The 72,089-nt window shown below is 38.0% G+C and overlaps 1 protein-coding gene and 2 long non-coding RNA genes across 3 annotated transcripts; 2 read left to right on the top strand and 1 right to left on the bottom strand.

Moving 5' to 3' along the window:
* The first annotated feature begins 46,848 nt into the window (after positions 1-46,848).
* Positions 46,849-48,892, top strand: LOC147477973 (uncharacterized). The gene is made up of 3 exons (XR_015208960.1): positions 46,849-46,917; positions 47,224-48,270; positions 48,458-48,892. It is a non-coding gene; the product is annotated as an uncharacterized LOC147477973 (long non-coding RNA).
* A 1,445-nt stretch (positions 48,893-50,337) lies between these two features.
* LOC147477972 (autophagy-related protein 8C-like) lies at positions 50,338-52,317 on the bottom strand. The gene is made up of 6 exons (XM_086582121.1): positions 52,150-52,317; positions 52,011-52,060; positions 51,192-51,247; positions 51,027-51,079; positions 50,794-50,912; positions 50,338-50,698 (listed from the first exon to the last, which is right to left on the bottom strand). The coding sequence occupies exons 2-6, from the start codon at positions 52,045-52,047 to the stop codon at positions 50,607-50,609; spliced, it is 357 nt and encodes a 118-aa protein (XP_086438247.1). The 5' UTR covers positions 52,048-52,060; positions 52,150-52,317; the 3' UTR covers positions 50,338-50,606.
* An 860-nt stretch (positions 52,318-53,177) lies between these two features.
* Positions 53,178-54,843, top strand: LOC147477971 (uncharacterized). The gene is made up of 3 exons (XR_015209542.1): positions 53,178-53,278; positions 53,899-54,110; positions 54,629-54,843. It is a non-coding gene; the product is annotated as an uncharacterized LOC147477971 (long non-coding RNA).
* The last annotated feature ends 17,246 nt before the right edge of the window (positions 54,844-72,089 follow it).

The raw sequence follows: 72,089 nt of genomic DNA, 5'->3' as shown, positions 1-72,089 counted from the left end.
AATTTTATGCATAGGCTTTTAGGCTAGGTTATGGACCCATAAATCAAGTCCATAACCCAATTGGGTAAACCCAAGACTTCCAATTTTGGTCGTGTTACTGTAGCATACGATTTCACCAACTTATATTGCTCTGATCGAGTTAAGGCCTAGACCATTGGAAAGAGCTTTCTGAGCTGGTCATTTTGATATAAAATGGGCCCAAATCCGAGGTATGAGTCTAAAGATATGACCTTTTGAAGTTCTGTTGACTTTTCTTCAGCTTTCGAATCTGGTTTGACTTTCACTTAACAGCTTTGATTTGGGCTTTTTAAGGGTTTTTTTTCTCCATGAAACTTGGGCTTTCTTCATAGAACTTTCATAGCAATCACTTTAGCTCATTTTAGTGCCTAATTAATAACGAATTTACATTTATTCAACTCCGAAGCCTGAAATACTCAAAAGCACGTAATTAGTGATAAACCTATATTATTAATAACATAATTGGCTAAATATAAATACTATTAAAGGGTTTAAACTACAGTTTTGGGCTCTTTTCATAATCATTTATTTTCTTAGTTGTTAATCTCACTTCACCGTTTGATTATGCCAAAAATGTTTTCTCTTTGCCCTTGCCCGTCTAATATAACAACTTCAAAAAACCAAGCTAGTTTACTTCGAAAGAACCAAAGAACATTGGTTATTAGAAAATTTTAACTAAAAATATAAGATGTTACACCTAATTATCTTGAGGTGTTACAATAATACTACACATGACACCTTAGTGGCATATGGGTTGTGGTTTTCTCCAACTTTTTGGCACTTAAAAAAATAAAGAAAGGAAAATCTTAAAGAGATCAGAAAAAATAATTTGTTAAAAAAGATAGAGAAGAAGCAATGAAGCATGTACATGTATTGCATGCATAGCTAGCTTGCAATGATCGTAATTTGTAAATAAATAAATACTGATCCTAATTGGCTAATATTACCAATTCCACTGAAGTTTGGGATTGAAAGCATGGTACCCAAAAAATAAAAAGACTGTCTTTTTTTTTTGTTGCAAAAATGCAAGCAGAATTAATATTGTCTATAGTGCTGGCTATGGTACACTCTTCCAAAACTCATACAACTAACATAGTTCAAAAACTTATCAAAAGAAAGAAAAACGACAATTATAGAGAAACTTCTACACTGGAGGAACTTTGTTGTACTGATGATATTACGAAACACACCCCATTTTTTGAAGAACAACGCCATCTATATATTATTTTCTGGAGATGAACTAACTAATAGACCCTTGTTGCTTGGGAAGAAAGAACATTTTGCTTTATAGATGAGATGAGAGGATGTTTCGAGATAAAGAAAAGGAGAGAAGGCAAATGTCAATCTTTTTAACTACTTTTTCGAGTGATTAGTAATAGTTTAAGAAAATTAAAACTCCTAAAACATAAGTTGACTTTAATGCCCATAATTACGATTAGATTATCTCACCGTTAGATTTTCCGAAACTACTTTCTCCTAGACAGCTTGATTTAATAACATAAAAAGACCAAGCTACTTTATTATATAGATCTTTCTTCTTCTTTTTTTCTTTTTTTAGTTTTGGATACTTTTGTTGGCTTTTGAGAGCAAAACAGGGCCCTTGGTTTTGGTTTTACTGTGGGGTCGTATGCAAGAGCTTAGACAAGATAGGCCCTAGGCCTTCCTTGAGTTGTAAGTGTCGTAGAATAAACTAGCTAGAAACCATTATCTCAACGCCATTAAGATATGGCTAACCATTTAATGTATTATGGAAGGTGCTACCTATATGTATAAATAAAGGAAATGTATGTGCGCTAGGGACGCTCCCTTATTAATAAATTTACGAATTATTCACGTTTTAAATAGGATTTTTTTTAAGTATAATTGAAACCGAATAAAACCACAATAATTCGGGTTCAAGAATGAAGCACTCTAAGTTCTAAATGGTTATAGTTCAGGTACCGGAATAATTTGACTGAAAAATTCAGATTTTTTTTAAAAATAAATAAATAAATAATTTTTTAAAAAATTTCCTATTTGTTAGGATGAGATGTGTGGTTCAAATGGAATTTTGAGATTTTTCATTGTAAAGAAGTTTTATTTTAGTTAAAACACTTAATATAAGTGATTTTATAAGGTTTTGACTTATATTTTGTGAGATAGATATGGTTTATGTATATGAATGTCTTACCAAATTTTTATTGGAGAATATCAAATTCTTCACGAACTTGTGTGCCCCAATACGAGTGAGGCATGCCAATACCAATGTAACGGATCGGATGTAAGCGATAAACAAACAACTAGTGTGGTGGAAGTGTGTAACCAACAATAGCGGTGTATGAAATCGACAAACAGCCAAACTCCTAGCTAAAAATAGTAAATAATTAAGATTATATTAAACTACTTACCAATGTATAGTCAACTAACAAGAAGAAAAGAAGAAGAGACCAAAGATTTTATGTGGTTCAGCAATGCCTACCACCACCAACAAAAGTAGATTCAATTACCAATATAGAACAAATTACAAACACTAACCAATACCCAAGAGCCCCAATAGAACTCACAAGTTCTCTCTCACCAAGTTCTCATCACAACAATGCTCTCTTCTCTAGCATACCAAACACGCACACATATCAATGGGTATATATAGGCCCAACGATTTCCAAAAGCGTGTGTGACAACAATTTAGTAATTGGTTTCTAAAAACAATTACTAACCCAATACCAATTAGGAGGTGTCATGGTGGCGGTTCAAGTCCAAACCAAATTTGGCAACAAGCAAAAAAAAACCATGTGGTGCTTTCCAATTTGATGCACCAACTTATCCCAACAGAACTACAATGTATAGATAAAGGTTTGACAGAAATTCTCTCTGATTTTTTTTAAAATAAGAACCAAATTAAACCCGATGGATTCAAGTCCCGAATAAATCCCATTCCCAAACTTACTAACTAGGGGATCGAAAGATCAAGGTTGTCGAATAATTACTACTTAGTTATGGCACATGTTTCAGTATTGAAGAAAATAAAAATAAATGTGGTTGTTATGAATTTAAGAATAAATTCATAAATGTTCCAAATAAAAAGATATGATTACTATATATATACCATAAGAATATTCGATTATAAGAGTGAACCGTCCCACAAATAGGCGCCCAAGAAGACCTTTTGGGAAGTACACTACAGTTAAAATGACCAGAACGAAGCGGAATAATCAATATTATAAATAAGACAATGGAAAACATTAAGAGTACCATCAGAGTCATGCTCACTGTCTTAGCTGTACTTTCCGCTGCTTGGTTCAACCAACGACTTACCCGCTGTTGCATACCGGGAGCTAGGGATGATTGTTGTCCTCCATAGTGATACAGTCAACTGGGTTAATGGTATTATGTTACTATATATTGTTTTAATTTAAGACGAAAAATTATTCGGTAGTGTCACTATAATGTTTTAATTTAGGACTGAAAATTATGTTCTATTACTTTATCGAGAAAAAAGGTTAAAGTAAGTAACACAAATGACTTATTTAGATAGATATTATACACGTCTTTCCTTGTACCTAGATAATTCTATCAAAACAAGTTACATTGCATGGACTACAATTCAAATATGTACGTTTGCAATTCACACGTGTCGATGAAATGATATAAGTTAAAAAATGTACCTTTTACATAATGCGAATAATCCACAGTAATTATGTGCCTTTGTCACTATTTGCTAGGCAAAAAAAAAAAACTATTAATTCTATTACATCATGTTACTATGTAAATTAAACCAATTATATTGGTTGTAATAATCATATAATTCCCTTACTTGGTTTAAAGCATTGCATATAATAATTGACTGTGAAATTGATACGGTTATTTAGTTTTTGGCCCCACTTATTAGGTACATATTAACCATTTGACCCCACCATTTTCATTTATTCATCTTTTTCGCGCAAAATAGAAAGAAAATAAAAATTTTGGATAATTCAAAGGGAGAAGAGAGAGAGAGAGAGAGAGAGAGAGAGAGAGAGAGAGAGAGTCCTACACGAAGACTCAAGACAAGGTGGTTGGCTAGCCATTAAACCCCCCCCCCCTCCCAAGCAAGCAAGTTCTTAATTCCACAATAGCATGTATAGTAAACATTGACTACGTGTAGTGCATTCGACCCTAGCAAAACGAAGCAAGAGATGAAGAAAACCTAGGAACAAAAATAAATTTGTACTACATAATCTAGGAAAAGTACTTGAAGAAGTAGTGATAGGGCCACCCTGATCGAGTTTCAAAAGGTCCTATGATGGCTCACGTACAGAAAGGGGCATTTTATTTTTATTTTTGGGAATGGGCTTTTATTCTAGCTCTTGTTTTTTTTTTTTTTTTTAGTTTGGTTATTATTGTTGGCTTTTGAAAGCAAAATAGGGCTATTGGTTTATTGGTTTTGGTTTTACTGTGGGGGGCCTATGCATTATATCAACTCCATTAAGATCTGGTTAACCATTCAATGTATTATGGGAAAGTGCAATCTATAAATAAAGAAAACGTCAGGAGATCGACGCCCCTTTTTACTAAAATACAAATTGCCCTCGACTTCATCACGCTGCTGATAGCAAGTCAATACACATTACTCCATTTAAAAAATGAATTCTGTTCGAAATTTGTAACCTAAATGATTAACATGACTACCATGATTTTCTAACATATATTTTATTTATTTCAAATTTACCCGTGACAAATAAATTCGAGATTTCGAAAACATGTTAGGGTATTAACAAATTGAACTTTGGAATTAGAACTGAAAATATAATTCCATGACTTACGATTTCAAGTAGTTGAAATTCCTCAAATATGGAATTATGTAGTTTCTGCCCCCAATATAATAGAAACTTATGTTCCCTTGATTTTAGGGTGGTGTGGTTTCCATTCTAATGCACAAACATGGTGCCTCTTAATTATCGGAAATATATTTTGAATTCCCACTAAAATCCGGTCCGAACACACCCAGGCACAAATTACGATTCTTAAAATGGGTATGGGAAGGTGTTTGCTTGATCATGGCATATGATTTTTCTTCAATGATGGTTTTTTCTTAGTGAGATTTTTTCAACTTCGATGAATAAATTGACATTTTTTTTGTGAAACTCAAAGTAAAATTAGTGAGACTTAGAATGCATCCACCATTCTACGTGAATAAACCTCACTAGAAAAAAAAATTATGTTTTTGTCTTAATGAGATTTTAACTTCAACAAATAAGTAGACGTTGTTTTTCTTGAAACTCGAACTAAAATTTGTAAGACTTTGAATGCATGCACCACTCTAATTGAAGAAACCTCAATGAAAAACAAAGTTACATTTTTGAAATTCGTTCCTATTAATTACAATCAAAATTGGAGTTTAAACTTTTCTATTAATTAGGTGAGATATTAAAATTTCATATTACTTAGGGGTGCGTTTTAGTAAAACTTGCATTGGGACTCTTCAATACTACTTTGATAGCTAAATTTTGGGAAAATATTAGTTTCCTTATTTTTAGATGTTATTAACTTATTAAGTGTTTAATTTCTTCTTAAATTCATATTACATTTTAGAATACAAATGTCGAGGCATGAGATGCAATCTCAGCCACCACTTAGCTTTCCTCATATTAAATCCTAGCCACTGACCAGTCAGAACGAGTCATATTATGATATACATTGAGATTCGCGAATTTTTCACATTTTAAACATGGTTTTTTGAAGTATAATTAAAATCAAATAAAACGACAATAATTCGAGGTCGAGAATAATTAATTTTGGAATGAAATGTTCTAACTGGGTATAGTTTGGATACGGGATATCGGAATAATTCGGCTGGAAAATTCAGATGTTTTAATAATAAATAATTTAAAAAAAAAATTAAGAAAATTTCATATTTTTTTTTTAGGATAAGAGGTGTGGTTCTAAAGGAATTTTGAAAATTTTCATTGTCGTAGTAAAGATGTTTTACTTTAATTAAAACAATTAATATAAATGATTTTATAAGGTTTTGACTTACAAATGAATGTTCGACATATCGAAATTCTCTCTGATTTTTTTTCAAATTAGAATCGAATTAAACCCGATATAATGAAGTCCCTAATAAATCCCGTTCCCAAATTTACTAACTAGGGGATCGAAAGATCGAGGTTGTCAATTGATTACCACTTAGTTATGACACATGTTTCAGTATTGAAGATAACAAAAATAAATGTGGTCGTTATGAATTTAAGAATAAGTTCATAAACGTTCCAAATAAAAAGATATGATTACTATATATATACTATAAGAATATTTTGATTATAAGAGTGAACCTTCACACAAATAGGTGCCATTGAACACCTTTCGGGAAGTACACTACAGTTATAACGCCCAGAACGAAGTGGAATAATCCATATTATAAGAAAGATAATGGGAAAGATTATGAGTACCATCAGAGTCATGCTCACTATCTTAGTTGTACTTTCCGCTGTTTGGTTCAACCAACGACTTACCCACTGTTGCATCCCGGGAACTAGGGATGATTGTTGTCCTCCATAATAATACAGTCAACTGGGTTAATGATATTGTGTTACTATATATTGTTTTAATTTAATTAGGACGAAAAATTATTCGGTATTGTGTCAATATACTGTTTTAATTTAGGAATGAAAATTATGTTCTATTGCTTTATCGGCGAAAAAAGGTTAAAGTAAGTAACACAAATGACTTACTTAGATAGATCTTATACACGCCTTTCCTTGTAGCTAGATTATTCTATCAAAACAAGTTACATTGAACTATAATTGAAATATGTACTATTGCAATTTACATGTGTCGATGAAATGATATATGTTAAAAAATGTTTCTTTTACATAATGCGAATAATCCACTGTAATCAAGAGCCTTTATCACTATTCGCTCGGCAAAAAAAAAAACTATTAATTCAATTACATCATGTTACTATATAAATTAAACCAAATATATTGGTCGTAATAATCATATCCATAGTACAAAATATCGTGCCAAACTAATTTATCGGATATCTCAATTTCCGATATTTGTGGCAGATGTATTGCACAAAGGGGAACAAGGGAGTATTTGTATATCCAGTAATATCATTTGTAGGACTTAGCAGCGCCCTGAGCAAGGGTAAGACCATAGCCTGAAGGATTTAAAGATCGAGTGCTCGTATTTATCACAGATTTAAATGAACTCACACCGGCCATTCCAAATCTCATAAGCACTTCTGATGAAGTACAAAACACAAATTAACAATTAATGACTTGATAATCTGCAAATCATCCTGTGAAACTCCAAAACTTTAAAAGATTAGAAGGGAAAACCAACATACTGAGTGTGTTGTCTACTTATCCTCCATTAACAAACTAATATGAACTGGTGTCGGATTACCCATCAAGTATGGATATCAACGTACTCTTTTTCCCACAAAAGTTTGGACTGATTGAAGAATTACCAACATAGTAGAAGAAAATACATATATACAAATGAAGAGTGATAACTGTTTTTGGACTTTAAGAAAAATAATAAATGAACAAAAGATGTGAAAACTTGACTGTAATTTTGGTTTCTTAAAAGCAGAATTGTGTTGCTTATAGTATATCAGATTTCAATCTACCCACTCGCACTTTAAATTTTGTATGGTTTTGAGTTCAGATGATTATCCAATTATCAACAACCTATAGCTCCAAATACTGGTATAATTCTTTAGGAGATCTTAGATTAATGGGTGGAAAAGCAAAGGAAAAGAGTGTGGATGTGAAGGAGAAGATGGGTTTTGTTCGGCGGTTTTATAAGATATTTTGAGAAAATAAACAAATTATCGCAATATATCGCGAGATATAATTGGTAAAGTGCGGTTTCCTTACCATGGTAGATATCACAATATATTGGTGTCGGGTAGCCGAAAAAATGATATATGTCGCGATATATTGCTGCATTTTGTACTATGATCATATCAATCCCTTACTTGGTTTAAAGCCTTGCATATTATTGATTGTGTAATTATTATTACAGTTATTTAGTTTTTGGCCCTGCCCACTTATTAGGTATTTATTAAGCATTTTACCCCACAATTTTCATTTATTCATCTTTTACGTGCAAAATAGAAAGAAAATAAAAATTTTGGTCAGTTGAGAGAGAGAGAGAGAGAGAGAGAGAGAGGGAGAGAGAGAGAGAGAGACGTACACCGACACCGACACCGACACTGTCAACCATGAGGACACAGGTGGTTGGCTGGCCATTAAACTTTAATTTCGAAAAAAATAGGGACCCCAACCAAGCCAGTTCTTAATTCCACAATAGCATGTACAATAAACATTGACTACGTGTAGTGCACTCGACCCGGCCTAGTCAAACGAAGCAGGAGATGAAGAGACCATAGGAATATAAGAATTTTTGTACTACATAATCTAGGAAAAGTACTTGAAGAAGTAGTGACAGGGCCACCCTAATCGAGTTTCCAAAGGTCCTATGCAGGCTATCACGTACTGAAAGGGGCCTTTTATTTCTATTTTTGGGAACGGGTTTTATTATAGATCTTGTTTTTTCTTTTTCTTTTTTTAGTTTGGTTACTATTATTGGTTTTTGAAAGCAAAACAGGGCTATTAGTTTCGGTTTTACTGTTGGGTCCTATGCATTAGATCAACTCCATCATTAAGATCTGGTTTACCATTCAATGTATTATGGGAAGGTGCAATCTATAAATAAAGGAAATGTACGTAATGAGATAGTTGCCCCCATATTACTAAAATACAAATTGCCCTTGACTTCATCACGCTGCCGTTAGCAAGTCAATACACCTTCATTTACAAAATGAATTTTCTTCAAAATTTATCACCTAAATGATTAACATACCTACCATGATTTTCTAACTTATATTTTATTTTTTTCGAATTTTCCCATCACAAAGATATTCGAGATTTCGAAAACGTGTTGTGGTATTATCAAATTGATCGAACTTTGGAATTTGAACTGAAAATATAATTCCAAGACTTACGATTGAAGAATTGGTGTCGGATTACCCATCAAGTATGGATATCATCTCTTTTACCCACCAAAGTTTGGACTGATTGAAAAATACATGTATACAAATGAAGATTGATAACTGTTTTTGGACTTTAAGAAAAATAATAAACGAACAAAATATTTGAAAACTTGACTGTAATTTTGGTTTCTTAAAAGCAGAATTGTGTTGCTTATAGTTGATCAGATTTCAATCTACCCACTCGCACTTTAAATTTCGTATGGTTTTGTGTTCAGATGATTATCCTATTATCAACAACCTATAGCTCCAGATACTGGTATAATTCTTTAGGAGATCTTAGATTAATGGGTGGAAAAGCAAAGAAAAAGAGTGGGGATGTGAGGGAGAAGATGGGTTTTGTTTGGCGGTTTTATCAGATATTTTGAGAAAATAAACAAATTATCGCAATATATCGTGACATATAACTGGTAAAGTGCGGTTTCCTTACCATGGTATATATCGCAATATATTGGTGCCGAATAAATGAAATAACGATATATATCACGATATATTCCAACATTTTGTACTATGATCATATCAATCCCTTACTTGGTTTAAAACCTTGCATACTATTGATTGTGTAGCTATTGATAGGGTTATTTAGTTTTTGGCCTGGCCCACTTATTAGGTATATATTAAGCATTTGACCCCACAATTTTCATTTATTCATCTTTTACGCGCAAAATAGAAAGAAAATAAAAATTTTGGACAGTTCAAAGGGAGATATACAAAAGTGAGAGAGAGGCGGTTGGCTGGTAGGGCAGGTAATCGGGTCAGGTAGACCTGAGTCCGACCAGACCCGATTATCAAATACATCGGGTTCGGGTGCATTTTCATACCCATTTATTTATTCTGGTCGGGTTCGGATATAATTTTTGGTTTTTTTTTTTTTTTTTAAAATTTTTAGTGTTATCCAATCGGGTCGGTTGGGTTTGGGTCAAATTCAGATATTAAATTTCGGTTTTATTCGGGTTCAGGTTCGGGTTCGAATATTGTGAAACTATTCGGATTCAGATTCGGATATAGCCATATCCGACCCAAACCCAACCCGATCCCTGTCCTATAGGCTGGCCATTAAACTTTCGCTCGAAAATAGGGACACCAACCAAGACAGTTCTTAATTCGACAATAGCATCTACAATAAACATTGACTACGTGTAGTGCACTTGACCCTAGCCAAACGAAGCAAGAGATGAAGAGACCCTAGGAATATAAGAATATTTGTACTATATAATCCTGGAAAAATACTTGAAGAAGTAGTGATATGGCCACCCTGATCGAGTTTCCAAAGGTCCTATGCAGGCTGTAGTGGCCATATTCATAGAGGGAGCATTTGTGTATTGGGCTAAGGGATAGGGCCAACACCATAGTATGTATTGCGCCCAGAGAATAGGCCCAAGGCCATACTATTCCCCATGAAGTATACCTAAGAGAGGGATATAAAAAGGAGGAGAAGAGAAGAGAAAGAGGGGGCTCATAAGAGAGGCAGAGAAAGGAGTGAGGAGGGGGAGTGAACTATGGTGGCTTGATCCCGAAATGGGTATGTCGGCAACCTAATGGGTGCAACCGATCAAAAATAGAGCTTCAGGACAAGTCAAGTTAAAGGTCGTGGTATTTGGGTGCGACAAACAAATGTCGTGGGGGAAAATAGAGAACATGAAAATTAAGTTGGTGGTCGAGAAAAAGGAAGGTATAAGTGGCTGAGATGTGTTGCAAATGAGAAAGCTACTACTAGTTAACAGCTAAGTTCATGTTCATAGAAAATTCCGATATTATTCAAGTTATTTCAATAGATCTTCTCGGTTCTCGGTTATTTGTTTGAGAGAGGCATATGTGATGTGAGCTTCGTTTGGTCTGTGGATTGGAGTTCTTACAACAATGATTTCAGTGGACCTATGGCTATCTAGAAACTATTGAGCAGCTACGGACAGTTCGGCAACAAATACAATGAAAAGGCGTCACCTTTCAGCAGTTACTAGCAGATTGGTTCGGTGTCACAAAAGAAAATGCTAATTTCATTTAACAAGCTAAGTTTTTCATATCCCAGTAAAACGCCGATACATCATGTTATTATTTTTTTTGGGTTCTCTTTTGTAGGAGAATCCACGTTTCTACTTGGTTAAGTTTACTAACTAATATGGCTCAATCAATTAACCTTGGTTTTGTAGGAGAAAGAGGATGTCTGAGTTGTTATTTGGGGTTTAGACGTTCGAGACGGAGGTGGTCCAACTTGTGGTTTTGGAGTTACTAGAGATGGAGAAGGGGGCTGAGAACCAGTCTTTGCCAGTATTTTAGGTTGGGAAAGAAATGTCCTAGATGGTGATGAAGGCTGAGAAGACACTCGGGATTGATGGTCTGTTTGAGTCGGTGGTGGTGGCTGAGGTTGTGTTTCTGTAGGGTGGGATAAAGTTGTTTGAAATGGTGTTGATGGCTGAGAGGCCGCTTGAGCTATCCTATTGGATGAGGGAGGCTCAGACTCAGTTATATGCGTAGTCTGAGGTCGAGAAGGGACTTATGCTGCTGGTGATGGTATTCGAGATCCTGTCTGGGCTGGAGATGGAGGCCGAGACTCGACCCTTGTTGAGGCTTGGGGTTGTGAAGAGGGATGTGGAGGAGCTACTCCTAGAGGCCGAAATGGAGGCCGGGTTGATGGGTGGGCTGAGTTGTTTACTGTTGGGTAGGAGGTCATGGGGCAATTGGTGTTGTGTTAGTGAGCTAGGGAAGACGTAAAAGGTGGAATGGCTGCCTTCCTGATTGTTCTGCCCTGGCTAGTCGAGAAAGTTATTCAGGATATGTCGCCAGCCAAAATGGAGATGATGGGGGTTCCGAGGATGTTTTACGAGCTATTTGTGAGGCTGCGCGTAGTGGAGATTGGGCCTGAGAGGCTTGTTGGGGATGTGTGGTAGTGAGAGATGGTGATGTGGTATGCTGGAATGAAGCTCCAAAGGTACTACTACCATAAAATAATATCGTAGGTGTTTGATGAAGTGTGTGAAAGAGCTCCATCCGTAGCTACGACCCACCAACTGGCCTTCCATTGCCGCTCTATGCGCAAGAGACATGACGCCTGTAAGTAGATTGACGAGTCACAACCATGGAGTAATCATGTACGGAAAATATTCAACAACAACGACGGTGAAGAAGTTTGGAGACAGAGGAACAATGAGATCAATAGATTGGGACTGAGATCAATGGCTTGGAGTAGCCGAATACGGATGGTAAGGATTACAAAAAAGGTGGAAAGACATACACCGCGGCAGGTAACTTGTTTCTTTTACCGTTAGGTACATATTAGACGAACGAGCAGTGACACGGCCGTCAACCGAAGTCATACTGGGGGCAAGCATGACTTGTCCACGGACAAACAATTAATATCACAATTTGAGTCCGCGACCATGCTTGGGTAGGCGATTCCTGTTCCCATCGTATACTGGGGGCAAGCAAGCCTTGTCCCCATCCTGGGCAGAGATGTACGTAGGAACAATAAACTAGGTTGTCCCCAAACATTGTGATAGTCTGGGGAGCTATTCAGTCTAAGATGTCGCGGACCATGAATGAGAAACGTGGTTGTACACCTCAGGGTAAGACAGATTGTACACTGTTTGGAGCATATGATCGCCATTATATTTGTATGCAAATGCTTATGCTAAATTAATGTTCTTCGTTAAAACTCACGTGTTATTTGTGCAACCTCAAATATGACAGTTTCAGGTTACAAAGAAAAAGAAAGATCCGCGGTATTGCGGAACAGAGTTGAGATTGAGCTGGTATTGAGAGATTGATCCATCTCACCTCATTTACTACCTTATTTGCTTACACTATATTGTCATCAAAGAGTTTACTTTCTGCATTAAAGGTTTATTGCATGATATAACATTGAGTAAGACCGGGGTCGAGCCCCGTACTAGCTATATGGGGAACCTCGGAGTCTGCTGTGTTTCTATGTAGTGGTGACTTACAGTTCACATTAAGGGCATGATATCTTTGCATTGATCGAGTTACATACATGTACACTATTATCTCTTCATGCCTTAAGAATTTGTCCGCACATATTTACTAGAGGATGTTTGGTCTACTCTTATGTGGGAAGAGATAGAGATGAGCTGCCTCTAAGCCAGAGAATGGGGGGGATGAACCCTTTGTGGACCGCTATGTCTATATCAAGCTTGGGGAAAAATGAGCTGCCTCTAAGCCAGAGAATGGGGGGGGATGAGCCCTTCATGGAACGCCGTGTTCGAATCAAGTTTGGGGCAAAATGAGCTGCCTCTAAGCCAGAGAACGGGGGGGATTAGCCCTTCGTGGACCGCGGTGTCCGAATCAAGCTTGGGGCAAAATGAGCTACCTTTAAGCCAGAGAGCGGGGGAGATGAAGCCCTTTGCGAACATGATGTAGAGTTTTACAGAGCGCCAAGGAGAATGTGATGAGACTCTTACGGAGATGTTGAGTGTTTCGAATAAGAGCGAAGAAGTTGAGACCCTTCGTAGATATACTATTGAGTTCTACAAAAGAGAAATAGAGGGGATGAGGCCCTTTGTGGATGGGAATATCGAGTTCCATGAGTAAGTGCAAAGGGGATGAGACCCTTCGTGGAGAATAGGTTGAGTTTGAAGAATGAGAGCAAAGGGGATGAGACCCTTCGTAGACAATATGTTGAGTTTGAAGAGTGAGAGCGAAGGGGAGGAGACCCTTCGCGGATACACTAATGAGCTCTATGTACGAGAGCCGATGGGTTGAGACACTTGTGGGGATGACGATTGAGGGCCAAAGGGAAGAGGCTTATCGCGGGCATGGTAGTGAGTTATGCGAGTAAGTGCGAAGGGGATGAGACCCTTTGCGGACAAGATGTTGAGTTTGAGGAGTGAGAGCAAAGGGGATGAGACCCTTCGCGGATACAATGCTGAGTTCTACAAAAGAGAAACAAAAAGGTGAGACACTCCGCGGACATGGTAGTGAGTTCTATGAAGGAGAGCTTATGGCTAGGCTGAGACACTCCATGGACATAATAGTGAATTCTATAAAGGAGAGCTTATGGCTGGGCTGAGACACTCTGCGGACATAGTGGTGAGTTCTCTGAAGGAGAGATGGTGGCTGAGGTGAGACACTTCGTGGACATTGTAGTGATTTCTATGAAGGAGAGCTTATGGCTAGGCTGAGACACTCCGTGGACATTGTAGTGAGTTCTATGAAGGAGAGCTTATGGCTAAGTTGAGACACTCCGCAGACATAGTAGTGAGTTCTATGAAGGAGAGCTTATGGCTGGGCTGAGACACTCCACGGACATAGTGGTGAGTTCTCTGAAAGAGAGATGGTGGCTGAGGTGAGACACTCTGCGAACATTGTAGTGAGTTCTATGAAGGAGAGCTTATGGCTGGGCTGAGACACTCCATGGACATAGTGATGAGTTCTCTGAAGGAGAGATGGTGGCTGAGGTGAGACACGCCGCGGACATGGTAGTGAGTTATGAGAAGGAGAGCTGGTGGCTGGAGATAGACGCTCCGCTGACATGGTAGTGAGTTCTGTGTGAGAGGTGATGGCTGGGTTGTGACACATCGAGGGCATTGTATTGAGTTGAAGAGTGAGAGCGAAGGGGAATATATAGACCCTTCGTGGACATGATAGTGAGTTTTATGAAGGAGAGCTGGTGTCTAGATTGAGACACGCCGGATATGGTAGTGAGTTTTTTAGAGGAGAGTTAATTTGGGTGAGACATTTGGCAGACATAAGGATTGAGTTTGAAGAGTGAGAGCGAAGGGAAGAAACCGTTCGCTGATACATGAGCAAAAGGATTGAGGTGAATAAGGATATGCCGATCGAGATTCATCCACAAAAGTCCAAGGGGCAACCATAGAACGCATATTCAAAATCACGAAGTAGATGAGCACACTCGAGAATAATATTGAGGCAAATTAAATATGTAGAAGGAGCATTGAGTTAGTGGGATTGGATATGAGATGCAAAGCACCGAAAGTACAAGTTAAATAAGAGCGAGAGGTCGTGGAATTCGAGATATAGACATTTGATAGGACCGAGGATTTGGAAGATAAAAGAAGGTTGAGGACTTTCGGATCCGCTGATTTATAGAAGTCCACGCACCCGAGAGGGGGCAGTGTAATGGCCATATTCATAGAGGGAGCATTTGTGTATTGGGCTAAGGGATAGGGCCAACACCATAGTATGTATTGGGCCCGAGAAGAGAATAGGCCCAAGACAATACTATTCCCCAAAAGTAAAACCTAAGAGAGGGATATAAAAGGAGGAGAAGAGAAGAGAAATAGGGGGATCATAAGAGAGGCAGAGAAAAGGGTGAGGGAGGGGGAGGAACACGGGCGGCTTGATCCCGAAATGGGTACATAGGCAACCTAATGGGTGCAGCCGATAAAAAAATAGAGCTTCAGGACAAGTAAAGTTAAAGGTCGCGGTATTTGGGTGCGACATGAGGCTATCAAATGTCTTGGAAGGGCCTTTTATTTCTATTTTTGGGAACATGATTTTATTCTAGATCTTGTTTTTTCTTTAACTTTTTTTAGTCTGGTTACTATTGTTGGTTTTTGAAAGCAAAACAGGCTATTGGTTACGGTTTTACTGTTGGGACCTATACATTAGCTCAACTCCATTAAGATCCGGTTTACCATTCAATGTATTATGGGAAGGCACAATCTAGAAATAAAGAAAATGTAATGAGATAGATGCCCCCATGTTACTACAATACAAACTGCCCTTGACTTCGTCACGACGGTCATGCTGCCGTTAGCAAGTCAATACACCTTACTCCACTTACAAAATGAATTTTGTACAAAATTTATCACCTAAATGATTAACATACCTACCATGATTTTCTAACATATATTTTATTTATTTCGAATTTTCCCATCACAAAGATATTCGAGATTTCAAAAATGTGTTGCGGTATTATCAAATTGAACTTTGGAATTTGAATTGAAAATATAATTCCAAGACTTAAGATTTCAAGTAGTTGAAATTCCTCAAATATGAAGTTTCTGCCCCCGAATATAATAGAAACTTATGTTTCCTTGATTTTAGGGTGGTGGGTTTTACATTCTAATGGACAAACATGGTGACTCCTAATTCTTGGAAATATATTCATAATTCCCACTAAAATCCGGTCCAAACACACCCAGAGGCGCAAATTACAATTCTTAAAATGGGTATGGGAAGGTGTTTGCTTCATGGCATATGGTTTTTCCTCAATAATGGTTTTTTCTTAGTGAGATTTTTTCAACTTTGTGAATAAATTGACATTTTTTTTGTGAAACTCGAAGTAAAATTAGTGAGACTTAGAATGCATGCACCATTCTATGAATAAACCTCACCGGAAAAAAAAATTATGTTTTTGTCTTAATGAGATTTTAACTTCGACGAATAAGTAGACGTTGTTTTTCTTGAAACTCGAACAAAAATTTGTAAGACTTTGAATGCATGCACCACTCTATTTGAAGAAACCCCAATGAAAAACAATGTTACATTTTTGAAATTCGTTCCTATTAATTCCTCTTCAATACCACTTTGATAGCTAAATTTTTGGAAAATATTAGTTTCCTTATTTTTAGATGTTATTAACTTATTAAGTGTTTAATTTCTTCTCAAATTCATATTACATTTTAGAATACAAATCTCGAGGCATGAGATTCAATCTCAGCCACCACTTAGTTTTCCTCATATTAAATCATAGCCACCAACTAGTCAGAAGGAACCAGTCAAATTATGATATATATTGAGATTCGCGAATTATTCACATTTTAAACACGATTTTTTGAAGTATAATTAAAATCAAATAAAATGACAATAGTTCAAGTCCGAGAATAATTAATTTTGGAATGAAATGTTCTAACTGCATATAGTTTGGATATGGGATAACCGAATAATTCAGCTTGAAAATTCAGATGTTTAATAATAAATAATTTCAAAAAAAAATTAAGAAAATTTCCTATTTTTTTTTTAGGATAAGAGGAGCGGTTCGAAAGGAATTTTGAGAATTTTCATTGTTGTAGGAAAGATGTTTTACTTTAATTAAAACACTTAATATAAGTGATTTTATAAGGTTTTGACTTACAAATGAATGTTTGACATATCGAAATTCTCTTTGAATTTTTTTGTAATTAGAACCGAATTAAAACCGACATATTGAAGTCAATAATAAATCCCGTTCCAATATTTACAAACTAGGGGATCGAAAGATCGAGGTTGTCGAATAATAACCACTTAGTTATGACACATGTTTCAGTATTGAAGATAACAAAAATAAATGTGGTTGTTATAAATTTAAGAATTAATTCATAAACGTACCAAACAAATTAAAATATATGATTATTATATATATACTATAAGAATATTTGATTATAAGAGTGAACCTTCACACAAATAGGTGCCATTGAAGACCTTTTGGGAAGTACACTCTGATTATAACGACGTAACAAAGCGGAATAATCCATATTATAAGAAAGATAATGGAAAATATTATGAGCACTGTCAGAGTTATGCTCACTGTCTTAGTTGTAGTTTCCTCTGCTTGGTTCAACCAACGACTTACCCACTGTTGCATCCCGGGAACTAGGGATGATTGTTGTCCTCCATAATGATACAATTAACTGGGTTAATGGCATTGTGTTACTATATATTATTTTAATTTAGGACAAAAAATTATTCAGTATTGTGTCACTATTCTGTTTAAATTTAGGACTGAAAATTATGTTCTATTACTTTACTGGCGAAAAAAGGTTAATGTAAGTAACACAAATGACTTATTTAGATAGATCTTATACACGCCTTTCCTTGTAGCTAGATGATTCTATCAAAACAAGTTATAGTGGACTACAATTGAAATATGTACTATTGCTATTCACAAGTGTCGATTAATAATGATATAAGTAAAAAAAAATGTGTCTTTTAAAAAATGCGAATAATCCACTGTAATCAAGTGCCTTCGTCACTATTCGCTCGGCAAAAAAAACTATTAATTCTTTTACATCATGTTACTATGTAAATTAAACCAATTGTATTGGTCGTAATAGTCATATCCATAGTATAAAATATCGTGCCAAACTAATTTATCGGATATCTCAATTTTCGATATTTGTGGCGGATGTATTGCACAAAGGGTCAGTAAAATGAGGTTTAAGATTTATGATATCTAGCTAAATTAACTTTAACACTTTTTTTTCCTAGTGTTTCAAGGATACAAGGAAACAAGGGAGTATTTGTTTATCCAGTGATATCGTTGGTAGGACTTAGGAGCGCCCTAATCAAGGGTAACACCATAGCCAGAAGGATTTAAAGATCGACTGCTCCTATTTATCACAGATGAAAATGAACTCACACCAGCCATCCCAAATCCCATAAGCACTTCTGATGAAGGACAAAACACAATTTAACAATTAATGACTTGATAATCTGCAAATCCTTTGAAACTCCAAAACATTAAAAGATAAGAAGGGAAAACCAACATACTGAGTGTGTTGTCCACTTATCTTCCATTAACAAACTAATATGAACTGGTGTCAGATTACCCATCAAGTATGGATATCAACTCTTTTATCCACAAAAGTTTGACTGATTGAAGAATTACCAACATAGCAGAAGAAAATACATATATACAAATGAAGAGCGATAACTGTTTTTGGACTTTAAGAAAAATAATAAACGAACAAAAGATGTGAAAACTTGACTGTAATTTTGGTTTCTTAAAAGCAGAATTGTGTCGTTTATAGTAGATAAGATTTCAATCTACCCACTCGCACTTTAAATTTCGTATGGTTTTGTGTTCAGATGATTATCCAATTATCAACAACCTATAGCTCCAAATACTGGTAAAGTGCGGTTTCCTTACCATGGTATATATCGCAATATATTGGTGCCGGGTAAATGAAATAACAATATTTGCTGCGATATATTGCGGCATTTTGTACTAGGATCATATCAATCCCTTACTTGGTTTAAAGCCATGCATACTATTGATTGTGCAATTATTGATACAATTATTTAGTTTTTGGTCTGGCCCATTTCTTAGGCATATATTAAGCATTTGACTCCACAATTTTCATTTATTCATCTTTTACGCGCAAAATAGAAAGAAAATAAAAATTTTGGACACTACAAATGGAGATATACAAAAGTGAGCATGAGAGAGAGAGAGAGAGAGAGAGAGAGTTTCAAAAAAAGGTCCTATGCAGGCTATCATGTATTGAAAGGGGCCTTTAATTTTTATTTTTGGGAGCAGACTTTTATTCTAGATCTTGTTTTTTCTCTTTCTTTCTTTAGTTTGGTTACTATTTTTGGCTTTTGAAAGAAAAATAGGGCTATTGGTTTTGGTTTTACTGTTGGGCCCTATGCATTATCTCAAGTCTATTAAGATCTGGTTAACCATTCAATGTATTATGGGAAGGTGCAATCTATAAATAAAGGGAATGTAAGGAGATATAGATGCCGCTACGTTACTAAAATATAAATTGCCAGAGAGAGAGAGAGAGAGACTATCACGTATTGAAAGGGGACTTTTATTTTTATTCTAGATCTTGTTTTTTCTTTTTCTTTCTTAAGTTTGGTTACTATTGTTGGCATTGGAAAGAAAAACAAGGCTATTGGTTTTGGTTTTACTGTTGGGCCTCATGCATTATCTCAAGTCTATTAAGATCTGGTTAACCATTCAATGTATTATGGGAAGGTGCAATCTATAAATAAAGGAAATGTAAGGAGATATAGATGCAGCTTGTTACTAAAATATAAATTGCCCTTGACTTCGTCATGCTGCCGTTAGCAAGTGAATACACCTTACTCCATTTACAAAATGAATTTTGTTCAAAATTTATCACCTAAATGATTAACATACCTACCATGATTTTCTAACATATATTTTATTTATTTCGAATTTACCCGTGACAAATCTATTCGAGATTACGGAAACGTGTTGCGGTATTATCACATTGAACTTTGGAATTAGAATTGAAAATATAATTCCAAGACTTACGATTTCAAGTAGTTAAAATTCCTCAAATATGGAATTATGAAGTTTATGTCCCCAATATAATAGAAAATTCCTTGATTTTAGGGTAGAGGGGTCTCCATTCTAATGCACAAACGTGGTGACTCTTAATTCTCGGAAATATATTCAGAATTCCCACTAAAATCCGGTCAAACACACCCAGATGCGCAAATTACAATTCTTAAAATGGGTATGGTACGGTGTTTGCTTCATTGCATATGGTTTTTCTTCAATGATGATTTTTCTTAGTGAGGTTTTTTCAACTTCGATGAATAAATTGGCATTTTATTTGTGAAACTCGAAGTAAAATTAGTGAGACTTAGAATCCAGGCACCATTCTACGTGAATAAACCTTACATGAATTTTTTTTTTATCTTTTTGTCTAATTGAGATTTTAACTTCGACAAATTAGTAGACATTGTTTTACTTGAAGCTTGAACTAAAATTTGTAAGACTTTGAATGCATACACCACTTTAATTGAACAAACCCCAATGAAAAAAAAAGTTACGTTTTTGAAATTCATTCCTAATAATTACTATCAAAATTGGAGTTTAAACTTTTCTATTAATTAGGCGAGATATTAAAATTTCATATTAGTTAGGGATGCGTTTTAGTAAAACTTGCATTGGGACTCTTCAGTACCACTTTGATAGCTAAATTTCGGGAAAATATTAGTTTCCTTATTTTTAGATGTTATTAACTTATTAAGTGTTTAATTTCTTCTCAAACTCATATTGCATTTTAGAATACAAATCTCAAGGCATGTGATTCAATCTCAGCCACCACTTGGCTTTCCGATAATAATAAATCCTAGCCCACCACCAAATGTAACCCGGTCCTATTATGATATATATTGAGATTCGCAAATTATTCAAGTTTTAAACACAATTTTTTGAAGTATAATTAAAATCGAATAAAACGATAATAATTCGGTTTGGAGAATAATTAATTTTGGAATGAAATGTTCTAACTAGGTATATTTTGGATACGGGATATCGGAATAACTCGGCTGGAAAATTCAGATGTTTTAATAATAAATAATTTTAAAAAAAGTTAGGAAAATTTCCTATTTTTTTTTAGGATAAGAGGTGTGGTTCCAAAGGAATTTTGATAATTTTCATTGTCGTAGTAAAGATGTTTTACTTTAATTAAAACACTTAATATAAGTGATTTTATAAGGTTTTGACTTACAAATTAATGTTCGACATATCAAAATTCTATCTGATTTTTTTTCAAATTAGAACCGAATTAAACCTGATATATTGAAGTCCCTAATAAATCCCGTTTCCAAAATTACTATCTAAGGCATTGAAAGATCGAGGTTGTCGAATAATTACCACTTACTTATGACACATGTTTCATAAACGTTAGAAGCATATTTGTTTTATTAGACTCATGAACAGAGTGCTTTACGACAATAAAGACTCAAGCTTATCGCATATTTGTTTTTTAGCTAGACGAGTAATCATTCGAGCTCACCACAGATCTACAGGGCATATGGAGAACTCGGTTCATGACTTAAAGATTCTTAGAGTCTTCAATCTTCATCACAAGCTGAGAAGAGCACCGAAAATCATTGAATGCTTCTGGACTCTTCCTCCACCTGGAATAATAAAGGTAAATACTGATGGGTGCTCGAGAGGGAATCCTGGCAGATCATGTTGGGGAATAGTTATGAGAAACTATAAGGTTGAATTCTTAGGTGCAGCGGCAGGAGGTCTGGGGGTCAATACTAATTACATGGCGGAAACAGTGGCTATTGTGGAAGCTGTAGTGGCATGATTCCGTCTTGAAATAGCATGGGGATTTGGGCCGGACTTAGCGTAACCGATAGGGCCGCGTTGCACCAGATTGGGATGGCAGCACGTGGTCGCGGTACGGAAACCCTACACAGGGAGGGGAGTGGACCAGGAGATGAAAAGACAGGTGGAGGGTTGAGATGAAACGTGGTCGCGGTACGGAAACCCTACACGTGGAGGGGAGTGGACCAAGAGATGAAGAGACAGGTGGAGGGTCGAGATGAAAGGTGGTCGCGGTACGGAAACCCTACACATGGAGGGGAGTGGACCAGGAGATGAAAAGACAGGTGGAGGGTTGAGATAAGAGGAGAGGGGATATAAAAGAGAAGAGAAGAGAAGAAAAAAGGGGAGGAAAGAAAAAAGAGAGGGGGCGGCCAAGAGTGAGAGAGAGAGAGTCTTGTGAGGAGAGGGGAAGATAGCATTGTGTAACCCGTAATCCACAGAAGAGATTGCCATTACTATTTTGTGTTGTAACATTTGGCGCCCAACGGGGACGATAAGATAGAAATGGCACCAAAGAAGGCGGTGGGTAGGCCCCAAAAAGAGAGGCATCGGAGCAACGCCGGAGGCGGAAGAAGAAGGGAGAGGGAAGGGAGGAGGAAAGATGAGGAGGAAGAAGGCGGCCATGCGAGAAGAAATCGGGAGGTCGAGAGAGGAAACGAGGAGCCGAGGAGAGAAAAAGAGAGAAGCGGAGGAAGAATCGGGATGAGACGTAAGAGGAAGCGGAGAGAGAAAAGCGGAGGGAGGAGCAAGGACCGGCCTTGGTGAACAATCCGTGACCGGATTAACAATGGAGCAGTCCAAAGAAATGATTAACAAATGGAGAGAGGCTTAATCTTCAATGCATAAGGGCCCAAACGGGCGGCAAGCTAGGTGGTAGCGTGGTTTGAACCGAAATCCGGGCGGACGCGATATGGACGTCCGAGGTACCAAAACGCTTCAACCAGCCGAGGTTCGAGAGGTATGACGGCACGGGGGACCCGGCATATCACATCCATCACTTCAGACAGCAGATGCCTCTCCGGCAAGAGGCGAGGTATGATGGTCTCGCGGTGCATGATGTTCCGGCTAATTTTAAGGCGGGGGCCTCCGACGGGTAATTATCGATTACCCTCAAAGAGCATAACGAATTTCCAAGAGCTAGAACGGGCATTTGTGGACCATTTTATACATCGTAAGAGGAGGGTAGTAGACATCGCGACCTCTATTCAATGTCGACAAAGATCCGCTGAGTCAGAGAGTATGGTCGCCTAAGGCCGACCTTTAAAGGTGGAGAATCCGACGGCAGAGAACGGCGGTAATAGCGTTTGAAAGGGGGCTGCGACCCGGTACAGCGGTCCATCAGTCGGTGGCTAAGAACGAGATTGCGAACTTGCATGAATTATACCCGCGGGTAGAAAAGTACATCAGGTACGAAGATACCATGCAGAAGGAATCGAAGAGAGGAGGCAAGACAGTATCAGCGGTGGAGAAAGAGAGGGAACGCGGTAAGACTGGGGGAAAAGACCGGGGCAAAGAAAGGTACCGCGGACAATCGTCGAGGCCGGAAAGAGGGAGGGAAGTAGTTCAAGAGAAGAGAACAGAGGAGAGGAAGCCATACCACGAATTGAGACCGGCCCCTACCGACGGCATCACTGAAGTGAGATATTGCCGTTGATAAAAATGTGCAAGGATATGAAGCGGTCGCGAACCATTCCGCTGAAATGCCTAACAAGCCATACCGCGACTACCACCAGGTGCACAATCAAGACCAACGCATTGTTATGCCTTAAAATGGTTAGTCCGAGATTGGTGGGAATGGATGCCGAGGGAATTTGTGGGTGAACCTCCAAATAGGGAGCAGTATAGCAAATGACCGCTTAATAATCGAACTATAAATGTTATTTTCAGCGGGAAGCACCGAGCCATAATGCCCACCGAGACAAGGTCGGAAGGACCGCGAAGTATCCAGCAGGTCAACGAGTCACACCGGGGACAGAGATACGTAGAGGAGACAATGGAAGAGACAATTACATTCTCCTCTCGCCGGACCTCCGAAGCCGTGGACACACCGCATGAGGAGGACGCTGGTCATTCTGATAGCAAAGATGGGTAATTATGTGGTCGCGGTTCGGTAGATCAGGGCGTCGCGGATTTTCGTTCAAAGCGGGCTCTAGAGGAGACGGAATCGACCCGGGAAACCGAGACCTCCGTAGGACAAACTTGTATCGGTTCAATGGAAGCTGCCATCGAGCCTATGGGGAACTCTTGCCGCCAAGAATCGCTGGACTAAATGGACGTTGTTCTCACGGTTTATGGTGGTCGATTCCAGCCCCAAGATAACGCAAACTCGGAAGGAGATGGATACATGAGATGAGGCGGTCAAAGGCCGCCGACGCACTATCAAGTTATATCAAGTTATTACCCCTACCCCGGGCACATATGAGGTCCGCGGAGATCGTGGCATCCAAAAATAGTCACCGTAATACAATCAAAAGAATGTCCCGCTGGACTGTGAGGATAAGCCGGGCGAGCCCGTGAAGAGGGCCGCCAGAAGAATTCTGATGGGGCCGTGGAAGAGGGGAACAAGCCGCGGTGATCCCAAAACTTTGGATGAGATAGAGACGGTTAACCCAAGGGGAGGAGGAAGAGAAGTTCACGCCGATAGGGCGAAGCGAAGCAGAGGAATGGAGGGAGAAACCGATACAATGCTTGGAGAAACAAAGACGCCTTTTGCGGGGATAGAGGATATCACCGGGTTTAGATCCAGAGTTCGCTTGTCATCATCCGCACATGAGGGAGGACGCTGGGTGGGAGACGTAAGATGAGGGGTGCGAGGCCCAAACACGCCGAAGGAACTGGAAGAAGTTATCGTGTTGAAGAATGCGGAATTATAAGGGATGTGGAATTCACGGACCGGTTGTCCAACATTGTCGCGTCCCCAAAGAAGAAGAATGGCAAGGTCGATGTGTTGACTTCACAGACGTGAATTTGAGTGCCCAAAGGACGCTTTATCCGATGCCGCTGAGTCGACGAAGTTGGTAGACGGGGATCGGCGGGTTCGGCGTGGTTCTCATTTATGGACGATCGATGGGTACAAACTGTGTGGCGATGTATGGCCCGGACCAGGAGAAGACCTCCTTTGTAGTGGAAGGAGGCACCTACTGCTACACGAGAATGCCGTTTGGGTTGAAAAATGCAGGGGCCACGTTCCAGCGCCTGGCGGAGAAGATGTTCGAGGGCAAAATTCGCAAAGGCATTGAGGTGTACATCGATGATATGGTGGAAAAGAGCATGACGGAGCAGGAGCATTTGGAGGGGTTGGAGGAGACGTTCCGAATACTGCGGACCCACAATTTGAAGCTCAATCCCGAGAAGTGTACATTTGGAGTAACCACAGGGAAATTTCTAGGGTATATCAGGACGCGGGCGGGGATATGAGGCAAACCCAGAGATTAGGTCGTTGGTAGAGATGCCCTCCCGCAGACGGTGAAGGAGGTGCAGCGTTCATCGGAAGGGTTGCAGTTCTCAATAGATTCATATCGGGTCCCCGACAAATGCAGTCACCAGATCTGACGGGCTGAGGAACTCCGCGGATTTCTCATGGATGGGCAGAGTGTGAACAGCATTCCGTGGGGCTCAAAAGATATTTGGGGAGATCCCCTTGTTGTCGCTGACCGAAGAGGGAGAGAAATTGTATCCAGATCTAGGGTCACCGACACGCAAGCCACCCTCGCTCCGAGTAAGTGGATAAGATAGAAAGACCGGGTGTACTTTTCGTGAGCAAGACGATGTCGATGCGTAAACCCCAGATAGTCGCGTGGAGAAGTACCGCTTTGATATTTTCGGCCCTGAAACTAAAGCCCTACTCAAAACACACACCTGATGCGGGTCACTTAACTTGCCCCTTAAACAGCTTTGAGGCGAGAAACCGGAGAATGTTGAAATGGGCCGTGATGCTGAGTGCATATGAGATCCAGTACCAAGCTAGGACAGCGGAGAAAGCTCAGGCCCTGGCCGAGTTCTTGGCGGAGTTCCCCGCAGAGGACCCTACTTGGGGGGAGGAGATGGTGTTGGAAAACGAGGGAGCAAAGGAACCTGATAGCGCGGACCCATGGGACAAAGGTAACGGTTGAGAGTGTTTGCCGACCGGTGGCCTACGATGCGGCGGAATGGAATAGGAGTAGTATTGGTTACGCCATAACAATAGCAGCTAGAGCCGACGATGAGATTGGGGTTCGCGCATCCAATAATGAGGCAGAGTATGAGGCGTAATCGCTGGGCATGGGAATGGCAGGGCTGGGGGGTGAAGGAACTCACCGCGGTATTCGATTCTAATTTGGTGGTGTGTCAGCTTAATGGAGGATTCGGCGGCACGGTGTCCCCGGATGGCGAGATACTTGGAGGTCCTCCGGCAGAGAGCGCCTAAGTTCGCGGAGATTAGGTTTGTACATTTGAACCGCGGAGAGAATCGTCACGCCGATGCCCTCGGCATATGTGGGCCGCAGCCATGCCGGATCCGGGCGAAGGACTATAGAGGCGGAGAAGATCGACGTAATGAGTAATGAGGGAACCAAGGGGAGTAATGAGCACTGCGAGAGCTTAACGAGGGTGGATGTTGCCGGCCAAGCAGTTTTTGAGAAGGGAGAATGTTGATCCCGTGGAGAGACGAAGGTTGGAACAGACGGCTTGGAGATACACCTTAGTGGGGAGAATTATATCGAGGAATTTCAAGGACCTTTGTTGAAATGTTTGGGGCCGGGTCCGCCGGGAGGTGCTCAGCCGAAGTTACACGGCGGGATTCATGGGAGCCACTCGGCAGCAGCAGACGACAAGATAACCGCTTTGTCGACGCAGGTTACTTCCGCCTCACATGAAGAGAGACGCCGTGGAGTTCTCCAAGAAATGCAGAAGTGTCGAGATTTTCCCAAACTGATATGGGCCCCAGCGGAGCCGCTACATAAGCAGGGTCCAGCCCATGGCCATTCGCGATGTGGGCCCTCGACATAGCGGGGGGCCGCCCATGGCCCGTGGTAAAGAGGAGGTTCTTATTGGTCGCGATCGATTACTTTACAAAGTGGATTGAAGCCTGGCAGCAAAAGAAAGTTAAAGAGGTGCAGGTGATCAAGTTTTGTGGGAGAACATCATTTGCCGCTGGTTGCCTCTACGCTATAATCGCTGATAATGGAACCCTACCACCGGTTCAAAGGTTGGGTTTCCCCGCAAATGTATCACATCAAACAGGATTCTCAGCCCCATACAACCCCCGGCGAAATGGGCAGGCGGAGTCCTCTAACAAAACCATACTCAACAATCTCAAGAGGAAACTGGAGGGGGAAAGGGCCCGGGCCGAATTAACTAAGTCGGTAATCGTGGGCCTATCGGATCACCCCACCTAACATCCACCGATGAGACCCTTCGTGATTGGCATATGGTGTGAGGCCGGATACCAACCGAGATGGCGGCGGCGACCACTAGGACCGCTACTGTGGAGGATAAGTCAAACTGGGGCATTTTGCCGCAGACTTGAACCCGGGCAGAGGAAAGGAGGGACACAAATACATCAATCGTTGAGGAATATCACCGCCGCCGCAGAGCAAAGAGACGCAAAAAGTCGGGAGTGAGGAGATTCACGGTGGGAGACAAGGTGCTCCGGGAGGGTGACTTGCGCACCAAAAAGCCGCTGAGGGGAAGTTGGGCCCGACGTGGGAGGCCCCTACGCGGGGTGGTCGGGTAGGGGAACCGCACCTACAAGTTACAAACCGTGGAGGGAACAGCCGTGGATAAGCCGCGGAATGTAAGGTTGTTGAAAATATTTCACGAAAGGAATGTAACGAGAGAGACCAAAAATGCATGAGCTATTTGTACATATATAAAACCGAAGAAAGACTTTGAGGTGAACTAGTATTCAGGTGAGTCTTCATTACCCATTAGAGTGAAGGGCGGGGGGATGAGCCCCCAAGGACTAGAGGTCCAAACCTTAGAAGGGCAAAAGGAGTTGTCCCCTAAGGTAAAGTTCTCGTGGTCGGGGTGAGAGGAGTCACCGCTGTAACCCCGAGAGATTAGGGCAAACGAAGCAAAGAAGCCCGCGATGCCGCGGGCGAAAGTGCCCGCCGAGGTAGAGAGAGCCGCGAAGCTCAATGGGGCTGGGGCGCATTAAACCGCACATCCCCAACCCGGGAGGGATGCGTTAACGGAGGCCAACTTTTACAAGGGCAAACACACGCACAGATAGCGTAAAAATACAAAGAACGTAAAACAATCGATAGAAAGGAGCGAGGAACATAATATATACATCCCTACTGGAGGGAGCAAAAGTACAGTAACAAGTAGCGGAAAGAGTATGACAACACATAGCATCAAGAGACGCCTAGCCAGGGCACAAACATGCTATAGTCAAGGAGCGGTACTTTCGTAATCACCGAATCGGCTTCTTCTATGATTAGGTCCGCAGTCGCGTGTCTATAGCCTCGGCCACCCGTTCCGGGCCGGCCCCTCCCTTCGAGAGCCGAGTCCCCGCGACCGCACAACGCCTCGATAGCGGAGCAAAGCGACGGAGCTTCCGGAAGAAGGCGGCCTTCCTGGTGAGACGGTCAATCTCCTCCTTGACCTTCTTGGCCACCCTCTTCCTACCGGGCCCGATAGATGTCCCGGCTCGGCCCATGTCGGGCCTCATGCTGCGCATGGATTGCCGCAAGAGCTTCCCGTGTGCGAAAGCAAGGGAGTCCAGAGCGGCAAACAAGGTTTTTTTTGGCGGACTCGCTACCGAGGGAGGCGGCCGTGGTTCATATATCGCCGACATGGGCTCTCGCGTCCTCACTCGTTTTGGGCCCGGACCTTGTCTAGGTCCCAGCGGTCGAAGTTCTTTTTCTCTCGCTAGGAGGGCCATCCTTATCAAGTTCATCGATCATACCGCACCAAATAGGCCGGATGATCATGAAGCGATATATCCCACTCATCCAAGAAGATAGCAAAAGTCGTAACACTTAAAAGAGAGAAGTAAGAGGTCAAATGTAAAGAAAATAGTACCTTCTCCCAGCTGCGGTAGAAAGGAAGTCCGTGGGACTCAAAGGAGCCACCTCGGCGATGCCATATCGGGTGGGGAGGTGAGACCCAAAGAATCAGGTGGAAGAAGCCATCGCCGGGTTCTTCGTGAGCGTAATCCTTGACACCAAGCGGGCTGCCCGAGCTTGAAGGAGGGACAAAAAGAGGAATGGGCTCGCCGGCCTCCTTTGTCGGGTAAAGGCCACCTCCTTCCCGGGCGTTGTTCCACTTTGAGAAGGTAGTAGGCGGGGAGCTGCCTTAGATGGAGGGCCTCTCCGTGGTCGGATGGCCGCTGACGCTTGGAGGCTGGGAGGAGATGGGGAACAATGGTGGATTGGGGGGCAGCGGCGACAACGTCCTCATCGGAGTCGCTATCAAAGAGTTTGCGTTTATTAGCCCCCATGCTTGAAGGGGGAGAAGAGGTGGAAGAGGAATGAGAGGGGGAGTATTGGTCTTCCCAAGTCTTCAGGGAGCGGTACGGAGTGGGGCTGCGGACTTATGAACTGTGACGAGCATCGGGGGTGCGGTGTGTGTGCGGGCGGCAAAGGGCGCTTTTTCTGGGGGGAGGTGACACGGGCTTTCTTTTTTGGGGAGTGGGGACGGAAAAATGGGGCGCTGTATTTTCCTATGGATGCTAGCTCAGGATCGAGTAGTGGGGAGAAGCGGTGGTGGTCAATGCCGAAGTATCACCGACCGAAAGCAGCGCCCAAATCACTTAATCTTCGGAATGTCGTGGAAAAGATGTCGTCGTAGGGTCGCGATATCGAAGTCGGGCCGCCAAACCTGAAAAGACAAAACAACAAGTTGGATTAGTGCCGAAAAGACATATTTCAAATGGGGATAGATAAAAGCGGGACTCACCACCGGGAGGAAAGCCAGTGACGGAGGTTCAACTCAGGTGGAAGATCCGCGAGAGGAATTTCCGGATATATAGAGAGGGTAATGGTGCCACAATTTGCCGGAGGAGGTGATGGAAGGATAAAGTGCTGTTTTGGGGCGGAGGCGTAATGAATGATAGCCCACAATCGACTTCCTTGGTACTCTTCTTGAGGTAGAAGTGGGCGCCATGTCGCGAACCGCTATCCGAGGTAATTTCCGAGCGGTTGTAGTGGTTCGCGCAAGATACATGACCTCCGTGGTTGCCAATACCTTGGCAGGGGATGTTATAATGATTGCACACCCGACATCAAGACGAAAGTGAGAGGCAATCAAGACCGGGCGCATAACTGGCCGACCGGCCACGACACCCGGCTTGTGGGGACCAAATGTGGGTAATAAGTTAAATCAGGCACGTGCTCTAAAATGACGCCAGCGGGTATCCCGTAGGCGGCTTTTAACAGCCTCGAGATTAGGTCTACGCATCACGTGGGGTGGCGGCGTGAAGGGTAAAGGCTCGTTCGAGGTAGAGGGCCTCCCGGTCCGGGGTGCGTCTGCGGGCAAAGGGAGGAGGAGGAGGGGCGGATCAGAGACGCATATCGAGGACAAATGGAAGACACAAATACCGCAACAAGGTAAAAGGGAAAGGAAGGTGAACGGTTTCAAACACAAAGGGGAAATACGACTATAACAATCAAAGGTAGCCAAAGAGAGAAGGGAGACCAACCTCGAGGAGAAAAGAGAGCAACCGGAGCAAGAGTGTCGACCACAAGAGTTGAAGAGATCGACCGAGCGAGCTTAATCGAGCTAGGAAGATTTAAGAAATGTGGAAGAAGAGGGGAAGAGGAATCGAAGGCAAAAGTTAAGGGCTAAGTTGAAAGAGAGAAGAGAAATCGGATATCTATGGCACTCATTGTAGGTCATAAGGGACATCTGCAACCGTATTAGATGTATGGGCATCGACATTGACTTCTGGAAGGGAGTATCCGCCTACCCTACTACTCCCAATGATGAGATCTTGCATGAACATGTGGGAGAGGGTTGGCAAGCTCTTACTTGGTCCAAGAATGTCAACGGCTAACAAGGTGATGGCAGGCGAGGATTTTGTTTCTATCAAGGAGTTATTCCCGTGTAATGTTGAATTGGAATTAGAAATGAGGACTTGGGTTCAGTTCACTGGGCGCAGTCTCCACACTTCTTTTTAGATGAAGGTGTCCTTCCACTTGGGAATTGACTTCATAATCGGGCACTTGCAGAGATATATCTTAACGATCAATGGGAATCGCTTGATAAAAAGATCTTCATTATTGAAAGTCAAGGAGCTTTGTAATGAAACATAGTCCACGATCACTTTTTTTGTATATATTATGTAAGATATCTCAAACGAGGCTTTAACTACTTAAAACGTTTATTACTTGAAGCTTTAATTTCTTTTGATGTAGGTTCTCTGTCACTTATTTTCATGGTGGAACAAGAATTTAACATAATTCCGCAAGAGTCCTGCCAATCTCGGGCACTTTTGAGAAGTCTTGTACCACGGATAGTGCACTTACTCCAGAGGAGATCTGAAAGAGGTAAGCAAGATCCAGAATACCGGATCTTTTCTCGCTTGTATATCTTTATGGATGGTGAAAGGCACCAAAGTTACCGTTAAATACATAAGTCGGAGAACATCATATCTTTAGAACAAGTGCTATATGCTATAGCACTCTCAGATATTTGGCTTCACCAAACGAATTTGACTGCCTCCCTTCTTAAATGAAGGAAATGCCTACATGAGATAACCTCATCTTTTTCTACGTTCTTCTTGATATCTATGGCTCATTGCGGTCATAAGGGACATGCAGTCGTACCACGATGTAAAGTGACATTGACTTCCGGAAGAGAGTATCCGCCTACCCTACTACTATCAATGATGAGATCTTGCATGAACATGTGGAGAGGGTTGGTAAGCTTTTTACTTGGTGCGAAGAACGTCACAACGCTAACAAGGTGATGGCAGGCGAGGATTTTGGTTTCTATCAAGGAGTTATTCCTCGTGTAATGTTCGAATTGGAATTAGAAATGAGGACTTGGGTTCGGGTTCACACTGCGATTCTCCACACTTAGATGAAGATGTCCTTCCACTTAATTGCTTCACATCAAAAAGACTTGCGAGATATATCTTAACAATCAATGGGGAATCAGTTGATAAAAAGATCTTCGTGATTGAAAGTCAAGACCGTAATTGCGGGACCTAAAATGGAGAACCACATATATTTGCAGCTATGTGTACTCGAAATAAAATAAGAAAATCTCATTCCACCACCAAAAGGAATGACCACTTATCCCATTATTCGCCGAATTTAGTACATGTCCAAAATCTCATAGCCAAAAATGAATTTTGATCGATGGGTAACATTATTTTGAAGCTATATATAATTTGCGGATCACAAGACCGAATATATATATAAGTTGGATCCGCACGAGAATAGGGGATGATGCTCGGCATTATTCAAACAACGTTACCAAGGCACAAAAAATACCGACTTCGAAATAAGACATTTGAAACGACTACATGATGGCCAAGCAATCGACATTTATTTTCAGCAACCTATCTATGTAAGCATATATGTGTTTAACAAATAAACTAGCTAAATCTAAAGCACGCTATATATGAAAGATTCAGGATAAGCTAACCTTGAAGCAAATCCTTGGACTCCATTGTAAAATTTCACAAAGCACCCATGCTTTTCAATTTTTGTAATCCATCCACGTGTCACCAATCCTTCCGCAAACATCAGCATATGAGCTAAGAATTTTCAGCTTATGGCTAAAAGCGTAAAGGTCACAATATACAACCAAGAACAAGCATCGATGGTGTTGATCAAACCAAGCTCCAATACCCATTCAAAGTAATGGCTTTTTTGTAGAGGTAGAGGCTGTGGCCTTGCAGTACATGTAAATGAATCGGAAGAGGATTAGCACGAGGCCACTTATCCCATTGTGCTATCGAAGCGCCCAAATAAGACACAAAAAATAATGACTCGGAAGTAAAACAATTGAAACAACTACATGATGGCCAAACACTGGGGTTGCCGAAGTGTTTCGAACCAGAACAAGAAGCAGTCCAACTTAACAAATACACTTGAAAATGCTACAATAAGCACCCACCTCCCATCACCATGGATTGAAGGCAAGGGGATCTTCGTATTTCTCAGGGTTCAGATGAATGGCAGGAGAGACGACAATGCATTTGTAATATGAAAAATACACACTCCACTTAATTAAATTATAAAATAGTCCAGCCCAAATAATAAAAGACGGTGTCCATACTTTGCAACTTTCCAATTTTGTGACATATGTAAGAATCCTATTTAGATAGGTATTAGAATTCAGCCCAAATAATTAAAGACAGTGTCCATATTCCTATTTTGTGGCGTCTGTAGGAGTCCTATTTAGATACGTATTAGAATTGCTGCGGACACAAATCCAAATCAATTTATAAACATATTACAAATCAAAATAGAAAACCATATTCGAACAACAAACAAAATAGTCTATATAAAAGGCATTATGGAGAAGTAGTTTCTTATAACTTTTCTATTCTCCAAGTTAATTCATCTAGATAGTATTGGTCTATTAATTCACTGCTTAAAGGTATGTTTTCTCTCTACTGTTCTATAATCATCAAACTATTTACCTTACACATATATGTATGCATCTAACTTAAACCTAGGAACTAGATACCAATAATTCAATTCTCTTATTTCGTTATTGTCAAGTCTTATCTGCTGATCTATCCGTAGCTACGATTCCAGCCGAAAATCGGACTAATCGCTTTCTTAGCAGCTACTTTTGCTACTATACCTATAATAAAATACAGGAGGAGCATGTAAGATATAACACTTGATCAAACAAACCTATATGTAAATGTAAGAAAGAAATTAAACCCTACTAGCTGCAATGTATCTTCAATTTTTCATGTGTTCATAACAGTCAAAGAAATACAATAAAAATTATTACCTTACTGCATTTTGAATTCATCACCGAGATCATATAAGCATATGTAATTTTGATTATCATATATGAATATTACAGAAAACAGTAATGAGAGTAATTTACTAAAAGGGATCTCCGTCCCATATGTAATTTTGATTATCACATATGAATATTATAGAAAACAGTAATGAGAGTAATCTACTAAAAGGGATCTCCATCCCCTTTTTTCCGAAACATAATTTCAAATGTAAAAAGATTTTTGCCCCTGTACCACAACTTACCATCTAAGGATTTTACTGACTCATGCCACCTTGGCCTCAGGATCAACACTAACCCCTCTGTTCCTCAGAAAATTGTGAGCTGCTTCCATAAGCTCTTTATCAATGTTACTAGGTGAGAAGCAGTGTAGTGTAGGTCCAGATTTGTTACCGCTAACCAGAGCGAAGTGAATTAATAGCTCCAAATATGGAAGACCTATTTGGACAACAAAAAAGTGTGATGTACAAAACGCCTACCATGACAATTACATGGAAAAAAAAAGTAATAATGGTATTGTAACAGTTGTGTAAAAACAAAAAACAAAAAACAAAAAGCAAGGTATTAGAATTCAGCCCAAATAATTAAAGACAATGTCCATATTCCTATTTTGTGGCGTCTGTAGGAGTCCTATTTAGATATGTATTAGAATTGCTACGGACACAAATCCAAATCAATTTATAAACATATTACAAATCAAAATAGAAAACCATATTCGTACAACAAACAAAATAGTCTATATAAAAGGCATTCTATTCTCCGAGTTAATTCATCTAGATAGTATTGGTCTATTAATTGACTACTTAAAGGTATGTTTTCTCTCTATTGTTCTATAATCATATATGTATGCATCTAACTTAAACCTAGGAACTAGATACCAATAATTCAATTCTCTTATTTCGTTATTGTCAAGAACAATCTTTCTTTGCACAAACTTATTCTGGACCATCGAACTTAAACCAACATCAATCAATATGACATGCATGTAATGTAATTGACTCCTGACCAATTTTCAGGAATATGGCTGAAAAAGAATACACCAGAATCAAGGAAATCAAAGAGTCCAATGGAAATTACAAAATCAAGGTCAGAGTAAGCAGAATCTGGGAAGCAATTGACTACACTACCAATACAGTCAAAAGCTTAGACACGTTGCTGTTAGACGAACATGTAAGTATAAGCTAATCTTTTTATTTCACTACGTCAAACTCATACAAATAGAAGTAACACGATTTTATTGTCTAACAGGGAGATCAGATACATGCAAAAATTCCAAGTTTCATTATAGGCAAATATAAACCGCAGCTAAAAGAGATGCAAATCTACCACATCGAAGACTTTTCAACACTCAAAATATTTGACAATGTCACATACCGTCCAGTGAATCATCCCTACATCATCAAGTTCAAATGGAATACAATCGTGAAGCCAAACAGAGAATTTGACACTCAATTCCCAAAACAACAATTTGACTTCGTAGATTTCACAAAGGTGTCATCGAGAAAAGACAACAAGCACCTAAAGGTAAAAAAATAAACATCGTAATTAATCATAAATATAAGATGTGATGTCTACAAAGTGTGTTTTCTATAACACGATTTTTTTTCATTGTGTACAGATATCATTGGAATAGTCGGACATGGAGCCAACCCCGTAGAGTAGAAAAAGAAAAAACAATACTGGTATCAACAATGATGGAATTATATCTAAAAGATGAAAGGTGATAATTTCAATTTAAAATAAAAGTAATGAAGTTAACGCCTTCTACTAACAACAAATTTTTATATAATTGTACGAGGAACAATTCAATACAAGTGACTATTTGGGCTTAAAATGCAAAAATAATCAAAGATTGGATACTTAAAAACTCTTCAGTAAAGGCAAAAGCGTGCTAATAATCAAAGATCAATTAGTGAATTTTACGGTAAGTCTAAAAAAAATCAAATTATTCTGAGTCGATCATTATCATAAACTAAATGAAAAATCCAATGTCACGGAGGTTCATATTCTCTATCTACAACATCAAAGAAGTAAAGTGTCGAAATTAGGACATTCAAGAGATTGCAAATCTGAAAAGCAGTACACTCTCTGCTATACTTATTCACTTTCGAAAAAATAACAAAATCAAATAAATAGAAAAACTAACTAACTTATTTTTTCACAGCCAATAGAAGTTGAAGCACAAAAGAAGCCTGATGAAAAAAAAAAAACTCTTGAAGAAGTAATGAATCACAATGAGAAGATCTCTTTGGAGATAAAAAAATTCAAGTAACAAATCTTTTTTCAGATGTAAGTTGTTATTATTTATTTATTATTTTTTTAGTATAGAAATATATTTATTACTACATTTATTTGCATTCAAAACATATTTATTTGCAGGAGACACATTTCACATGCAAGACATCCATAACCAAGATACTGCATGATAACGGTTGGTATTACAAAGCTTGCCCACATTGTGCAAAAAAAATCACCACCAATGCAGAAGGATACGAGTGCACAAAACATGGCAACGTGGAACCAATTCCAAAGTATGATACATGACTTTAGATTGTAAAATGCAATATTCAATTCTGTATCGACTAACTTTAATTTTAATTTGTAGGTATATCCTAAAGATGGAAATAGAGGACAACACAGCCACAGCAATGGCAACTTTATTTGAACAAGAGGCTTCATCTTTACTTCAGAAAAGTGCAAAGGAATTACTCACAATGGAGGTAGATTTATACACAACTTCAAAATTATCATAAATTATTAATATTTAATTTCACGAATGGCTGATTATTATCTTACTTTTAATTTTCTGAGGAGAATGGAGCGAGAGATTGCTGAAAAAAGAGTTTGGAAGGCTAATTGGGCACACAACTATATTCGGATAAGAGTAACAAGATTCAACAAAGAACGTAACAACAATTCACTAACTATTTCTAAAATCTTTCCGGTGAACAAAATAGACAACACCTAACAAAATCGAAGGTATACTTTATCTTAGTCAATAACAATTTAACAATATAATACTTCTCGCAAATTACTTACCATACATATTTTACTTTCGGGACAACCACGATGCAACACCAAGTGACAATGCATCTCGAATACAAAAATAACTCATCAGATTACACATCATTCAAAAGCACATCTAGATGGGCTGTGGCCACCATCATTGAAGATTCAAACAACACAAATGGCGGAGAAGATGAACAACCACCAGAAAAAAGAATTTGCGAGCGAATGAAGATAACCAAGAATAATAATTTAGTAGCATATTTGATTTTATATTTATATTTGATTATGCGAATTTAATCGATGTTAGTTGAGGAAACATCATCTTGTAGTTTGTTATTTCAGTAGATTGTTTTAAACTTTAATTTTTTTATACTCAAGTTATTCTACTCTATATATAAACAACAATTCCAATCAAAATTCCACCATATTATTGGTGAATACCAAAATTCTCAATAGCACATTCATAAATAGATTTAAATGATTGTGGACTATGGTGATGTTACTCTCAAATAAAGATTTCTATCATCACTTCACCTATAGGTGCTCAACCAAGAAACATGATTTTTCATAAAGGCGTTACACTTCAAGTTGTTGCTCAATAGATAATCAGTCATTTCATTCTGGATTTCGACCAACTCGAGATCATCCAATGCCTATTGGCTCGGACATCGGTAGACTAAAAAGGCTTTGCAACTAAATATGGAATAAGAAGATGTACTTACTACTAGATTCCTTACGAACCGAGTTTTTGGTGGAGGAACTGAACCCCTCATGTCGGGTTGCAAGGGTTGGATGTTCTTTTCGTTCTAATGTATATATAATCCTTTGTTAAAATCATCTTAAAATTCTACTAAGCCGTTTAAAAAGTAAAACAAACAAATGGCAATAATTACAAAATTGATCAAAGCGATTCACAAAACTAAGAAACCATTTTCTATGATCTCCTACAAGTGTATTGATAACAGGGCCATACCGAGCAGAAAACAAGACCTTTTGGCTATGTTTTAAGTAGTCTACAATTTCACATTAATGCAAGTGACATTTATTTTCAAAGAACCTATCTATGTAAGCAAATATGTGTTTAACAAATAAACTAGCTAAATCAAAAATGCACGCTATATGAAAGATTAGGATAGCTAACCTTGAAACAAATCCTTGGACTCCATTGTAAAATTTCACAAAGCACCCATGCTTTTCAATTTTTGTAATCCATCATCCACATGTCACCAATCCCTCCACAACATCGAAGATATGAACTAAGAATTTTCAGCTTATGGTTAAAAGCGCATGTCAATCACTAAACAAGGAAATCGGCTAATCTACTTATAATCTACTTATTGGGAAAGGAAAAACTTGATAGAAGTAAAGTAGATGGATAAATAAGCATGTACACTAGCGAATACATAACGAGTACCCTAAAATGCAATCTAAAATGTAATAAAATTTGTATGGTAAAAAAAGCTCAAGTTTGAGAACCCAAAGCGATAATTTTTTCTACTTAAAATAAATACGCTCATTCACAGATTCCGTTAGATTATAAGACATCTAAATTTGGGCTAAGACACCAAAGAAAAGTCGGAATATAATTTTGTTTATAATCCAATGGATATCGTTGTTGAATGCTAATCCATATATGGTTTTTTTTCAAGTGGACTTTAACACTTCCTTATTTAGATAAATCACAATGAGGTAGTTTTTGTATGTTCATCGGTTTGCTAACTCAAATAATAAATTATGTTCTTAGCATAACAAATGAAATAAGCCAAAGTTTGTTGGAAATGTCGACTAGGTATTAGCGGAGAAAAGCGTAAAAATCTTGGTGCAATTAACCACAAATGGCAGAATTCAAGGATGAGAGTTACTGTTGCCTTTAAAATTGTTTCCTCCATCATAAAGTGTCTTTCCATTTCTTAGGGGAGGACGAAGCCTTCATCATTTGAAGCTCGTTCTTATGGCATCTCAATCACTAAAAAATAAAGCAAAAACCTTTATTTGGAGGGGGGGTTCTGAGCAATAACAAAAGATTCCTAAACAAAAAATCAAATCAAAATATCGACTTACCAATTCAAAACCAAATCGAATTACGATCTGAGAACAATATTTCAAATTCAAAATCAACTAGAATTCTAAAATCAACTCTATATAACACCGGATCCGACTACACAAATATTAAGCTGATTTCTTCTTTGCAACAATCTAATTTCTTTCGGTTTTCAACTTACGGGTATGTTTTTACAATTCTTCAATGCTGCCAGAGTGCCAATGGCGCGTGTTTTTCAATTCTTGAATAGTAAAGAAATATCGTTGTGTGGAATTTGGAATTTGGAAATATCACTATGTGGAATTTGAATTTTTGAATTCTAATTATTTGGAATTTGGATTACACGTACTTTAGCAAATATTTGGAATTTGGAATTTGGAAATATTTCTTGGCATATTACTTTAGCAAATATAATTAACAACTGTATCGGTAAATGCCATATCCGGAATATTGCATCGGCACGATAGTAGATATTATGCCAACATGTATATAAACTTATTCACAATTTAACGTACTAATTATGTTTAATTTTTTGTGCAGCAAAATGGATCATGATAAAATATTTCCCATTTCAAGGAAAGCAATATTGAATCAGATACTGTTGCATAACGAAATTTATACACCACCAGTTTACAAAACGGAAATTATAGGCGACAGATTTGGATCAAATGTGACTATAGACGTTCCTATTCTACAAGGAATATTTAAAGAAGATTGTGACGACTATGATAATTCGTCAACATTGCAAACATGTTATGGAACTCTGGAAGAAAACACAAAATATAGCTGAAAATCAAGTCACGCAGCTGCTCTCACATCACTTTCGTGAATTGTACCAATTCGACGTCGAGATTTCAACTTCAAAGAACTTACCCATATCACGACAACAACTTAAAGAAGCAAGGAGCGAAATCAATCATCTGCGTCCGATTCATGAAGAAGCTACAAAGCGAAATCATACAACTTCAAAGCCAATGAACGGTTTCATGAAATAAATCAACAGCGCATGTCGATATCATGCACGTTGGACAAGAAAAATAGAGAATTACGAACATCATTTGCTAATGTTGACATGGACGAAAGTGATGAAGTTGTTGGATAATCAACATTAGTGATGATGATGAACGAGAGAATAAATTTTAATGGAACTATTACTTATTTTAGGAATAATAATTAGGTTATAGATTGTGCCAAGTTTTAAACTTATCAAACACGCAAATATATGCTTAAATTTATTACATGTTTGTGATTTATTATGCAATAATTTCTCAATTAGTTAAATTACATGATGATACACTTACTCCTATTACACAATCTTTGGAAATGAAATTTCTCAATTAGTTAAATTACATGATAAAACCCTTACTCCTATTACACAATCTTTGGAAATGAAAATTTCATAAAAGAACCGGGCATATGCCCGGTATATCTAGTCTATATACTAAAAGAGACCTTTAAAGGAGAATTTTCTCTCTCCTATGTGGCACTATAATATGAGAGTTAGCTTTTTCTCTATCCTATGTGGCACTTTAGTATGAAAGATAATATTTTCTAATAGCCTATAATCCTACGTATATTGAACCTCTTTATACAGTTTGAGTGTATTTCTAATTCTTGTATTTAGAAAGTTTGAGTGTATTTCCAATTCTTATATATTTGATCAAATAAAAAAAATTGCTAAAAAATAGGTGATGTGTAGAAAGTAATTTCCTATTACAGAATCAAACACTTTTAGTGTTCAATTATTATATATTTGATCAAATAAAAAAAATTGCAAAAAAATTAAGTGATTTATAAAAAACTAATTCCTTATTACAAATCATACAATTTTAGTGTCTATGATAAAACACCGACTTATTTCAAATATATCCTTAACATGGCTCAAAACATAGTTAAAAACAATTATACAAAAAATAACATCACAAAATATATAATAGAAAATGAAAAAAAAAATAACGGCAAAACAATAATGACAAATATTTTAAAATATATATAATATTGATTGAAACTAAAAAAAAAAAAAAAAAAAAAATTAATGGGGAACTGAAAACTGGATGCAAATGCATCGAACTAACCTCAACGTAACTAATATTTAACGGGAAATCGGAAACTGGATGCAAATGCAAGCATTAAACTAATCTTAAAAAGTAAATAATAGAAAATCGGAATATAGATAGAACCGCATTAAACTAACCTCAAAGAATAATTAACGAAAAAATTAAAACTTGGATACAAATATATCAAACTAACATCAAAAAATAATTGTCAGAAAATCGGAAATTAGATGCAAATGCATTGAGCTAACCCTCAAAGATTAAATTAACAGAGAATCAGAAACTAGACGTAGCTGCATTGAACTAATTTTTAAAAAAAAATTAATTATAAATTGGAAACATAATGCAAATGCGTGGAACTAATTTTAAAAAATAATTAACGGGAAATCGAAAACCGGATGCAAGCTTGATTTGAACTAATCTAAAAAAATAAATTGGACGCAAAACCTCCAGAAATAATTAACGGAAAATCAGAAACTAAATGCAAACTCATTGAATTAACCTCAAACAATAATTAACGGAAAATCGGAAACTAGATGAAAATGCGACTTTAATTATTAAATAATAAATGAGAAATCGAAAAATGGATGCAAATGCATTAAACTAATCTTACAAAATAATTAATGGGAAATCAGAAACTAGATGCAAATGCATTGAATTGACCTCAAATAATATAACAATTAACAACAAAAAATTGGAAATTGGATGCAAATGTATTGAACTAACGAAAAGAATAATTAACAAGAAATCGAAACTAGATGCAAGCGCATTGCCCGATCTCAAAAAATAAATAACGGAATTGGAAATTGGATGCAATGCATTGAACTAACCTCAAAATATAAATAACAGAAAATCAGAAACTGAATGCAAATGCATTGAACTAACCTCAAAACATAGTTGGGTTATATGTTGTGGGAATGTCTCGATAAGTATAGTTTTGCATTTAAAATGGTATTTATCTTATCTCTTTCCGTATGATTGTGAACTCCTTGCTATTCAAGTAGTTTCAATATATATGAACTTCGCCTTATTAGGCAATTTCACAAAACTTCAATCAAATTTCTATTATTAAACAACAAAATGAAGTTGAAGGATTTTATCAAAGGTGAGTTTTTTTTTTTTAATGGAGAGTGAGGTTTTCACGTTATAAGAAATTTGGTTGAGTAATTAATATAATATTAATATATAATAGTTATGCATATTTGCAAATATTTTTCAGAATAATTAATATAACAACACCCATTCGTAGATAATCTTTGAAGATTCCACGTAGTGAGTTATGCATAATTTAAAAAATAATTAACGAGAAATCGGGAACTGAATAATCTTCGATGATCCCATGCACATAGTAAATTAAACATAATTTACTTTTTATATCATGTTTGTAAGGACACTACATATGGATCAATAGAAGTTGGTATTATACACCACATTAGATAATTATAAGGAAATCAAACTGGATTCAAATACATGGCGAGCTCAAAAGAGTAATCAATGGGAAATTAGAAACTTTATGCAAATTGCATTAAACTAACGACAGAGAGTAACTAACGGGAAATTAGAAATTGGATGCAAATCCTTGAAAAATATCTAATGGAAAATCGGAAACGATATGCAAATACATCAAAGAAACCCCAAATAATAATTAATGGAAAACCGGAAACTGGATGCAAATGCATTGAACTTAACTCAAAAAATAATTAACAGAAAATCAAAAATTGAATGCAACTGCATTGAACTAACCTCATAGAATAATTGGTGGGAAATCAGAAACTAAATGCAAATGCATTGAAATAACCTCAAAGAATAGTTAACGGGACATCAGAAACCGGATATAATTATATCGAACTAACCTAAAAGCATAAATAATAAAAAACTAGATCTTGGATGTATTGAACTAACCTTAAAGAGTTATTAATGGAAAATGAACTGGATCCAAATGCAATAAACTAATCTCATAGACTAATTAACTAAACATTAAAAATGGATGAAACCATCTTGAACTAACCTAAATGAATAATTAACGGGAAATTATAAATTTGATGTAAATGCATTGAACTAACCTCAAAAAATAATTAACGGGAAATCAGAAACTTGATGCAAATGCATTGAACTAACCTCAAAGAACAATTAACATAAAATCGAAAATTGGATGCAACTGCATTGAACTAATCTCAAAGAATAATTAACGGAAAACTAAAAATTGGATGCAACTGCATTAAACTAAAATTAGAGATTAACTAACGAGAAATCCAAAATTGGATGCAAATGCATTGAAATAACCTCAAAAAATAGTTAACTAGAAATCGAAAGTCGGATGTAACTGCATTGCACTGACCTCAAAGCATAAATGTTCACTTTTTTAGCCTCCTCACATGAGTAATTACGAGTAATTAGGAACCCAAAACAAGAGTGAGTTTATAAAAACAGGCTCTTACATATATGCAAACTGTATAGAAATTGTAAACTATCGAACTAACCTAGAAAAACAATTAACGGGAAATCAGAAACTGGATGCAGATGTATTGAACTAACCTCAAAGAGTAATTAATGGGAGATTGGAACCTAGATGCAAATGCAATGAACTAATCTCAAACACTAATTAACGAAACATCGAAAACTAGACGAACTATCTTTGAATTAACATTTTAATGAATAATTAACGGGAAATCATAAAGTGAATGCAATTGCACTGAATTAACCTCAAATGATAATTAACAGAAAATCGGAAACTTGATGCAACTGCATTGAACTAACCTCAAACAATAATTTATGAGAATTTGGAAACTGGATGCAACATACTATATTAAACTAACCTCAAAAAATAATTAATAGAAAATCATAAACTTGATGCAAATGCATTGAACTAATAACCCTAAAACATATTTGTATTATATGTAGGGGGAATAAATGTCTCGACAGATATAGTTTTGCATTTTAAGTAGTGTTTATCATAATTCTTTTCTTGTGATTGAGAATGTTTTGCTATTTAAGTAGCTTCAATATTATTTTTGCCACATGGGCATTTTCACAAAATTTCAATCAAACTTCTATTGTTAAACCTAACAAAAAAAAGAAGTTGATGAGTTTTATCAAAGTTTGATGCTTTCTTTTTATAGAGAATGGTGCAAGAAATTTAAATGAGTAATTAATATAATTTTCATATCTCATAGCTATGCATAGTTGCTAATATTTTTTAAAATAATTTAATATAACGGCTCCCGTTCGTAGAACACGTTCATGTGATAAATATTTTCAAGTGGGAGTAGTGTATTCTTTGAGGATATAGAAACAATCAATCTGTTTTAGTGATTTGTACACATTAGTACATAAGCTGAGCGGTGATGATTTACAGCTAAATCACCATAAATCTAATAAAACTATTATACAAACTAGATCGAGTTTAAGATAATTCCATTTGAAAATTACAGATTAATATCCTAAACCAAAAAGTGAAAAGACTATTTCAATTTGATCCCTTAGTTTCCAAGTACTTATCCACCATAATCGATGCTCATTAACGTATTTCAATTTATTTCTAATAAAAATATATTCTGGTTCAAAAATTTCCTGCTAAATTACTATAAATCTAAGAAAACTATTATACAAGCTAAATCGAGTTTAAGATAATTATATTTGAAATTTATGGATTAATATCCTAAACCACAAAGTGAAGAGGCTATCTCAATTTGATCCCTTAGTTTCCAAGTACTTATGCATTATAATCATTTGCTCATTAACATTATTTCGGTTTATTTTTAATAAAAATATATTCTGATTCGAAAATTTGTGTGAGACATTTTGTAAAGCCGTTTCAGGACACAAAATATTTAATAGATCCCGGGCGTATGCCCGGGTCCAAAATCTAGTTTTACATCTAAAGAAGAGAACTAGACAATGGCGCACAAGGATAGTTATCTATTAGGATTTAGGAAGACTTTGCCCCTGAGATCCTAGTTCAAAGTTCCATAAATAGAAGACCTCAAATGAAACAACCCTAATGCGGTAATGAATCAATAACTACCTGGGACTCCATGTCCTGTGCCTCCAAATTATATTTCTCTTTCCAATGCTCAAAAAACAAAAATAGAAACAAATAACAAAAAATTTATCTATATTTGCACAAACAAATCAAACAAAATAAATAAAGAAAGATGAAAAGGGTCTCAAGATGAAAAATCTATAAATTTTCATGATGCTCAAATATTAGAAACCGCCACATTTTGTTGTATCTTCTATATTAAATCTCTTTTTGTGAGACTAAGGTGCCAAACAATTTATTTTTCTTTATTTTATTATTTATTTTTTCTTTTTTGCGTCAAGGATTTTTTATTTTTTATTATCTTCTTTCTTTTTCTTGTTTGATTTGTTTGTGCAAATCTAAAACCATTATTACACAGTGGGCGAAAATGCTCATCTGCGATTTCAGGAGGCCACATCAGCATAATTTTTAAGTAGGTATCCAAAGTTAATTAAAAGTAAGGACAATATTTTAATTATTTACAATTCAGTCCTTACTAAAAATTATACCAAACGTTGGATTTGCTCGAGATTGGTTAATGTTTTCGAGATCCATAAAATCATGAGAAAACAATTACACGCCCATCAAAATTATGATTCGTGATATATTTACCATTATTACACAGTGGGCGAAAATGCTCATCTGCGATTTCAGGAGGCCACATCATCATAATTTTGAAGTAGGTATCCAAAGTTAATTAAAAGTAAGGACAGTATTTTAATTATTTACAATTCAGTCCTTACTAAAAATTATACCAAACGTTGGATTTGCTCGAGATTGGTTATATGTTTTCGAGATCCATAAAATCATGAGAAAACAATTACACGCCCATCAAAATTATGATTCGTGATATATTTACGGAACATTAAAACACACAAAATGATTAAAAAAAAAAAAAAAACCCTATCGCCTCAAACTACGAATCCTCAAAAAACGAAAAACCTTCAGCTGAAAATAGAAAACCCTTCCCATCGCCTCAAACTCCGAATCCTTAAAAAAACAAAAAACCTTCAATTGAAAATAGAAAACCAACCCAAAACTTTTTCTTCTAATTCTTAAGTTTATGATCCGAGCTATCAACATTCATATCTCTCTATAGAGGGTTGGCAGAGCCCGAACGGTTTTATTCACTTCCCGAAGTGAGTTAAAAAGAGAGTATGGCTAAATCTTGCAAAGGGTTGGCAATGGAACTGGTAAAGTGTCTTAGTGAATCTGACTGTGTTAAGGTAACACCCCTTTTGTTTCTATAACCAAACAGCTTATTCAGTTGATGAAAATTTGGTATGTTATTGTAGGTTGAAAACAAATCATATAGGGAGTGTTCTGGTGAACTTATTTCAATTGCAAAAGAGGCCAGGTATGTTTCCTTTTCCCATTCTTTTGGAGATTTCGGTCGATGGCCAATTCCCATTTTGTTCATTTGTTTCTCATTTACACATATTTACAATGAAGAGACAAAAAACCAATGATGTGGCTCATGTATAAGTTTTACGGCCGTATGTTTGCCACTACAGACAGTTGAAGTAGGCAAAGAGTGACTTTGAGAACTCTTGCTATAAGGATGTCACTGAAAATGTTGACTATGAGTGCTTTGTGATTGTATTCATCTGTAATTAGAGGCAGGAGTTTCGAATTTGATAAAGTATATTGTGTGTTTTCATCTATAATCATAAACTAGATATTTAAGAGTTTGTTCGTGGTCGTTGGCCAACCATTTTTACTTCTAGGACTACGTTGGTCACTAATATTTAGATCTAATTTTATTTTATTTTTATAATTTAATCTTTTTCTTTTCTGTTGATTTATAAATAATCGATTGTTGGTTTGCAGATATGGCAGGATTAGCACCAGAAGGATCTCAGTTCGATGGTCGCCAAGTATGATTCAAGATGAATGATTTGTATGTTTTAATTGGATTTATATATTTGAGCTTTTATTATTGGATGTGGAATATGATATTGTATTTTTGGGTTTTTGATTGGATGTGTGTAGACTCACTGCTGATGGGTTTTGATGCAATGAATTTGCAAGAGAACCTTCTCAGGGGAATTTATGCTTATGGTAAGTATCAGCTGCGCCTTTCAGTTTTTCATAAGCATGTGAGATATTTTCTTTGGGAGTTTGAGAAATATTCGAATAATATTTTTTTAGCTAGGTACTGGTTGAATTTACAAGAAAAATCGAGTTTGTTGGGTTTTTTGCTGAATGATTATTTGGCGGTATGTGTTGCATAAGTTGCCTGCTCTCATTGTGTTGGATTATCTGTTGTAAATAGGTGTTTTGCATATTGTACTGCATCATGAGTAGCTCTTGGTTCTCCTAGAAATAAGAATTCCATGTGATTTACTTTTCTTTTTCTTTTTGTAGGTTTTGAGAAGCACTCTACTATTCAGCAAAGGGGGATTGTACCCTTCTGCAAGGGGTTTGATGTGATCCAACAAGCACAGTCTGGAACAGGAAAGACTGTAGCTCCCTCCGCCCTGATAACATCAAGATGTTTGTATTGGATGAGGCTGATGAAATGCTCTCCAGAGGTTTTAAGGATCAGATCATTCCTTTTATCCCTTGGACTCTTTGTGTATGTTATCATTAATTATAATTTTGTTGCGTCTTTCAAAAAATTATAGGGTTTACATTTGGCACATATAATAATCAGCCTGTCATTGAGAGGGAACATGAATATGATCATTTAGATGAACTGTATGTATGATCATTTAGGCAAAACCGTGTATGTGCACCTCAATTAGTAAATTAAAAATGACATTTGGAACAGGAAAAAAAAAGAGAATACAGTTTTATCAAAAAATTAGCACAATAAGGATTTAAGCTTATGTGGCCACCATGAAAAATGCCAACGTCTCTTTCTTTAATTTCTCCTCATATATATCATCATTAGCTGCATAATCATCCTAACAAAAATACACATAATTAAAGCATGACACACCAAACTTTTAACAGATTTGACTTCCCATAGAGATAGACAAAATACATGTAAGACATACCAGGTCAACTACTTTGACAACTGTTTTTTCGTACCTAGCCTTAATCTCTTCTGCCAATGCCTGTCACAAAAAGTGATTCAACAACATATACATAGTATTATTCTTATTTTTTATGAACAAACTTGGAAGTGATTGGTAATAGAGAATGAAGATGGTTGTGAACTTAAATCAAATATATCATTCTACTAACAATCATAACCTATACTAACATTCACCATTGCCACCTCCATATTTTTGAAGAAAATAATAGTTCAAACAAAAATTTCAATTTGAGTCCACTATACAATATACTACATCTTTCTGCAGCCTGATAGACCAGATGAAATGGATAGAGTAGAAGCCGCTGGTGGAAGAGTCATAAATTGGAATGGCTATAAAGTACTTGGAGTGCTTGCTACTTCTCGATCCATAGGTATGTCCAATGATTTATCCTTTAAGAAATGGAAATTGTTAAGCCTGTTTTAAATGAGATCGGTAACTCTTTGTTGGCGGGGTGCTATCTTCGGTATCATCAATTAAAATTTTAAGACTTTCTAAATGGAATTAGATGTTTATGCTATCTTCTGAACGTAATTAAGATCTAAATATGATGAATGTAGGCGATTAGTACTTTAAACATGTTATGTCAAATGAGATGGCTTGCCAGGTTGCAAGGCATTGTCGAAATGGTCAAGTTGGGAGAACATTTGCAAATTCCACCAAGGAAACAGTCTTGGCTGAGTTGGCAATGGCTCAAGGTAGTAAGGACAACATTAGTGTAGTGGTAATTGAGTTGAGCAAATCAAGTTGAAAATATGTAAGCAGTAATTGTTCTATTTTGTCCATATAGAGGCCGAAGTTTTAGTTTTCCATTGTAGTTTTATAATTTTCTTCTACTTGAGCTTTGAAGTTTCAATTTTGAAAAACAAATTGTACAATGATACTTTCCATATGTATTTATGTTTCCATTTTCGGCTTCAAAAGGGTACCAACTCGAACTACTCCTGTGAGTAATCTTATGGTCCAACTCGAAATAGCATGTAAGTATTTAGAAGAGATTCACCTTATTAGCGATACTGACAGGACATCCCAAAAATGCAAATAACGATTGAATGTCCTCGACTACTAGGTGAACGTATAATTTTCATTATTTCTTTTTGTAAGCTTTCATGCTTTGGTAGGACTCCAGTATAAGAGTTCACAATTAATTCACGTTGTTTGTTTGTTTTAGAAAAAGGACGAATATTACAAACAAGGTTCACTCACAATTGTTGTGGTGATGGAGGTTTTCACCAGACCCAACAAGTAAACCAAGGCCATTGCCTAACTAAAAAACCGAATGTGGATCTTTAGCTTTGGTTATGTTGCAAATTGGCATTTTAAAGTGGATCTTTAGCTCCATGGAAGAGCACTTGAATGTGAAATACATCCCAAGAGACGGTGGTTCAAATCCACCAAGGTCCTGTACTATTGTCCATAATTTGAGTAGTATATTAAGTAAGATTCGTCAGTGGTTTTTAACGGATATTATGTAGTTATTATTCCTTTAGATTGTTGAAATGTGAGGTTCGACTGATTTATTTTTTTTATATTTTTTTCAGAAAATTTCAGATTTCCCTTTTTCTTCCTTTTTTAAGCTATAAAGGTTCTCTAATGATCTATCATTCCATCTCACTGTTTTTCTTCCCGTTTTTTACATCCCCATGTCGCCAAAATGGACTAAGCCAGTTAAGTATAGTTGACTCTAATAATTTTATAAAAATTAAGCCTAAAATACAGATAAACCCAAACGTTTAAAGCATACAATGAAACAATTCCGGCATGGCGGGTGAAATGCTAGTATAGGTAAGTTTTTTGTTAGTTACTATTTTGGTTTTAATTATTTAATTGGGTAAGTTATTTATTATTTATTTGTTTTTATTTTTGATTTTGAAAAGAGAAATATAATTTGAATGACACGTGGATATGTCTAAATAATAATAGATTTTTTGATTCGGCAATTCCCCTCTACCGACGAATAAAGAATGAAGGCATTTTTGGAAGGTTTCAATAATTATGTGGCAAGTATATGTATGGACTCAATTGTAAGAAGGTTTCAATAATTATGTGGCAAGTATATGTATGGACTCAAAAGGGGCAGAGTTGCACACTGCACTCATTGCCAAAGTTGCAACTCACATCCATTAAGTTGCTTCAAGTTTCAGCAAGACTCGAAAGTTGCAACTCACATCGCTTTAACATTAAAAAATCTTCAAAGAAAAAAAAAAAAAAAAATAGCCACTCACAAAACGAACATAATCGAGACTACATCACATACTGAAACAACACCGCCTAAAATCTCTCCACTTCGAAAATGTCAGTACATACTCTGTCCTCTATTAAAAGACAGGTATCACTCACTCGAGATTGTTACATACACTGTCCTCCATTTTAAGCGGGGAATCACTCACTCAGGATTGTGACAATTAAGAAAATTTTGTTTAATTAGTATCATAAGAAATTCACAAGTGCGGCTACGAACCATTCATAATCAGAATAATAAGATTCACAAACAAACTGCTTGCTTCTAGCAAATTCTAATGGTCAAGTAGCAATCAGACCAAATTAGAAATAACAAAATAAACCATCTGAGAAGAGTATATGCTACTGCGGGGAAAAGAAGGGGATTCCTAGGAATATACATTTCTCCAGCATTTTCTGAAGTTTATTTACATGGCTTTTTACTTGGTGTTTCCTTCGAACTTGATTTGGTTTTGCTGTCTGGGGCACTCAAAAACCAAATGTGTTCTCCCCACTGTAAGTCATGTAAAGAAAACCATCCTCATCCTTGTTCTCCTCATAGATAGCAGACATCATGGCAGCTGCAATGACAGAAGGAAGATATTACAATTTAAAACACTATTAACAGGCATAAGGTTCATTAAAAGGTTCATAACACAAGAAAGAATCATCTTACCTGTAGGTGGTAGAACATTCTTGACAAATATGAAAATCGCTTTCTCAGCACTAAGCTTAATCCTCTTTCGAACTACGTAAACAAACTGACCAACAGTCAAGTCAGCAGGAACCAGATATCTGCAATCATCAGCAGATAAAACAAAGGAGAATAAAGATTTAGAACCTACAGAATTCTGTATCCATGAAATTAAACCAGAAAACAAATACGGTAAAATATATAGAAAAACTAACTTCTTCTTATCAATGTCAGGAATGTCACTCCTCTCGGCTTTCTCCACAATCACCTATACATAGAAAAACAACTCGTATAAGAAATAACATTCATAGACAAGTATGCATAACAAACAGATGCAACACTAATACATGTTTCCTTTAAGTTTAAAACTGAAAACTCACTGGAATTCTATCAGGATATTTTTCTCTGATACGAGCAGCCTCAGCCTGTCTCCTTTCTGGCATGTAAAACAGATAACTTCAGATAATAATATAGAAAGCCAGATATCAATACAGCTAGAGAAATAGTTCTTGTAAAAGGATATCTCAGGCCAAAATCTCTGTACTCTTTACCAAACAAATTTATTTCCGCTAAGATCGGGAATAAATGTGATATAAGAGCAATAAAATTGAGATACAAAATATTTAGCTGTACACTTCATATTCACATACCAAAAGAAAAAGTAAAATATAAAATAAAATGGACTATGCATATTAATAAAAAGGACCAAATTGATATTATCCGAATTAAGATACAGAACTTCAGCTATTGAGAATCTAGTTACACAGATTACTGATTATTAAAACAAATATTTAGGAGGTTTTCATAGGTAAAGCATCTTATCAAGATTGGACCAATCTCTTTTGCAAGACTATGTAACACATTCAAAACAAGTTTAGCAACATTCAAATACAGGTCAAGATAATTCATTACACACTAGTACATCTAGTCATAATCAACAGAACACTAAGCACGGAACTACAAAAAATGTAAAACAAAAAACGCATGCATAAACCATAATCACAACATCCTAATCAATAGATCATAACTAGTTATCACAAACTACAGAAAATCCATCAAGACACACATGATAAAACCAAAAAGATCTAACCTTTACACAAAATACATAAAATAAACAAATAAATCAACATACCCAAGTTATAATATCACAAGAAAACAAACATAAAGTAATAAAATTGAAAAAAAGAATAACATATTACCCAATGGGTGTTCTAACTTGAATGAGCTTTTTGCCATCGAATAAAATTCACTGCACAATTGAAAGATAATTTATTAGATCATGTATATAAACAATAAACTAATCAAATTGATTATATAGAATTTGAGTAAAACACTTACCAAGAAGAGATCAAAATTAGGGTTTTCGAATTTAGGGAAAAAAAAAATAAAATTTGTGATGAGAGAGAAAAGTAGGAAAGGGAAATATATATAAGTTTCCGTGTGTAAGATAAAGATGCCTTGCTTTGGGGGTAATTTGGGGATTTTTAGAGATAATTGCTTTTACACGCAACTTCCGTATTGCACGTGTGATTAAGTTTGTTGTAACTTGTATATGGACGTGGGCCGATAATGGGCTGTTTTTGTGGCCTTATAAGGTTGATCTCCTGCCAGTCTCTCATAAATTTACCCCTAGTTAGTTTTGGAATTGGAGCCTCGTTTTTATTTTTTTATCACACTAAAATAACAAACGAGCTTGATGAAGCTCGGCTCGATAAACTCAAACAGCATCACACTAACTATAGTGTAAAATAAACAAGTTATTCGGACTTGGCTCAGACCTGTTCATATATTTATATGAACTAAGTTTGAATTTTTTTCAAAACTTGCTTAATAAACGAGCCGAACTTGAACATAGTGAAACTTGGCTTGATTATCTCGAATTCCACCCTTAACTACAAACATTGGTGGTTAGTAGATGCCGTATAACAACTTGCTGGCAATCACTAATAACAATTATTGATCTGTTGTTTCGCGTGCGATACCCCATGCTCGATTCCCATGCGGTGGTTGCACAAACCATACAGGGCTACATGCCTACAGGCCTACACTTAGTTACTTTGCACAACTTTCTCCTTATTTGTATCACTGTATGTTCGGTTTTTCATAAATCAGATGCAAACAATCAAAATTCTAACAACCAAGCTAAGGGTAAAAGTTCACAAACCAAGATCCTGATTGTGTTCTAACTGCAGAATCACCCGTACCAACATGCTTCCCTACCTCATAAATGCGAAATTAATTGCTACATAGTTAAGTCTCTAGGTGGGCTTGTCACCATTTTCAGCTTTTAAATAAATATTCCAACCTCTTCTGTTGTTGGGTCGTTGGGAATTTAATGCAGCTTCTTCAAAACCAGCCCCCAACATCTCACACATCCCTCTCTATTCTTACAAAATTTCTCCCAGCACACATCCTTTCTTCTCTTCCTGACTTTCTCATTTTTCTAGTTTCTTTAGCATCATATAAGGTATATTTGTCTGCCTTCTTTTTGTTCTTAATCACAGTTATGATTAGTATTTTAACAAAGTGTTCATTTTGTCAATCATCCATAGCTTCTTCATATATAAAACGTGTGTTCGTCTTTGAGGGTGCGTACACAAAATGTGTGTGCTCAACTTTGAGGCTATGTACACAGCAGTGCTTAAATATACAAGCCGCTTTTTTCTCTAGTGTATCTCTACTAGATGGCTAGTAACATTCATCATATTAGTTCGTAATTGCACATGCAATGCAAATTGGAGTTTCACAAGCTGTTGTTATTTAAAAGACGTACAATGTGTCAATAGATGCTACTGCTAATTACTTTTTATATGATAACAAACATACCTAACTAGTAATTTGGAGACTTTATGTTGTAGAATATGCTATAAAATTCACTTGATGAAAAAAACACTTAACCTTGGAAGGGGTAGCACAACTCGGTTAGCAAAAAAAAAAAAAGGAAAGAAAAAAACACTTAAAAGCTTAAACGATGGCTGAAACAGTTATACCATCTTTTCTTAACTTCTTTTACATTGTTTCATTTGGTTTCTTCCTATCTTTTTTGTAAGGATATATTCATTTGTGTTCATCCATATTTGTTCTCAGATCAGATGGCAGGAACGTACAATGGCCTCATGGATATAAATGGCCTTGATATAATATAACGGGATATTGGTGCGGTTCAATTAGAAAATAGTTGCTCATATGGTTTGGGCTCTGTTATTTAATTGAGCCGTGCCAATATCACGTTCCACTGAGCTCCTAGAGATGATCATTTAAATTCTTCTTACTCCGCGCATTTGTGTTTCTATTTGAAGGTACTAATCTCCTTCAATGATATTTTTGGTTTTTATTCATTATTCATTTTATTAATTCACAATGTAGTACTCCCAAATCCTAATGAGGTGAAAGGATTTCCATCGCACTTTTAATGTCATGTTCCTAGTGTACATATCCTAACGAGGTCAAACTCAACACAGATATTTTCAATAATGGCAATCCAAACCGTTGATATTTTAGGATTGAATTGATCACTTCATTTTGTGGGCCGTGCAGTTTCACTTAATAACTAAAGTAAGGAACCATACGATCTACAATCTACATGATGGGAACCCTTAAGTGCCTTAACACATGAAGTTCTTACTCTAAAGATTAGCTAGGTAACTAGGTTCATTTAATTGGTATGATCTTTAGGCCATGCAGACTCTATGACCACAAGTTGAATGGTTCAGACTTTAGAGTGCGTGATACATACATAACCCTACATTAGGGACACATAACAAATGGCTAGAATTTTTCAATTTGATTTCCCTTTTTGCCCATTTTCCCTCTTTAGCTATAATATCGAAGACAAGGACAAACACCTACATTTCACACTTCGCCTGTCTCATCTCACACAATGTGCCACTGGTGAGTGGTGAGCTATGGTGGTGACCTAATTGAACACTTTTGAAGTTGGGGATCGATCCACTGAATCTGTTCTTCGTTTAATTATGTTCAATGTTATGGTAAGATGTGGGAAATGTTGTTGGTATTGTTTGTGTTGTTGTTGTTGTTTGTTGTTGTTGCTGTTGTTGTAGTTGTGAGAATATATTATTACTGTAAACACCATTATTTTGAGGTAAATTCCTAATTCTGTAAGTGATTTTTTGGTAATCCTTCTATGTTCGGTCTATCAGCGATTGATGGATGGTATTTCCATAATTGTCTCACTTCGATACTGTACGTCTGTACCATTAACTTTGGGCCGCATTGCTTCTACGATAAGGACAGTAAGAAAGCATCTGTGTGCACTGTGCAGACATATATAATTATATGATATGATATATATATATATGAGGCCGGATCTTCTCCACCCCGGTGGAAAAGACTAACTTTATACACCTTACAAAATAATTTGGACATGTGTCTACATATGTAAGCCCCAACTTACGGTGTTAACTATTGTTCAAAAAAGAAAATCAAAACAAATCGCAAAAAATAGAAAATATTCTATGCGTGAAATCTGGAAAACAAAATGTCCACAATCTCACTCTCTTCTCCTACAGTCCTACTCGTATATTTCAACGAAAAAAACCATTTTATTATTACTCCAAAAAATAAGTAATTTGGTGTTTGCTTTATCTTTCATTTAAGTAGAAAGACTTGTTTTGCATTTAAATGAGAAAACCTACATGTATTTATTTAAATTCAGTGAACTTGTAAACATATATAGTGTTTTCACTCTAACTCTTGTGTTCTTGAATTATTAAGTAGTTATATTGTTCTAATGTAACTTATGTTCATGAATTTTCCGATGGTATTTTGGATAAATATGACTAGCCACTTAAATTATAGTGCTTAAAAATGAATCTAAGACAAAAATGGCTAACTGGATCAATTGATATTGAAAAAGAAATGATCTCATCAGAAATCGCTTGAGCAAATTTCATAAAACTTACAGTTACTTAACAATTGGGCACTGCGATTGTGGAGATAAGCACGCACAAAATCTTTTCTAATTTGTAGTGATTTCTTTTTTTGTTTTATCTCACTCTGTTAGTTTCATTTATTCTAGTGTTATATAAATGGACACATGTCCAAATTATTTTGTAAGGTGTAAAAGTCAACTTTTTCCACCCGGGTGGAGAAAATCCGGCCTCTCTATATATATATCTAATTTGTAGTAATTATATATGTTATCTATAGTATATATATATGTTATATATATATATATATATGTTATTTCAATTGAAAATTTCTTCTGTGCCGCACTGTATCTGTTATTTCAATTGAAAACATGGTCAGATGTGGGGAGAAACATAGTCTTTGTCTGTTTGCCGATCTCTAGTAGTAATTGAAGATATCTTCAATAGTTCCACATTTTGATATAGTCCACATTGTGTGTGACTCTGACACATTTCGACAAAATCGGATAATACTATTTGTATCCGACTCTTCGTTTGTAAGGGTGGAATTTGAGCAGAGGGCTCGGAGCTCAGCTTGGGCTCGGCTCGTTTAAGCTCGGCTCGAGCTCATTTCGTTCTTATATGAGCGAGCTCGAGCTCAAATAAAAGCTTCGTGTAACAAATGAGCTTGATGAAGCTCGGCTCGTTTAGTTCAAATAGCATATTTATAGTGTAAAATAACCGAGGGCTCGGAGCTCGGCTTGGGCTTGGCTCGTTTAAACTCGGCTCGAGCTCGCTCGTTTACTATATGAGTTGAGCTCGAGCTCAATTTAAAGCTCGTGTAATTAGCGAGCCGAGCTTGAGCATGGTAAAGCTTCGGCTTGTTTAGCTCGAATTCCACCCTTATTCGTTTGGAGGAGTTAAAGCACACCCAATTTTTACGAAAACACGCACCACAATTCAATTCAATTTTTTTTGAAATTAACCAATAAAAAATTCCGAAAAGCTAGTGTGCGCAGGGTGTACCCATGCGCAGGTATCTGGGCCACTCATATAGACAGGGGATTCGTGTGTATTGCAAAAAAAAATAATGTCAATGGCTCTCATTCCTGCGCACACGTACATCGTGATGCACCCTAGACGTCCTCTAATAAATTTTTTACCTTACTCTTCATTCCAAAATTTCACAAATACGATGTACGTGTGCGCAGAAATGAGAGCCGTTGACAGTACTTTTTTGTTGCAATACACACGAATTCCCTACCTATATGAGTGGCCCAGATGCCTGCGTATGGGTACACACACTGCACACTAGCTTTTCGGATGCGCACACTAGCTTTTCCGAATATTATTAAGTTACAAATTTCTTGTTCTAGTGAAAACTAGCTACTACACCTCAAAAGAAAACATGCACATTTTTTTAATAAAACACCAACACAAACCACGCAGCAATCAACCTCCAACATCAATCTGGCCATATATGTTTTCTATTTTGTTTTTTGTAAAGCTCAGACGACATTGCTTATAATTTGTGCACATACTTCTCCAACATTCTCTTTTTTATTGCTTATAACTTGTTTTCTATTATCTTTTGTAAAGCGCACACAATTCTCCGACATTCTATTTCTTATTCTCGCATCTGAGATTAGCATTCGATCACAATTGACTAGTTTAGTATAAACACTTACAATTGTAGAAGAAAAGAGGAAGCACACACTTCGATCTCCAACATTATTCGATTTCTCTTGTTTTTTGTAAAGCGCAAACGCTGCTTATAATTTCTTATATTGCTTATAAAAATGCTTAAAATAATTCGTTTTAATGTCTATTGCTATTTGTAAACTACACACTTCTCCAATGTAACGCCCCAAATCTCAAGCAATGACATACCTAAAATACATGGTTTTTCTGATAAAATTCGGTAGAGTTTCCTCTATATTTTTGACATTTCATAAATATAAATCCTGACATAATCATGCAAATCAAACAATATATTTATCATGATTAACTTTTCCAAGACATAATGAGTAGTAGAATCTAGTTACTTAACCGTCTTAACAGATATAGAACAATCAAGTAACTAGTTTATGAAAAGAGATCACTAAAGTACACCTCAACAAACGATATATAAAAAAAAAATGATATTCACAATCAATAAGCAAGGTCGTCGCAAGAGGGTTCGACGCACACAGATCGAGACTATATATATATATATATACAGTTCGGCTAGGGAGACATAAATTTCAGAGACATAAAAAAAATAGCAAAATTTCGGCTGTTGGATCAAGATTAAAAAACAAAATTTCAAAATTTTGCTATGGACCCAGATCAAGATTAAAAAACAAAATTTCAAAATTGACCTCACACTGAAATTTTGAAACTGAAATTTCATATTTTGTGAGCTTTCAAACTGAAATTTCGTATTTTGTGAGGTCAATTTTGAAATTTTGTTTTTTAATCTTGATTTGGATTAATAGTTTGTTCACATGAAGGGTCCATAACAAGAGAGAAGTGGGAGAAGTGAGTGTTTCTAGAAATATTAGCACTGTCAAGTGTAGTTGCCCCGCTAGAATGCGTGTTACAAAAAGAAAACACGAAAATATATACTATGTAAGTTGCGCTGAAAATGACTATAGCCATGGTTTGGTTAGTCCAGTAAAGAGAAATTGCATGAGATTGAACAAAAATATGTCTGAAGCGGCGAAGAAGTTGACTGAGATTTTTGGTGAAAATGGTTTACCTATCGGTAAAGTTGTAGCTGTTTTTAGTGGGGAAAAAGTTGGGTTTACAAATAAGGATTGCTGGAACCATCATTATGGTTTGACTAGAAAGATTCCTAAAGAAGGTGATGCAACTGCCGTGCTTAAATATTTTTTTGTAGAAGAGTGCCGAGAATCCCTAGTTTTACTACGCTATTGATCTAGATCAAAATGGGAATGCAGTAAACTTTTTTTGGGTTGATGGGAGGTCTCGAGTGCAGTATAAGTATTTCAGGGATGTTGTCTCTTTTGATACCACATATCATACGAATGCATACTCTATACCTTTTGCTCATTTTATTAGAGTCAATCATCATATGCAGTCGATTCAGTTTGGTTGCGCGCTGTTACTTGATGAGACAGAAGATACATTCATATAATTGTTTAAGGCCTGGCTTGCAGCCATGGGTGGTCGTGCGCCAACTGCAATCATCACTGACCAGGATAGAGCGATGACTACAGCCATTGCAAAAGTGTTCCCTGATACTCGTCATCGTTACTGTCTTTGGCATATTATGTAGAAATTTCAAGAGAAGTTGTCCTTTACTAAAATTGAGACATTGGTAACTGACCTGAAAAACATTATTTCTTACTCGTACAAGATTGCTGATTTTGAAAGAAGATGGTGTACAATAATAGAGAATCATAAGTTGTCTGCAAATCCTTAGTTGACAGAAATGCATAATATGTGGGAGAAATGGGTTCCTTGTTATCTCAGTGACAAATTTTTTCCTGGTATGCATACGACTGGGAGGAGTGAATCGATGAATTCTCATTACGACTATAGGGGTTTTTTCGAGTATCCCCTGATCCTCCTCTGTGCCTTGTGATCTAGAAGCGTTGACTGAGTAGAGAAGGGATGAGATGATTGTGAGTTCAGGCTTGAACCATCTAGTGGCTGCCTACGTATCTCCTTGTTTATTTAGGAGAATCAAACCCTATTTTGAGTAGTTCCTAAAAGCGAATCTCTATGGTTTATATAGGAAGAGCTACGAGAGTCTTAGGGTTAGGACTGTCCTCACCGCTTGTGAGTTCCCTTCCATCTTTGGACTCTGCCATCCTATTAGGATTCCTCTCCTTATGGAAGTATGAATCTAGACCATATCTTATGAGAGGTAAGTTTTCTTGTTGATCATAATATCCCATCGTGTATGGAAGATTATATCTAAAAGGTAACTCTTAAGATATGTCATCACGATTCCATCTTCATCATCAGAGATCGCCATCTTCAGTTTCTTTCTATTCAGGAACTGTCTATATTAGTTCCTAACAACTTGGAGAACTATCATACTTAGAGGCGGTCAGCCACGTGCCTAGCACATGTCCACTAAACACTCATGCTAAGCATGAGATCACTTATTCACAAAATTGATCCGATGGTCCTCATCTCATTCTGGACATCTATAGTCTTAGATTATTTCCTATACATGTGTCATCTGTTAAATGACGGGAAATCCCTCTTATAGATGCCCCCTCTCGTGCCATCCAGCACGTGGGCGCTTGAAGCGACACTGCTTTTGGAGCGAGAATCTTTTACCTAAACTGTTATTGGAACTGCTTACATATCCAACTAATTAAGGCTCTAAAAAGACGACTCGAACAGACACACCGTTTCTCAAAAAAGGTAATGATGACAGTTCCATCCCAAAAAGACGCAATGCTTGGGCTAATCATAACTGTCCATCTTATCATTATATAAAAGATATGGTGAGAGAACTCTCATTATCTCTTATGCTACTTTTTCCTGTATACTGAACCTTTTGATCTCCCGTTAGGGTTTAACCAAAACTTGAAACTTTCTCTCTTTTCCGATCATGAATCCTAATTGGTCACTTGTAAACTTCGGAGATCTTTTCTCCCTGGAACTGATCCGAGGGAAATTTCACATTCCTGATGATATCGGCCTGGAGTGGGGGAGGTTGTCAGATGAATTAGCCTATAAAGAAGTGGCGCTTATCACCATTGGTCAACTCAAGGCCGAACTCACTCTTCTCCTACACCCACTATTAAGAGAGTGCATGATTCACTTTAATCTTGCTCTTTGTCAAGCAGCACCTTTGTTCTACAGAACTGTTATGTACTCTGCCATGCTGGCCAAGAGACATGGATTCATTCTGAATCGCTGGATTTTTGGGTACTTTTACGAGGTCCGGCGTATTCGAGACCAATCATACTATTATCTCATGACTAGAGACAAGAACTCTCCGATTGTCTTTTTTGAGGGGAAGCAGAGTGACGAGGGCTAGGCTGACCACCATCTCCGTGTGTTGGGTGATGCGTGGGACCTTCATGTTTCTGATGATGATGGTGAGCTTGTGGGAATTCCTGTTCCCAAAAAGCACACTCATGCTCCAACCAATAAGTCTCTTTTCTCATGAATTTTGCAATCACTATGAGAGTCTTTCAACTGAGTTTCTTTACTACTTTTCCTTAGATGACTCTTCCCCATGAAATCAATTAACTGCAACTAATGCTGCTACGGTGGACTTCATCAAGAAGATCCCTAAGGAACAGAGGATGCCTTGGGTGATAGTTCCTGATTCCACCCATCTTTTTGAATATTTTAACATGTCTACTGAAGAATTGCTGCAACTTGCCCCTGGCTTTTCCCCTTTTGGGATAAGTACTGTGAATTATGGGCGCACAACACTTCCTCCTCCTGTGGATCAAGATGCTGGACTTATTCCTCCTCCAGTTCAGGAAGAATCCTCTTTGTGTACTAGAAGAAGAGGAAACCACAAGGAGAAGAGCTCTGTGGAAGCCTCTAATGATGCTGCAACATCGGGCCCAGTTCAGGAGCCTGCTGTCAGTGATGATTGTGTGATCACTGGTGGGAGAGGCCCTGAACTGCCTCATGAACTACTGGCGGCTAGTAATTTTAAAAGGGAAGTGCGTGCGTCCCACTACCATAAACTGAAGAGAGTTGCTCTTACTTTTGCTTCTGATGTTGCCATGTCTGGTAAGAAAATGAAGTTTTGCCCTCTCTCTATTAATGAAGAAACACTTTTTAAGGTTCCTGTGACTATTCCCCATTTTGGTTTTGAGAAAGTAGCTATAACCCTACCAGTTCCAGATCTTCCCACAGATTTTGAACAAACTGGTGATAATGTCCCTCTAACTGTTGACCCTTCCCTCCCTGATAATTGCAAGGGGAAGGGCATTGTTTAAACAACTGCTGTAACTATCGCTCTCCCTCCTCCTCGATTCAGTGATAGGAGGGGGGTGAGTGACGACATTCCCTTTTCGCCAAGATCTCTAGATTCCCCTGAAAGGGAGATGATCGTGGAGATGAGGCGTTGGGGACGCACTGATGAACTATCTATTACCAACAAGCATTCTGTTAATGATGTTAATATCGCGCTTGGAGTTTTGGAAGCTGCGCGACTTCCTGTTTACAAGGTTGAAGCCCATATGGCTGGGAGCTTGGACCTGTCCTTTCACCGATATGCTATTCACCTTGCCAAGGTAAGCCTTTCCCTCTCTGTTCAATGTTATGTTTCTCTCATTGTGTCACTTACACACTCTGTATCCTTTTTCAGTTAGTGAATAACTTTTTAGCCATGAAAGAGCCTATCTTTGTGGCCTTAGTGGGTACAGCCACTGATGACATGGCTACTGGTGAGCTGATCTGGGTGAAGGAGGCTACTAAGAAAAGAGCTGAGAACCTACAAATCTAGGTTGACCAGCTTTTGGCCGAAGAGAAGAAATCTGATACTGGTTTCAAGAACATGAGAGATATGATCTCCAATCTCCGGGGCTCTCTGGAAAAAGCCCAGAAAGGAGTTGCTGACTCTGCCACTTGAAAAGTGAAGTTCTTGGAACTGCGCGCCCTCTTCACCACCCTGCAAGCAAAATATGAGGTCCAAGGGGAACTACACCGTAGGAATACGGAGATGAGGACCCTTGGCCAAGCCATTGCCTATGCAAATGACGTCATGTCATGCTATGAGAGGGCTCTAAAAGAGAAGCGTCTTCGCTCTAATAAAAATGCTGGTGACCTCTTGGCGGAGACCTCTGAGTTCTATTCTCAAGTGGTGAAGGAGGTGAAGAAGAGGTCAGCTGAAAATGCCATTCGCTTTGCTTTGAGAGTGCTTGATGTTTCTTAAGAGTCTTTCAATGCTGCCAGACAAGTTAAGTTTGAGGAGGCTGTTGAGGTTACTAGATATGTCTCTCAGCTGGATGATCAGGGGTGAGTGACCAACCCTTTCATCTTGTTTCCTGATCTAGACACCAGTATCTCAGCTATCCAGGATGAACTTATGCCTCCTCATCTTCTGAAGAAGACACTGATGATGACATGCCTCTCGTTCAACTTCCTTTTTTGCCAATTCCAGCTTCAGGTCAGTGTTCTGTTCAGCCTTCAACCGTTCCAGCTAATCTAACAACACAGTCTGTTCTTGAGAGTGAAACAAGAGTTCTTGACGATGGTGCAGCAGCATGCACTGATGGTGAACCAAAGTTTGATTCTACCCCTACTTTATAAGAGCATCTTTAGCAGTGATATCAACCTATCATCAAACACCAAGAATTTGGTGTTTTTTCAACTTCAGGAGAACTACATGTTGATGAAAACACCAAACCAAACACCAAATCGACCAATATTTGATTCCAGGTTTGGTGCTGTATCAAATCACTCACGCGGTTTTGCCAAAACCGCACGGTTTTTCCAACACTGTGTGGGCTTGGGTTGCTAAATGGGCTTCTATGGCGCGGTTTTGGCAAAACCGCGTGGGATTGGGCATCAATGGGCGCGATTTTGCCAAAACCGTGTGCGTTTTTTCTGAAAATTAGAACTGTGGTGCATAGAACTTGAAAAATTATGAGTTGTGCATAGAAGTTAAGAAATTAACAATTGTGCAATTGAAGAAATTAAGAATTGTAATTCAAAATCGAAAAAATTAAAGAAATTAAAAACCTATGATTATGATTATGCAGTTCAAAATCTATGATTATGATATAATTATATAATATCCAAAATAATCCAAAACCTATCATATTACATCAAATTTATTTAGCTCTCTTCTTACGCCCCTTACCACTCCATCCCTCTCCTCTCTCTATTTGGACGTTCCGAAGTTGCTCCTCTAAGTTCCTAATATGAGAATTATGATCTTCTCTGTCTGCATGGAGGTTAACTACTTCAGCCTGAAGTTTTTCATATCCCTGATGTTGTTGCGTGTACAGTTGCTGCATATCCTCATACGCTTTCCGAGTCTCATCATACGCACGTTGGGATTGCTGATATGTCTGAGAATATGCCTCCTCTCTTTCTTAGCTATAATGATACAGGGCAGTCCTTATCCCATCAAACATAAGAACTTGGTTCTCATATCTTTCTAGAACCTCAGCCTAAAAATCCAAGAAAATACAGTGTGAGTACATATTATATATATAATGAAGAAGATAAATAAAACAATTAAACTCACCATGGTATACTGATCAATATGCGGCTCTAACTCAGAGAAACGAGCATGAGGCACCTTAGGAATGGAAATATAAGTAGGCTCCCCATCAGGTTCACACACGGCAAACATCTGAGGATTACTGGCAGACACAGGAGCTGGCTGATATGCATTTAGAGGTTGTGGATTGTAAGCGGTGGCGGATGAGGAATCGTAGCTCACGCCTCATCCCTCCAGTGCCCACAAACTTCGAAGTTGCTAGCCCGACCAACAGGAGGCAACAACGGACCCATGGAGACATGGTTCCACCATCTATAATACTGATCAGCAGTTTGCTTAACAACAAAAGAAGACGCATCTGCGCAAGGACCACCACTGGCATGAACTTCATGAACTTGAATTCTACCCCACGACTTTGCATCACTAACATCTGGCATGGGAGCACATGAAACTCCATAACGTCTAGTCATCTGCCTCCAACATCTGTCACCACAGTACCAAACCTGACAGTCACGTGCGGCAAAAACAACTCTGTGACATGACAACACACAAGCATGCTGTTAAACTGGATCGTCAAAGGCAGTAGACAAACGCCAAGGTCTCCACTCAATAGATGACAATGATCTAATATCAATCTGAGCACGAGCCATACAGATATTATTCCTAATCTGCCCTCTGTTACGAGTCAAGTGAGGCCTTGACCAACTAGCAAATCTAGGGAGAGTATCAGTAATCATGTCTATGTTAGGACAAAGACATCGAAAGTACTCATAAAACCAAATCTCTAAAAGTCCCGTGAATCCTGCAATCTGAGAACTTCTACTTCGAGATATGCGTGAAGCTTTATCTAACGGCCCGATATCAATATGGTATATACTGAGCTACCCAGGTCATAATCTCTCATAGTATGCAAATCAGATACATAAGCATAATATCCCAGTCGTACCGTAGAATGACCATTGGGAAACAAAACATGCCCAATAAAAACATAAAAAAAGCCCTAACATACTGATCAACACCCTCACTACCCGGTAGAACATTCAAAACTAACCCCGCTCGTGTATCAGGATGCAAAAGGGGTTCCATATATACAGTCTTAATATGAGATAGCTTAATCCCAGAAGAATCATAAGCATCCGCACCCAAATGAGGAAAACTCATAAGCATACTATCCATATTCTCATAATTTGTATGAAAAGGTATCGGTTGGCCTATACCGATACTCAACCCAGAAATCATAGTGAAGTCTAGTGGTGTGAACCCTAACTCCGCACAAGGAAAATGAAATGTATGAGTTCTACTCCACCATCTTTCTACTAAAACTATGACCACTGCCCAATTAGCCTTCTCATAATCCGTATCAATCAAAATACCCAAAGGTGTATACAAAATACTATATCTAATATGTACAAACTCATCCAAACTCCTAATAACCTTCCACCACTCTCTAACACCAAGTAAAGCCAATCTAACTCGGTAGTCAACAACATGCTAATATTATAAAAAAAAATAATGCGTATAAGATAAATAATTAATTGGTCCAACTCAACTAATTAATATTCAAAATATTTAATCAAAACTAATTAATTACATGAGTATTAGCCATCTGCACTTTCGACCGTGTTTTGTATCACGTGTAGAAGACACAACTTCCATATCAAGTGCTTCTCCAGGTGCAAATTGCCAATCGAAGTCGTTCATCTGATACTCCAGTACATAGGGATGTCTATCCAGTCGGCACGACATCCTCGGGTTATTCTTCCACACTGTCTTCTCCCCCACCGTATTTTACTTCCTCAGGTTTTTCTCCCTTATCGCCAATGTCGTCTGTGTACTGCCAATCATCACCGTCGAAATGTTCAAAAGGATCCATATCAAATTTTAAGAGTTTAGGTAGGTTTTTGTTTTTTTTAACTAAGGAGAGGGTTTTATAATTGTGAGAAGAGGTGAAAGTGACTGAACCGCGCGGCTTTGGAGCTGTTTATATAGAAGTAGCACGCGGTGTTCAGAACACCACGCGGTTTTGGCAAAACCGCGTGGGCTTGGGCCTGTCAGTTGGGCTTTAGTGGCGCGGTTTTGGCAAAACCGCGTGGGCTATATGACACAGTTTTGGCAAAACCGCGTAGTTGCTTGGTGTTTTTTTGATGTTGCTCCTAAAGTTGCTTGGTGTTTTTTTGGTTTGGTGTTTTTTTGGTTCAAAATTTTGGTTGCCCTGCTAAAGATGCTCTAAGCCTTTCAGTTGGTGATTCATATAAACAATTAAACAATTATTCTATGGATTTGTAATATTGAGCTATGTAGCTCACATACTATTTTACTTACTGAGCTCTGCAGCTCTTCTAGTTTATGCATACATACTACTTATTTACTGAACTCTACAGCTCTTCTAGTTTATGCATATATTTATGGTAACCATCAGTGCTTGCTCTACCCCTGATGCCCCCAAAGTTCATAGAATAATTGCTCTTCTAGTTGATGCATGCATATATTTACTAAACTATGTATACTCTACCCCTGATGCCCCCAAAATTCATTTGGAACAATAGGTGACCCTACTAAGCTAAATAGGTTAAAATGAGGCATAAGCAGAATCTGATCAGGATTTCATGGAAGCCATTCAAGTTAACTGTAATTAAAAGTTCGATCGCAATAGAGACATATGACTTTGCGAAAGTAACTTGGTGCCATGAGCACAACACTATGTTTAATAACGACAGGTCCTATTTATTAAAAATGAATATGTTATCACCAGAACAGCAGTGGGGGAGTCTTCCTCAGCGCTAGCATGTCGATATAGTTTCAGGCCCATGATTGCGTGCTAGGATCTGGATCCAACTCAAATCTTCCTAGCAATTCCTATGTTTGATGTTTTGAGAGCTCTAGGAACTGGCATACAGTCTAGGCTCTCAAGAACACTATCTCTTGTTCCAAGTCAAACTGGCATACAATTTATTGAACATTTAGTGTGGTTCGAGTCCCTAAAGGCTTAACCCATCGAGGATAACCGCAGTTTGAAAGAACTGGCGTACAGTTCCAGCTGCGTGGGGATGAGAAAGGAATTGGTATATAGTTCAACTTTCTCATACTCAGTATCACTGGTTCTAAAGCAAATTGGCATACAATATTCTTGAACATATAATGAGAGAATAATTCCCTAAAGGTTTAGTCCACTGTGGATAACAAATAAAGAACGTGTAAGGAATAAATTCGATTGCAAGGTGAAGAACTTTATTGATGACTGGAGTAATGTATAACAAAGCATGAAATAACAATTTACTGATAATACTTGTGAAGGTGTTGTGCGTTCCATGGTTTGACAAGAACGTCACCTTCAATAGTGCGTAGGTAGTAAAAACCAGTTCGACTAACCTTGTCGATGATGTATGGTCCTTCCCAGTTGGGTCCAAGTCGTAGAACCAGATCGCTAGATTGGAAAGATCGAATCTGGACTCTCTTGTCGTATGATCTCTTCAGAATCTGCTGGTTGGCAGCTAAGCGCAGTGCGACACCTTCTCTCTTTTCATCTAAGAGATCCATTTCTCTGTATAACAACTCCTCATTGTCCAGGGTGTGCACAATATCGGACTTTTGAGTGGGAGCTACAAGTTCAGGAGGTATGACAGCTTTAGTTTCGTAGGTCAGTAAAAATGGGGACTCACCAGTTGGTCGTCTGGGTGTAGTTCGGTATGCCCATAGGACCTTAGGTAGTTCCTTGACCCCTTAAACCTTTTGCGTAATCTAATTTACACTTCATGTTATCCAAAATAACCTTATTAGCGGCTTCAGCTTGGCCATTGCCTTGCGGATACCTTGGAGTTGAAAATAGGTGTGTAATGTGGAACTCCTCACAGAGTTTAGCTACTATTCCCCCAGTGAATTGTTGCCCATTATTTGAGATGATAACTTTGGGTATGCCAAACCTGCAGACAATGCTGTTCCAAATGAACTTTCTGACATCCTGTTCTCGAAGGAAGACCAGGGGAATTGCTTCTACCCACTTGGTGAAGTAATCCATTGCGACCAGTAAGAATCTGATATTGTCGGGAGCAGGTGGTAGAGGTCCTACAATATCAGTTCCCCACTGTGCAAATAACCATGGGTTGGCCCACGGGTGCAGTTCCGTTGCTGGAGCATGGATAAGCAGAGCATATCATTGACACTTTTCACATTTGTGGGCAAAAACCTATGCATCCTTTTGCATATAAGGCCAAAAGTATCCTTGCCTTAGGATCTTGAGAGCTAGTGTTCTACCTCCAGCGTGCTTTCCACAAATTCCTTCATGAACCTCGCGCATAACTTGTTTAGCGAGGCCTGGGGAGAGACATCTGAGATGAGGTCCCAGAAAGGACTTCTTGTACATATCACCTTCAATGAGGGTGAATCTTTGTATCTTCACAAGAAAACGCCTTGCTACATTCTTATCCTCAGGGAGTGTCTCATCTTTGAGGTAGGACTTGTATGGATTCATCCAATTTGGAGTGATGGCTGGAATAACACAAACTATTGTAACTGTGAGTGCTTGGATGCTGGATTTCTCTTGAAACTCTATCGGGATGGAACGAGACTCGCTGTTACCTAACATCGAGGTAACATATGCCAAAGCATTTGCGTGTTAATTTTCTAACCGAGGCAGCTGATAGAACTGAATATTCTCAAACTTGCCTTGAAAACCCCTTACCAGTTCCAAGTATTTGGCCATTCGCTCGTCTCTGGCCTCATATCCTCCATCAACTTGAAACACAACTAGCTGTGAGTCAGTAAAAACTGTGAGGTGTGTTAGGTCCAGGTCGAGAGCCATTGTGAGGCCAACAAGTGTCACATCATATTCTGCCTCATTGTTAGAGGTGTTCCAACCCAACCGGATGGATTTCTCCAGTCGCATGTTGTCAGGAGTAACTAACACAACTCCCACTTCTATACCTCTGTCATTTGAAGACCCATCCACAAACAGTTGCAACCCGGAGCTCGACTCCCATAGGTTTGGATGGGCGTTTGGAGGTTCAGGCAGGATGCCCTTATTTGAACTGGGGATTGTTGAGTCGTACCCAGTGTAGGTCATTGGGAAATCTCCTAAGAATTCTGCTAGTGCCTGAACTTTTTCTGAGATTCGGGGGACGTAGATAATATCATACTTTGACAGTTGCATGGACCATTTAGCTAACCTTCCTGACCTGTTCGGCCTTTCTAGAACTTATCGTAACTGGTATTCTGTGGTTACCCTGATAGTATGGGACTGGAAGTACGGTTGTAACTTCTCTGCTGCAAAAACAAGAGCTAACGTGACTCTTTCGAGTTTATGATATCTTGTTTCTACTGGTAGAAGCGTTCGGCTCAAGAAATAGATAGGTTTTTCAACCTTCTTTTCATCCACACGTGTCAATACAGAACTGATACCATAGTCAGATAAATAGAGATAAAGACCCAAAACTTTTCCCTTAACTGGTTTGGAAAGGATTGGTGGTGCCCCCAGGTACATTTTGAGCTGATCGAATGCTTTTTGGTATTCTTCTGTCCATAAAAATGAGGTATTCTTTTGCAGTAGCTGAAACAGAGATTTGCACTTATCTGAACTCTTGGAGATGAACCTGTTCAGAGCTGCTAGCCTCCCTGTAACTTTTTGAACTTATTTCATATTTTTAGGTGAAGGCATTTCGATGAGCATTCAAATCTGATTTGGATTTGCCTCGATTCCTCGCTTAGTAACCAGATACCCTAAAAACTTCCCTGATGATACATCGAAAGCACATTTCGTAGGGTTGAGTTTTATGCAATACTTTCGGAGAACGTCGAATGCGCGTTTCAAGTGGGAGATATGATCTCCCCATTTCAGACTTTTGATCAGGAGATCGTCTACATACACCTCCACAATGTCGCCTATCAATCTTTCAAATATTTTGTTCACCAAGTGCTGGTACGTGGCCCCCGCATTTTCCAGTCCGAATGGCATGACCTGATAAAAGTATAGGCCATCCTCGGTTGTGAAACTTGCATGCTTGTTGTCTTCCTCATGCAATGGGATCTGGTTGTAGCCAGATGACCCATCTGTGAAAGATAACAGTTCATGTCTAGCCATCGCATATACCAATTTGTTAATCCGCGGTAGAGGATAACTGTCATTTGAAAATGCGCGGTTTAGATCCGTGAAGTCGATACATATTCTCCATGACCTATTCTTCTTATATACTGGGATAATATTAGAAATCCAGGTGGGGAAATTGATCACCCTGACAAAATTAGCTGCCTTTAGTTTTTCAACTTCGGCTTTTACCGCTTTGGATATGTCAGCACCTATCCTTCTCGGTTTCTGCTTGACTACTACTGCATCACTGCGGATATTGAGCCAGTGGCATGCCATGTGGGGGTCAATTCTTGGCATTTTTTCAAATGACCAAGCAAACACGTCTTTGTGTTCCCGAAGGAAAAATATTAGAGCCTGACGCTCTTCAGAACTCAATAAGGTGCCGATGAAAGTGGTTTTTGGCGAGATGCCTCCCACAATTTCCACTTCTTCTAACGGCTCTAATGAGTTAGTTCGCTATTCATGATCCTCATTTGCTTGGCGATGTGCATTTGATATCGTGCACCCTTTTTAGTGACCTGCCCACTTCGTTTGTTTGCCTTTCCGGAGATCATATTTAGCTGGAAGCGGCCATTGAGCGGTCTAATTCCTGGGGGATCTTGAACTGATGTGCTGATCTCCTCAGGCTGAACTGCGTTTTCTTGTTCGTGTGCTACAAATTGCTTCAAATACCCCATTTCAATCAGATCCTGTAGTTCATTTTTCAGGGTCCTGCAGGCTTTGGTGTTGTGACCCTTACTCTTACAGAACTTGCAGTAGGTCCTTTGGTCTCTGGTACCTAAAGAGTCTGACTTAAGCAGAGCTGGCCATTTGAGGTAACTCTGATTCTTGATCGAGTCCAGAACCTCATCTGGCATTTTGTTCAAAGGGGCGAAGTTTCTATCTATCGAGGGAAGAGCTTCTTCAGCTCCTTCCACCCGTGGCTTCTACTGTGGTTTTCCATCTGGACTATTGGTTACATTATGGTACTGTCCTTTGGGCATCCGTCCCTTTGATGGGGACTCAGCCCTTTGGCGGCCACGATTACGGTATGTCTTTGGTTTTTGGGGGGAAGAGTTCCCTTCTCGAGGGGCTACAAGAGCTGTCCGACTAGCCTTTTTTGCTTCCTGACGTCTGTTCAGGACATCCTCCTCCCACCCCGCATGAGTCTCAACTCTGTCAACAAGTTCCTCTAAATCATGGGGTGGTTTCCTGGAGAAAGATCCAAATAAGGCATTGTTTTCATCCAACCTGTTTGAAAGCTATTATGGCAGTCTGTTCGTCGCAAGACTCTATCTAGATTGAGATTTCTATGAATCGTTGCATGTAGGACCTCAATACTTCTCCATCCTTTTTCTTGATGTTGAATAATGCGTCGATCCACTTTGGTTGATGCTTGTTGCATGAGTACTTGTCTATGAAGGTCCTAAACATTTCTTCTGAGGACCTGATCTACCGCTTAGGTAACCTGTGGTACCACTGGAGCGTAGATCTAGACAGGGAAGCTTTGAACTCTTGACACATGACGTGGTCATACCTTTCATATTGTCCCATAGTTGCTTAATATCTGAACAAGTGATTCACCGGATCTGACTTGCCATTGAAGACACTAAACTTCGGTTGCCAGTAGCCGCGGGGGTAAGGCTTTCTCATTATTCGAGATGCGAAAGGAGATCTGCCTGCCCCCATTATGACGGATTAAATAAGGGAGTCTTGCATTTTTCTCCCCTTGCCAATCATCTGATGCATCTGATGGATCAGGTCATTCTTCTCAGTTGCCCATCCAGTTTCTTTAGTAGAATGCTTCTTGGTCAGAACTCTTTTCCAGTGTCGAGGGTCGATATCGCGATCCTGGTCAGTTGACTCTGGTTCGGATGCTGTATCCGAGTCCTCGTCTGAGTTGTTGTATTCGACTCAGATGTCTCGCGACGAGCTGGACCCCCGCGCCTTAGGTTCTTTGCACGACCACCTTCTGGAAGGTCGTCATCATCAAGATCGACGAGCGGCTCTTTCCCTGTGTCGGATCGATACAAATGCCTCAGTAGCTGTACTTCTCGTTCAAGATTGCTTCTTTGTTGTTCCAGACCCTGTACTACCTGGCTTGCCTGAACAGACTTCGGGTTGGTGAGGATAACATTCTCACCATCTTTACGCTCCTCTTGAGCGTTATTCCTGGGGCTTGCACTGGGCG

The sequence above is a fragment of the Coptis chinensis genome, chromosome 9 (assembly GCF_015680905.1).
Source record: "Coptis chinensis isolate HL-2020 chromosome 9, ASM1568090v1, whole genome shotgun sequence".
Lineage (NCBI taxonomy): Eukaryota > Viridiplantae > Streptophyta > Magnoliopsida > Ranunculales > Ranunculaceae > Coptis > Coptis chinensis.
This window is presented reverse-complemented; position numbering and strand designations above follow the sequence as displayed.

Bases quoted from the DNA above. Each gene is read 5' to 3' on its own strand.
- LOC147477972 (XM_086582121.1), bottom strand. From the start codon at position 52,047: ATGGCAAAAAGCTCATTCAAGTTAGAACACCCATTGG. The intron at 51,080-51,191 runs GTGAGTTTTCAG...TTCTATGTATAG, and splicing joins AATATCCTGATAGAATTCCA to GTGATTGTGGAGAAAGCCGA. The intron at 50,913-51,026 runs GTTAGTTTTTCT...TGATGATTGCAG, and splicing joins CCTGACATTGATAAGAAGAA to ATATCTGGTTCCTGCTGACT.